The sequence below is a fragment of the Bufo bufo genome, chromosome 2 (genome assembly GCF_905171765.1).
Source record: "Bufo bufo chromosome 2, aBufBuf1.1, whole genome shotgun sequence".
NCBI classification, from domain to species: Eukaryota; Metazoa; Chordata; class Amphibia; order Anura; family Bufonidae; genus Bufo; species Bufo bufo.
This window is the reverse complement of record NC_053390.1, coordinates 508,497,544-508,569,632: the sequence shown is the minus strand read 5'-3', so window position 1 is coordinate 508,569,632 and position 72,089 is coordinate 508,497,544. Positions and strand designations below refer to the sequence as shown.

Here is a 72,089-nt window from a genome sequence, read left to right as displayed (position 1 = left end):
TGGGGTGTCATTTTACATATACCCATGCTGGGTGAGATAAATATCTTGGTCAAATGCCAACTTTGTATAAAAAAAATGGGAAAAGTTGTCTTTTGCCAAGATATTTCTCTCACCCAGCATGGGTATATGTACAGTGACACCCCAAAACACATTCCCCAACTTCTCCTGAATACGGAGATACCACATGTGTGACACTTTTTTGCAGCCTAGGTGGGCAAAGGGGCCCACATTTCAAAGAGCACCTTTCGGATTTCACCGGCCATTTTTTACAGAATTTGATTTCAAACTCCTTACCACACATTTGGGCCCCTAGAATGCCAGGGAAGTATAACTACCCCACAAGTGACACCATTTTGGAAAGAAGACACCCCAAGGTATTCCGTGAGGGGCATGGCGAGTTCCTAGAATTTTTTATTTTTTGTCACAAGTTAGTGGAAAATGATGATTTTTTTATTTTATTTTTTTCCTTACAAAGTCTCATATTCCACTAACTTGTGACAAAAAATAAAAACTTCCATGAACTCACTATGCCCATCAGCGAATACCTTGGGGTGTCTTCTTTCCAAAATGGGGTCACTTGTGGGGTAGTTATACTGCCCTGGCATTCTAGGGGCCAAAATGTGTGGTAAGGAGTTTGAAATCAAATTCTGTAAAAAATGACCTTTGAAATCCGAAAGGTGCTCTTTGGAATGTGGGCCCCTTTGCCCACCTAGGCTGCAAAAAAGTGTCACACATGTGGTATCTCCGTATTCAGGAGATGTTGGGGAATGTGTTTTGGGGTGTCATTTTACATATACCCATGCTGGGTGAGAGAAATATCTTGGCAAAAGACAACTTTTCCCATTTTTTTTATACAAAGTTGGCATTTGACCAAGATATTTATCTCACCCAGCATGGGTATATGTAAAATGACACCCCAAAACACATTCCCCAACTTCTCCTGAATACGGAGATACCACATGTGTGACACTTTTTTGCAGCCTAGGTGGGCAAAGGGGCCCACATTCCAAAGAGCACCTTTCGGATTTCACCGGCCATTTTTTACAGAATTTGATTTCAAACTCCTTACCACACATTTGGGCCCCTAGAATGCCAGGGCAGTATAACTACCCCACAAGTGACCCCATTTTGGAAAGAAGACACCCAAAGGTATTCGCTGATGGGCATAGTGAGTTCATAGAACTTTTTATTTTTTGTCACAAGTTAGTAAAATATGAGACTTTGTAAGAAAAAAAAAAAATCATTATTTTCCGCTAACTTGTGACAAAAAATAAAAAGTTCTATGAACTCACTATGCCCATCAGCGAATACCTTAGGGTGTCTACTTTCCAAAATGGGGTCATTTGTGGGGTGTTTGTACTGTCTGGGCATTGTAGGACCTCAGGAAACATGACAGGTGCTCAGAAAGTCAGAGCTGCTTCAAAAAGCGGAAATTCACATTTTTGTACCATAGTTTGTAAACGCTATAACTTTTACCCAAACCATTTTTTTTTTTTTTTACCCAAACATTTTTTTTTTTATCAAAGACATGTATAACAATAAATTTAGAGCAAAATTTATATATGGATGTCGTTTTTTTTGCAAAATTTTACAACAGAAAGTGAAAAATGTAATTTTTTTGCAAAAAATCGTTAAATTTCGATTAATAACAAAAAAAGTAAAAATGTCAGCAGCAATGAAATACCACCAAATAAAAGCTCTATTACTGAGAAGAAAAGGAGGCAAAATTCATATGGGTGGTAAGTTGCATGACCGAGCAATAAACGGTGAAAGTAGTGTAGGTCAGAAGTGTAAAAAGTGGCCTGGTCTTTCAGGGTGTTTAAGCTATAGGGGCTGAGGTGGTTAAGAAATGAAGGTCAGTCAGTCAGCCTGAAAAATTGGGAAAACTTTAAAAGTAAGGGCTATTTGACCATGAAGGAGAGTGATGGGGTGCTGCGCCAGATGACCTGGCCTCCACAGTCACCGGACCTGAACCCAATCGAGATGGTTTGGGGTGAGCTGGACCGCAGAGTGAAGGCAAAAGGGCTAAGCATCTCTGGGAACTCCTTCAAGACTGTTGGAAGACCATTTCAGGTGACTACCTCTTGAAGCTCATCAAGAGAATGCCAAGAGTGTGCAAAGCAGTAATCAAAGTAAAGGTGGCTACTTTGAAGAACCTAGAATATGACATATTTTCAGTTGTTTCACACTTGTTTGTTATGTATATAATTCCACATGTGTTAATTCATAGTTTTGATGCCTTCATAGTCATGAAAATAAAGAAAACTCTTTGAATGAGAAGGTGTGTCCAAACTTTTGGTCTGTACTGTATATTGTGGGGGGTTAGCTCTTCTCCGGGGGTCATTCTCACAGATACAGCTTCAGGACACCAGGTTTCAGGTCCAAACAGTGTATTTATTGTCCCACACCAGCAAAAACAAAACAATAAACAGTCGCACATCCAGGCTCTAACTAAACACAAAATTCCTGACTCACCTAAGTTACCGTTCACACCCTGTGATCACATGTGGCTTTTTCAGCCAATGTCCCACAGCCTCCTGGCTGTACAGGGCACAGTACTCCCACTGTCTCCAATCCAGTGTCTCTTGTGGGGGATTGGGGCTCAATAGTCTGCCTGACTATGGCCCTGCGACCCTCCCAGGCGTCGCTTTGTCACCCAACTCCAGGCTATCTCCCAGCCTTGTGGTCCCTCAGGCTTGCCCAGCTGAGACCACACAGACAGAGCCTCCAGGCCTCTGTCCACAGGTAACACACTCCCCCCTTGTTGACACCCTGGGAGGTGCTTTATGCCAGGCTGAGTACCTCCAGCTGGTCTCACCTGTGGTGGAATAGGGGTGTGGACCACACTATCCACCCCTTCCTTGCCTCTAACCTGTGTGAGACCTGTCACTGTCTCACATACCCCCACCTTTGTTCAAGCCTGTGAGGGTGAACACATACATAACCACGGGAGGCTGGTGAGAGGGCATCCACCTGGCCTATAACCTTCCCTTTGTTCTGCCAGACCCACGCCAGCAGAGCTTGGTTTATCACCAAAACTGACGTCTTGCCCAATAGAAACTGCCTAAAGGCCTCATGTGCCCATCTCATGGCCAGATACTCTTTTTCTACTCTTTCCCTGGTGATGATGATGCGCTCTCGTACATTTTGATCTCTCTCTCTTTTTGGATCCTCTGGCTCCCGCACATGCGCCTCATGTCCTTTCTTGGACTGCTGCAGCTCTTGACTGAACTGTTCCCAGTCATGGTCATGTCCAGACACTTCCTCCTTTGCTTTGCGGGGCTCCTTCAGCAGAGCATGCCTGCCCCTGCTCTCTTCTATTACGTGCATTTGTGTCACTTCTTCCTCCTTTCCAGCAGTAGTTTCCCTAGCTACGGTGGCAGTTTCAGAGACCTCTGCTTCTCTAGTGGCTTTTTCTACTTCGACTGCCGCTCCCTTTGTCGTAACTTTGGTCTCTGCAGCACCTGGGGACTTTACATCAGCCAACACATCGGCCTTAACTTCTTCAGCCTTTGTCTTCTTGGAGTCTCCAGTCTCTTTGACCGGCTTCTTATCCTTCTAGGACATGGCACCATACACTTGCCCTGTTAACTCCTCCCCCTATTTCTCATTGAGGCAGGAGGCACCAGGGTCTTCAGCAGACTCCTCGTCTTCTGGCATTTTCTCCAGAGGCTCACCCAGGACACTGTTCTCCTTTTGGGGAGGAGTCAGGAGAGACAGCCCATCGTAATAGCCAGGATCCAAAAACTGATCATTCACCTCCTCGTACTTCTTCCCCAGCAGGCTGATGGCTATTTGGAAGGCCTTGTAGGCAGAGGGGACTTCTTCCAGGCCTGGGCTACACTCTACCACTGGTCTGTGGTCTTCGGCATCCACATCAGCCCCATCAACTGGTTCAGCAGAAGCATCTTCCATCTTCTCTGCCACAGTCAGAACCGCAGTGCCACCATCTCCAGACCCATTCTTAATAGGCTCTAACTTAGACTTCTCCCACTCATAGACGTTTTTTCCAACGTCATCCTTTGAGCTCACGAGATCATCTAACTCTGCTCTGAGTTGCTTGTTCCGCCTCTCAAATTCAGCATGCTCCTCAAGCACTTCTTCAAGGGCTCTAGCCAAGGAGAGGGCATTGGTCTCCTTTTCCCAAGCATATCGAGCCGAGATGTATTTCTCTTCTGCCAGGAACCAGTCAAACTTCTTCTGTTTCTTCGCTAGGTTAGACATAATTTGCTTCTGGTGGTCCAGGTCCACCATTAGATCATCCAATTCTCGCTGAAGTTTGGTCTTGGTTTTCTCTAACTTTTCGTATGTCACACCCTTTTTCTCCAGGCGCTGAACCATGAAAACTCCATGTTTTTCAGCAGTTTCTTTTCAGCTTTTTGCACAAGTATGTGGGAAGTGCCCCGCTTTTGGGCCTCCGGTTCCAGCTGCTCCTTGCTCGGCTCTGCTGCAGCAGATGTAGGAGTATCACCATTCTCTTTCTGGCTCTCCTGCTTAGCCCGCATCCTCCACCAATTGTGGGGGATTAGCTCTTCTCCGGGGGTCATTCTTACAGATACGGCTTCAGGACACCAGGTCCAAACAGTGTATTTATTGTCCCACACCAGCAAAAACAAAACAATAAACACTCGCCCGTCCAGGCTCTAACTAAACACAAAATTCCTGACTCACCTAAGTCACCGTTCACACCCTGTGATCACATGTGGCTTTTTCAGCCAATGTCCCACAGCCTCCTGGCTGCAAAGGGCACAGTACGCCCACTGTCTCCAATCCAGTGTCTCTTGTGGGGGATTGGGGCTCAATAGTCGGCCTGACTATGGCCCTGTGACCCTCCCAGGCATCACTTTGTCACCCAACCCCAGGCTATCTCTCAGCCTTGTGGTCCCTTAGCCTTGCCCAGCTGAGACCACACAGACAAAGCCTCCAGGCCTCTGTCCACAGGTAACACACTCCCCCCTTTCCTGACACCCTGGGAGGTGCTTTATGCCAGGCTGAGTACCTCCAGCTGGTCTCACCTGTGGTGGAATAGGGGTGTGGACCGCACTATCCACTCCTTCATTGCCTCTAACCTGTGTGAGACCTGTCACTGTCTCACTATATATATATATATATATATATATATATATATATATATATTGGCACTATGATGGGAGGCGAAGGAGCATTTCATACTGAAACTATAGGGAAAGGCATTATAGCTATAAATATATATTAGAACTACAAGGGGGCATTATAATACAGTGAGCACTACAGGGGAGTTATAACTGCAGGGGGCATTAGAACTACAGGGGGTGTAACGTTATATTTCCCTACCTCGTGAGATTTCCCTACCCTCGTCACTTCCGGTCGCACCGGACATGACGTGAGGAGGTGTGCCGCGCAGGCACACAGCGACGGGGTAGGGAAATTTCACAGCAGAGTGTGCATGCGCCGGGAGCCTTGCCAGCGGTTAGGGTAGGGAAAATTACGGGCCAGTGCGCAGGCGAGTGATCGGATGGATGTTCTCAGCTGGACACCGGCCGACACTGCGCATGTGCCGGGAGCCTCACCAGCGGTTAGGGAAGGGAAAAATTACGTATTTTTCCCTTCCCTAACCGCTGGTGAGCCTCCCGGCGCATGCGCAGTGTCGGCCGGTGTCCAGCTGAGAACATCCATCCGATCACCATGCCTGCGCACTGGCCCATAATTTTTCCCTACCCTAAACGCTGGCGAGGCTCCCGGCTGTGAAATTTCCCTACCCCTTTATTGTGCGCCTGCGCGGCGCGGCACACCTCCTCACGTCATGTTCGGTGCGACCGGAAGTGACAAGGGTGGGGAAATCTCATGAGGTAGGGAAATATAACGTTACAGGAGCACTGCAGGATGGGCTTTATAAATACTGAGAGCACTATGATTATTACTACTGGGGGTACTGAAGGGGCATTATTATTGGGCACATTGCTATTAATGGGGGCACTCTTGAGGAGTATTATCACTATTACCGACACTATTACTAATGAGGGCAGTCTGGGAGCACTATTACGTTGGGGGACTATCTGTATGGCACTTTTATTTCTGACATATAATGTTTGTGGGCATGGGGGGAGCAAAGAGGGCACAGTATTGGGAGTAGAAGCAGGGTGACAGTGGCCTGTATACATTTGGGGGAAGAGCTGCAGAATCTGTAACAGCCCCCCATGTGCCATATAGTAATACTGGTGTCTTCTTATGTGGCAGAGGGGGCTGCACACCCCTGACCAAAGGCATCTGCCTTTGAAGGTCTGGACCAATTGGAGAAAAAAAGGGTAAGTGTAGACTCAAATCCATGAAGATGTCTCCTGTAAGTCACTGGATGGGTTCTTGACTGCTTCTTTTCAAATGTGTTTTAATATCTCTATTAGTAAGTAAGGTCACTGTAAATAGATTTTTTCCTTTATTTTTGGTGGGGGTCGCAATTTGCCCGCTCCACCTAGGGCACCAAACACATTGTCCCGACCCTGGTACTGGGCTCCCACTAGTGGAGGCTGTAGGCAACCAGACAGCTTTATAATAGAAGGGTAGCTGGAGACTTATCAATGTATTTTGCTAGTTATCTGGTTAAATACATTGAAAAATATGGTGTTCAGGATGAGCACCATATTTATTAGCCACCTAATTCCACTTTTTTCAACATAGAAGTCGGATAAAGTGGGTGAAGTGGAAGGAGACTGTTTTCATTATCATTTTTTTTTATTAAAATGTCTTCTTCTTAATAAAAAATAAAACATAAATGTGTCTCAAATCAGACTGTTGCACATGTTTTGCTTTGGGGCCCTATAAGAGCTGTATCCCATGCCCTCCACCTACCTCTTTGTCATTGGTTCCAATGTGGACCATGACTGCTGAGTCTTCCTCAGCCCCTCCCAGTAATCTGTCAACTCGATCTGTGATATGTCAAACTCGAGCGTCAGGAAGACAACACACCATTAGACGATCCCGGTCTTTGTGAAACCACCACATAGTAATTATTTCCCCTTTATGCCGCCACTCAATAGTAATGCCTACACTGTGCCTCCTTCACTGTAGTAATGTCCACATTGTGCCCCCTTAAAAGTAGTCATGCCTACATGTGCCCCCATCACAGTAGTTTTGCCCACATGTGCCCTTTTCACAGCAGTCATGCCCACATTGTGCCCCCTTCACAGTAGTTATGCCAGATATGTGCCCTTTCACAGTAGTAATGCCCAAATTGTGCCCCCTTCACAGTAGTTATGTCCAGATGTGCCCCCCTTTATAGTAGCAATGCCCAGTTGTGCTCCATTCCTATTAGCTATTCCCAGATTTGCCGCCCTCATAGTAGTTATGCACACATGTGCCCCCTTCATAGTTGCTTTGCCCAGATGTGCCCCCTTCAGAGTTTATGCCCAGATATGTGCCCCTTCACAGCAGTTATGCCCAGATATGTGCCACCTTCACAAGTAATTATGCAAACTGTCTCCTTCACAGTATTAATGCAAAAAGTGTGCCCCCTTCACAATAGTAATGCCCACATTGTGTCCCCTCATAGTAGTAATGCCCACATGTGCCCCCTTAACAGTAGTCATGCCTACATGTGCCCCCATCACAGTAGTTTTGCCCACATGTGCCCCATTCACAGCAGTCATGCCCACATTGTGCCCCCTTCACAGTAGTTATGCCAGATATGTGGTCCTTCATAGTAGTAATGCCCAAATTGTGCCCCCTTCACAGTAGTTATGTCCAGATGTGACCCCCATTATAGTAGCAATGCCCAGTTGTGCTCCATTCCTATTAGCTATTCCCAGATGTGCAGCCTTCATAGTAGTTATGCGCACATGTGCCCCCTTCATAGTTGCTTTGCCCAGATGTGCCCCCTTCACAGAGTTTATGCCCAGATATGTGCCCCTTCACAGCAGTTATGCCCAGATATGTGCCCCTTCACAGCAGTTATGCCCAGATATGTGCCCCCTTCACAAAGCTTATGCCCAGATATGTGCCCCCTTCACAGTAGTTATGCCCAGATATATGTCCCCTTCACAATAGGTATTCCCAGATATGTGCCCGTCTCACAGGAGTTATGCCCAGATATGTGCCCTCTTCAAAGAAAGTAAAAAAACAAAAACAAAACAGTAATACTCACCTAGTTCCTCCCATGATCACAGTTCAGCAGCCGGCGCTCCCCAGCAACTGGCACAATACTGTTACATATTGAGCTTGCAGTGTAGGAGAAAGAGGAGTCCACAGATTGATTCCACCGCTCCTACACAGCCCAGCAGCGCGATTTGTGACAGATATTGTGCTGCTGGGGAGCATCGGCAGCTGACAGGAATGGTGAAGAATAAAGTGGACGGCTCCTTGCTTCACCATCACAATCAGCTGGGAGCAGTACACACCTCAGCCATTCAAAGACAACAGTACAGCCACCGAATTCTGGGACTGTCCCGCTGGATCCGGGACAGTTAGGAGGTATGGATGTGTCAGATCAGGGACAGCCTCCCTGTCACTCTTCCCTCCATCTCACCTTCTGTCTGTTACACAGGTAGCTTCCTCACTTTCCTGCTCCTCAATACTACTATCCTCTCTCTCATCTACCCCATCGAGTGTCTGCACAGTGAGCGGCAAACTCCTTTCCATATTGTCATGGTGTCTAAGTGCTGCAATTTTCTCATTAAGATGCAGGATCTGGGTTTCCAAATGTGCAATTTGCTCATATTTTGCAGACTGGCTCAGATTTACTGATCCTAAAGATGGTGTATACTTAGAGACCTGCACCAGATTTATCACAGGGGTTCAGGCTAGATGATAAATGTGGTGCAGGGCTAGACACTTTTCTCTGACTCTATACAAACTATTGGTTGGCTTTGTAACCGACAGTAGGTGTGGATCTAACTAAACGGTTTGACTTTGAGAGAACCCTAAGGGCTCATTCAGACGACCACGCTGTGTTTTTCCGCAAATTGCGGAACGGAACGGGTGGCCCATTATAGAAATGCCTATTCTTGTCCACAATTGTGGACAAGAATAGGACATATTCTATCTTTTTTGCGGGGCAGCGGAACGGAACAACGGATACGGACAGCACAATGTGTGCTGTCCGCATCTTTTAAGGCCCCATTGAAATAAATGTGTCCGCACCCATTCCGCAATGTGGACTCATTCATGCGGTCGTCTGAATGAGCTCTTAGACCGTTGTCCTGGTGGTCTCCTAACCCCTATACAGGGATCTGAACTTCGCTGCAGGAAACCAACCAGGCCACTACCTCCTGGAATAGTCCGGTGTAGATAGCAGTTGACCCACAGAGACACCAGTGCTAAGCACCAAAGGAGCAGACAATATTCATAGTCAGAATACAAGCCGGGATCAGGGCAAATAGTTCGTGCATATCCATAAAACAAAATTCGAGATCAGGGCAAGGCAGCGAAGGATCAGTTTTGGTAAACAAAGAGAAAATGCACACTTTCACTAGGACTAGCAAACACTAGATTACCTAAAGCTCAGGCAAAGGGGTGGAACCAACAGCCCAGTATAGCACCTTAGTCAGCAGCTGGACAGAGAGCAAGAGGGAAAGATTAACTCTAGCAGTACCACAGAGAAGTTCACTGAGCACTAGCCCCAATATACACAGGGAAGCGATGCCCGCGTCCGCCCGGGATCGTGGAGCAGTGGCGGGCATGAGCCACCAGGGTAACAGGCTTACTTTGAGATAGATTGTTACTCTAGAATTGTAGCGCAATTTTGATGCAAAATTGTGTAACATAGGCCCCACCTCCTTTCCAATGAAGCCCGCCCCTTTCCCTAAACCAGCTCATTTCGAGCACGTCAGAAAAAAGTATAGAAACCCTAGATGCGACAAATTGTACCACATTTTAGACAGATTTTTGGCACAGACACATTAATAAATTGGGACGATCTGTCACTACTGGATTTGGCTATGGGCTGATGGTGGACTATTGATTTTTACTTTAAAACATCACTCATGGGAGCGTTGACTTTTGAAGGGAATCGCCAAGTCATGTCCTCAGAGCAATAGCAAGGGAGAAGCATAGTCAGAAATTGGAGGTCATTATATAAAAAAATGACCTTACCTTTAATAACCTTAACCTGTTCCGGACATAGGGCGTACAGGTACGTCCTATGTATTTCCGATCACCGCTGCTCGGACCTGTCTTATGTGCCGGCGGGCGCAGCGGGGGGTGGGGTGGTGCGGCAGTGCATGCGGGAGGGCCGCGATCATCAGGGTGGTGCTGGGGGGGGGGGGGCGATCATCCGCCCGCCCCCTCTCTCAGGATGGCCGAGCGGTTTGCAGAGTGTCAGCACAGATGTCAGGCGTTTAACCCTTTCCATGCCGCGGACCACTGTATGGAAGAGGTTAACAGGGAGGGAGCTCCCTCTCCCATCGGGGGCTGCTGTGCATTTTCAGCCCCCGATGGGAGAGGGAAGGGGCCCCCCTCCCTCCCCATCACCCACTGCTCTGCTGTGGCAGCAAGTGATGGTTACCATGGCAACCGGACGCCTTCACAGGCGTCCGGCTGTCCATGGTGCTGATCAGAGGCTGTCCATGGTGCTGATTAGACTTCTGCTAAAGGCAGGGGTTAAGGAGTTAAAATTGGTAAAAACAAGTAAAAGATAAAGAAAAAAAGAATAACATAAAAATGTTATTCAAAATGGTAACTATCTTGTACAGTTTGTGACTTAAATGGGTTGTCTCACTTCAGCAAATAGCATTTATTATGTAGAGGAAGTTAATGGGGTTATCCGCGGCTGGAAGTTTCCCCCATACGCCAGAGCCCCTCACACTGATTCTACTTACCTGGCTCCCTGCGCTGCTCCTGGTCCCCTGCACTGCCGCCCTAGCATCGCAGGTGATGCTAGGGAGGCTCATCCCTGTCTGCCATTGGCTGCCTTCCCCAAGAGACTGAATGCTTTCATCCGCGCATGGGGATAGGCAGCTGCGGCAGTGCGGAGACCAGGAGCAGCACAGTGAGAGGGGAGCCAGGTAAGTACAATCCGTGTGGGGGCCCGGGCATATAGGGGTCCATTTCCAGCCTCGGATAACCCCTTTAATACAAGGCACTTACTAATGTATTGTGATTGTCCATATTGCCTCCTTTGCTGGCTGGATTCATTTTTCATCACATTATACACTGCCTATCTTCATGGTTGCGACACTCTTGCAATTGAGCAGCAGTGGCCGTGCTTCCACACTATAAGAAAAAGCACTAGCAAAAGTGCGGTTCCATGGTCCGGGCCACCAAAGAGGCTGGCGCTTTTTCCTGTTGTGTGCAAACAAGACCACCACTAATGGATTACAGGGTGGTGGTAACCATGGAAACGAGGAATGTATAATGTGATGGAAAAATGAATCCAGTCAGCAAAGGAAATAATATGAACAATCACAGTACATTAGTAAGTGCCTTGTATTAACTTTCTCTACATGATAAATTCTACTTGCTGAACAGAGACAACTCCTTTAAAGGGACACTACAGTTAACTGTTAGATCAGAGGTGGTCGACCTGCATGGACCCCCACCTATGTTTAAATGGTCGGCAATGTGTACCACTGCTCTGTTCATCTCTATGGGACTGATGAAGCTAGCAGAGCACTGTACCTGGCAATCTCATGGAATGTAACTACAAAAGTCTGGGCCCCATAGCAAATTTTTGGATGCCACAAATCTAGTTAAGACTGACCACGTTCACCAAACAACCCGCCACCCAGTCTTGTACAAAATATGAAAATAATATGTTTACTAGTGCTGGACAGGAAGAAGATTTTACTTTACAGTACACTGCCTGGGCCCTGTGTGCCCCCTTAGTGCCCCACACAGTAGTTATTCCTCTTTAGTACCCCTTCATAGTAGAGATGCCCCTTTAGTGCCCCACACATTAGAATGCTTCTTTAGTGTCTCATTCACAGTAAAGATGCCCCCCTAGTTCCACCGCACAGTAGTTATTCCCCCTTTGTGCCCCTTATACAGTGGATTTCTCCCTTAGTGCCACCTTCACAGTAGAGATGCCTTCTTAGGGCCGTCACATAGTTGTTATTCCCCCTTAATGCCTCCTTCACAGTAGAGGTGCCCCCTTAGTGTCCATACACAGTAGTTTTGCTTCCTTAGTGCCCCCACACAGTAGTTATTTCCCCTTAGTGTCTCCTTCACAGTTGAGGTGCCCCCTTAGTGCCCATACACAGTCGTAATACTGTAGTGTCCCACTATGTAAGGGTGGGCACTCCTCAAGGGTCAATTGGGTCACGTTGTTCACCTCCTGTAGAACATGGTTATGGTATTTTATATTGCATTGTAATGTATAATTTAATGTTATCTCCTGTGTACCAGGCCTGTTAGGGGTGTAGTTCCTCCTCCTAGGCAGTAGAGGGAGCTAGGGAACCCCCTAGTATATATAGTAAGGTCCAGCCCAGAGAGAGGGAGTGTGTGGTCAGAAGCCATTGTGCACTTTAACCAGAGGTTAGCTGAAGAGCAGCTTCTGACATGCAGCTAGATAGCCCAGGTTCCTAGCTTGCACCCAGGAGAAGAAGTTGCCTCCTAAAGATATCTAGCACTTTACAAAGTACAGAGCAGAGCCACTTTTATCCAGCTAAGTAGAAAGCTGAAGGGCAGAAGGATATTTACAGCAAGTGGATTCACACCAGAGGAAGGTTTCCCTACCCAAGGATAAAGCCAGCTATAGGGCACACGGGCCTGGGAGAAAGCCAGACAGGATCTGAGGAAAATACAGCCTGATCTGTAAGTGTTATTCCCTCTGAGTAACTTGCAAAGACTTTGCCTGCCACTTATGTGAAGCCTGCCTGTGACCAACATTGTACATGTGGAACTAACCGAAACCTGTAAATAGTTGAACTGTTCAGTAAAAAGAAGTTCTGGTTCACTGCAACTTTGTGTACCTCAATTATTCCTACAACAAATCGGTGTGCCACCGTTACCGGCACTGGCGTCACGAACTATAAGGGATCTTGCCACCGGCACATTAAACTTCCAACACCCAGGGCACCTCACCTACCACCTGGCCTGGTCCCTATACACAGAGAGTGCCCCAGAGGATTCATGTGCCAGCCTCTCCATCACTGCTGTACGCCTGCCCAGGGTAAATAAAAACTGTGAGTACCAAGAGCAACCCTAGGTTTGTTAACTACCCCTGTGACCTCATATTCGCTCACCCTGCAGGACTGGCGCACTGCAATACTCCCTTAGAGCCCCAGAAAAAAGTAATACTCCCTTAGTGCCCCACACAGTAGTTATTCCCCCCTTAGTGCCCCTTTAACAGTAGAGATAACCCCTTAGTGTCCACACACAGTACAGGGAGTGCAGAATTATTAGGCAAGTTGTATTTTTGAGGATTAATTTTATTATTGAACAACAACCATGTTCTCAATGAACCCAAAAAACTCATTAATATCAAAGCTGAATATTTTTGGAAGTAGTTTTTAGTTTGTTTTTAGTTTTAGCTATTTTAGGGGGATATCTGTGTGTGCAGGTGACTATTACTGTGCATAATTATTAGGCAACTTAACAAAAAACAAATATATACCCATTTCAATTATTTATTTTTACCAGTGAAACCAATATAACATCTCAACATTCACAAATATACATTTCTGACATTCAAAAACAAAACAAATCAGTGACCAATATAGCCACCTTTCTTTGCAAGGACACTCAAAAGCCTGCCATCCATGGATTCTGTCAGTGTTTTGATCTGTTCACCATCAACATTGCGTGCAGCAGCAACCACAGCCTCCCAGACACTGTTCAGAGAGGTGTACTGTTTTCCCTCCTTGTAAATCTCACATTTGATGATGGACCACAGGTTCTCAATGGGGTTCAGATCAGGTGAACAAGGAGGCCATGTCATTAGATTTTCTTCTTTTATACCCTTTCTTGCCAGCCACGCTGTGGAGTACTTGGACGCGTGTGATGGAGCATTGTCCAGCATGAAAATCATGTTTTTCTTGAAGGATGCAGACTTCTTCCTGTACCACTGCTTGAAGAAGGTGTCTTCCAGAAACTGGCAGTAGGAATGGGAGTTGAGCTTGACTCCATCCTCAACCCGAAAAGGCCCCACAAGCTCATCTTTGATGATACCAGCCCAAACCAGTACTCCACCTCCACCTTGCTGGCGTCTGAGTCGGACTGGAGCTCTCTGCCCTTTACCAATCCAGCCACGGGCCCATTCATCTGGCCCATCAAGACTCACTCTCATTTCATCAGTCCATAAAACCTTAGAAAAATCAGTCTTGAGATATTTCTTGGCCCAGTCTTGACGTTTCAGCTTGTGTGTCTTGTTCAGTGGTGGTCGTCTTTCAGCCTTTCTTACCTTGGCCATGTCTCTAAGTATTGCACACCTTGTGCTTTTGGGCACTCCAGTGATGTTGCAGCTCTGAAATATGGCTAAACTGGTGGCAAGTGGCATCTTGGCAGCTGCACGCTTGACTTTTCTCAGTTCATGGGCAGTTATTTTGCGCCTTGGTTTTTCCACACGCTTCTTGCGACCCTGTTGACTATTTTGAATGAAACGCTTGATTGTTCGATGATCACGCTTCAGAAGCTTTGCAATTTTAAGAGTGCTGCATCCCTCTGCAAGATATCTCACTATTTTTGACTTTTCTGAGCCTGTCAAGTTTTCTTTTGACCCATTTTGCCAAAGGAAAGGAAGTTGCCTAATAATTATGCACACCTAATATAGGGTGTTGATGTCATTAGACCACACCCCTTCTCATTACAGAGATGCACATCACCTAATATGCTTAATTGGTAGTAGGCTTTCGAGCCTATACAGCTTGGAGTAAGACAACATGCATAAAGAGGATGATGTGGTCAAAATACTCATTTGCCTAATAATTCTGCACTCCCTGTAGTTGTGCTCCCTTAGTGCCCCCACACGGCAATTACTGCCCCTTAGTGCCCCTTTCACAGTGGAATGCTTCCTTAGTGCCCCCTTTACAGTAGAGATGCCTCCTTAGTGCCCTCACACAGTAGAATGATCCCTTAGTGCCCCCCACACAGTAGTTATTCCCCCTTAGTGCCTCCTTCACAGTTGAGGTGCCCCCTTAGTGCCCATACACAGAAGTAATACTCCCTTAGTGACCCAGAAAAAAGTAATACTCCCTTAGTGCCCCACACAGTAGTTAATACCCCCTTAGTGCCCCTTTAACAGTAGAGATAACCCCTTAGTGTCCACACACGGTTGTTGTGCTCCCTTAGTGCCCCCACATGGCAGTTACTGCCCTTAGTGCCCCTTTCACAGTGGAATGCTTCCTTAGTGCCCCCTTTACAGTAGAGATGCCTCCTTAGTGCCCTCACACAGTCGAACATCTCTGTGCCCCGAAACAGCAGTCATGCCCCCACGCAGTAGTTGTGCCCCTTTAGTGCTCCCCTTACAATAGTACTGGCCCCTTAGTGCCTCCCTTACAGTAGTGCCACCCACTTAGTGCCATCCTTACATGAGTAAAGTTGCTTACAGTATTGTTAAGCCCCCCTTATTGCCTCCCTTACAAGAGTGCTGGCGACTAAGTCCCCCCTACAGTAGTGCTGCCACCTTAGAGCCCACCTTACAATAGTGAAGCTACCTCCTTGCAATAGTGCTGGCCCCTCAGTGCCCCCCTACTGTAGCCCCTGTGGTGTTAATAAAATATAAACATTAATACGAACTCAGCCCTGTTTCCTGATGAACTAACATCATGCTCTCCCCAGCAGTAGGTGCAATGTGGTAACGACATTGCACCTGCTGAGCTGAGCAGTAGAGCACACAGATAGGGGGATGATCCTGATGTAACTTTTTTTTTTTAGTTTTCATCTTGGAGGGTATGAGTTTCGTAACTCTAGCCTGACCTTTGGGAAGAAACTCAATTTATTATTATTATTTTTCACGGGTGAATACCGGATCTGACCACTAGAGTGCACTCAATGGAGGCTTTCCTATTCTGCGCTAGGCGGCCTTCCACTGGCCAGGAACCATAGAGTCAGATCTTGTTGTCGTGACGTCATCAGTTTTCCCAAGTACTTCGCATGTGTGATTGCATTTATTTTGTGTTCCGGGTTAAACGCTGGTCAGCGCTTCATAGACCCGGAAGCGGAAACGAACGTTTCGTCACTTCTTTACCCAGTGTTGGCGGCTCTGGTGTTTCTTGTGTGTTGTCTTTGTATTTCTTCAGGTTTTCGGCTCCCCAGTGAACAGCCATCATGTACGACGTGGATGAAGGTAGGCGGCTGCCGGGGGCAGAGTGCAGTGGTGATGTGTGTGGATCATTTAGTCGTTTGTGCTGACTCTGAGACATTATTTTCCTTGTTAGATATGCAGTATGATGAGGATGATGATGAGATCACTCCTGACTTATGGCAGGAAGCATGCTGGATCGTTATAAGGTGAGTAGAAACCCAGGCTTTCTTTCTGGAGAATCTGTTTACTTCCATCTCCAGGGACAAGTTGTACCATTGTGGGTGCATATAATAAGTGGTTTCTAGTCCCTTTTATGTGGGATTACTTCTTGTGGAGTTTTGTCTCTTCGGGCAGTAATATTACGGTGGCTCAGTGGTCAGTGCTGGGGTCCTGGGTTTGAATCCGACCAAGGACAACATCTGCATGGAGATGTATGTTCTCCCCGTGTTTGTGTGGGTTTCCTCCGGGTACTCGGGTTTGCTCCCACACTCCAAAGACATACTGATAAGGAACTTAGAATGTGAGCCCCACTGGGTGCTGATGTCTGTAAAGTGCTGGGGAAATTACCAGTGCTATAGAAGTGCATAATAAAAATATGAACCATATGTTTTGCAGAGTAAAAACATTTAATTTGTGTCTCCCCACCACTATGGTATGTGATCAGACTTCTATAGTACTCTGCAGTACTACTGTATTACAGTCTGTTATGCCGGTCAGTGTTCGGCTCCCTGACAGCCTATCAAAAGGGTTTTATGGTACTCTTATATTGAAGGCTTAAAGGGGTCTTCCAGGCTCCTGATACTGATGCGCTATCCTCAGGATAAGTCATTAATATCTGATCGGTGAGGGTCTGACACCCCATACACCTGCTGATCAGCTGTTCCCTGCCGCCCCAGAACTACCACTGTGAATGGAACAGGAAGCAGAGCTCTGTCCAAAGTGTAGTAGCCATGTTGAATGGGAGCTGAGCTACAGTAACCCAGCGCGGCCACTACACTTTCAACGGAGCTCTGCTTCCTGTTCCATTCAGTCGTTCCAGCACTGGAAGCTGCAGGAAACGGCCAATCGGTGATGGTGCAGGTTGTCAGACCGTCACTTTTTGGTAATTACCTATTCTGAGGATAAGTAATCTATATCAGGATCCTGGAAAACCCATTTAAACTCAGGATAGGCTATCAATATCTGAATGATGGTGTTCTGAAACCTTGCGCGATCAGCTGTTTAAAAGTAGAGCCAGCTCTACACAGCTCCATCCATTGTGTAGCAGACTGCTTCCACTGCATTACCCAGCTCTATCTGCTATGCACAGGTTCTGCATTGGTACTAAAGTTGACCATGTCAGTTTGCAGGAGGGCCACCAGGCATAGTGCAGATTCAAATAGGACTGACACCAGGTGTCATGATGTGAGGTGCCATAGCCGTACCCATCTGTTATTTGTGGAGGGAACATTGGCCAGCCTCTGGAATGTCTAGGACATAGTGGGCCCAGTCGTACTGCCTTTTTTGACTGAGTTAGGGAACGGGGTGTTCCAACAAGATAACTACACTACACCACATTGTATCCAGTAGCTTGCCTTGCCAGCTCGATCACCAGATCTCTCCTCCATCGAGAATGGATGGGCGACTGATCACTGATCTCAGATGCACAGCAGTCAACAACCACCTATGCTGAACTACAGGTCCAAGTTGAGTATGGAATGACATACCATAGCAAGATATCCATCATCTGTATGACTTACCATGTCTGAGTAGCAGCCTGTATCGCAGAAAAGGGAGATTAATGTGATCCTGCCTCAACATATCCCCTGCTGCAGAACCCAAAATAAAGGTTGCAACCACCTTCATTGTGTGATCATTGGCAGTTTATACTTGGCAATCTCAGCTCAATCAGATTTTTTTCAAAGTGGTGTTGTTTCTTTTTTATTTTTTTTTCTGGTAGTGTGATTGGCTCCTAATTTTTCAGCTTAGGAACCACTGGAGCACTAGTTGCATGACGTGTTAACTCATAAAAAATTTTTTCTTATACATTTTTTGTCTTTCATGTCCATTTAGCTCTTATTTTGACGAGAAGGGTTTGGTACGTCAGCAGCTTGATTCATTTGATGAGTTCATTCAAATGTCAGTGCAGAGAATAGTGGAGGATGCCCCACCGATAGATCTGCAGGCGGAAGCTCAACACGCCACAGGAGAAGTAGAAGAACCGGTAGGTTTCAGTTTTTTCATTTTTAGTTTTTTACCCCCAGCCTTGCAAAAGCCATAACTCTTCCCCCCCTATTCACATAGCTGTATGAGAGCTTGTTTTTTGTGGGACAATTAGCACTTTCTAATGGCACCACAAGATTGCATAAAATGTAGTGTGAAGTGCCCAAAAATGCCTGATGAAATGGTCAAATCAACTTAAATTTTTGATATTTTATGATAAAGTAAAGTCTTTAAATTCTGCAAGATTTTTATTTTAAATTTTTTTTTGTCTCTTCGTGGCCTATAAAGTTTTGTGGAATGATCATATTTCAATTACGTAGCTTTGCAATAATAACTTGGTTTAAAGGGGTTTCCCTTTGTAACTGAACTGTCCTCTGGATAGGTCATCAATATCTGGTGGGGATCTGACACCTGGATCCCCCACTAGTCGGCTGTTTTAGAAGTCCCCGTCACTGTGGCCTTCTCGCTGCTTACTCTAGGCCAGTGATGTCGTGACAATCGGTCACGTGAAGTGGGCTGAGATGCACCTAGGCCACATGACCCATGGTCATGATTAGGGATCGACTGATTATCGGTTTTACCGATATTATCGGCCGATATTCAGTATTTTGACCGGTATCGGCATCTATTTTGCAGATATTCCGATAACGTATTGGGAACACAGATCGCACTGCTGACAGCGTGATCTGTGTTCCCTCAGCAGCACAGGGGAGAAGGAAGCAGTGTCTCCCTCCCCCTGTGCTGCTGCCGCTGACGCCAATGAGAGGAAGGAGGACAAGAGAAGGGGAGGGGTTATGGCCACTGTGCCACCAATGAAGAGAAATCTCTCATTCATTCATTCATTCATTCATATACAGGAGGCGGGAGCTGGCTGCAGAATCACATAGCCGGCTCCCGACCTCTATGAGCAATAGCTGCGATCTGCGGTAGTTAACCCCTCAGGTGCCGCGGATCGCAGCTACCGCTCATAGAGGTCGGGAGCCGGCTATGTGATTCTGCAGCCAGCTCCCGCCTCCTGTATATGAATGAATGAGAGATTTCTCTTCATTGATGGCGCAGTGTGCCCCTCCAAGCCCCCCAGTATTAAAAACATTGGTGGCGCAGTAAGCCCCCCCAGTAGTGTAATCCTGGGGCTCCGATCGGTTACCATGGCAGCCAGGATGCTATTGAAGCCCTGGCTGCCATGGTAAGCTCCATGCTGCTGTGTGCACAAAGCACAGAGCAGCAGGGACAGTGTGAGCTCCTATTCACCCTGATAGAGATCTATCGGGGTGAATAGGACAAGGGTTCTAGTCCCTAAGGGGGCTAATAGTGTAAAAAAATATTAAGTATAAATGAAAAAGAAAGATTTACAAAAAAAAACCTACACGTTAACAATAAACATATTAATTTTTCAGCAGATGTGTAGGAATTTTTTTTTTTTTTAAAAATGAAAATTCCCAGAATATCAGTATAAATTATCGGTATCGGCCCTGAAAAATCAATATCGGTCGATCCCTAGTCATGATGTCACTAACCTAAAGTAAGTAGCGAGACCCCCACCAATCGGATGCGGATGACCTAGCCAGAAGACAGTTCATCAGTTACAAAGGGTCGGATAACCCCTTTACACAGTTATTATTGGAAAGGTACATCTCTTAAATATGATCATTCCAGAGAACTTTATAGGCTACCCAGGGATAAAAAATAAAAATCAGAATTTAAAATAAACCCTTTAAGCATTATCTTATTTGTTTTGTTTGTGATCCACTTCATTTATGTCTTGACTTTTGGAATGATTTTTACAGCCAAGATACTTACTAAAGTTTGAGCAAATCTACCTGTCTAAACCAACACACTGGGAAAGAGATGGTGCTCCCTCACCAATGATGCCAAATGAAGCCAGACTTAGAAATCTAACGTAAGATTATTTGCTTTCAGTTTATTACCTGCAATAGGAAAACTAATAGTGTGACGAAAGTGCAGAGATGTGGGTTTTTCTCCTGTTCAAAAGCATTGGGCTAGTGTGATAAATGGAAATTAGATGGTGATCACAATTAGGGAAAATGACTGATGTGAGTGGTGATCTCTGTACAACACTGTTGTTGCTGCACAGAATAAATAATATATGCCAACTCATTTCATTGTCTTGTCATTTCATTGTCAAGCTTCTCACATAATTCAAACTAGATCTTTGCTTAGAAGTAAAATGTACAGTACCTTTAACAGTAGCTTTAGCCCAGCCCTAGACATATTTGGTGTCATTATTTAAGACCGTTTTAGACACCAGTCTTAATCCCCCTACGCTGGCGTGTGATGTGCATAAGTTATGTAGAGGTGCCAGCCTCTATATAACTTGAACGCATTCCCCACAACAATCTTAAATCTACACCAGATCAAAAACTGCCATAGAAAATGATAAATTAGACTGGCCTGCCGGCCCGCCATCTTCCACGCCCGCGTCGGGGGGGGGCCCCCCTCCTTTTAGAATTGGCGTACGTGGCTTAGAAGGGGAAGAAGTCAAATTTTGCCACAGATCACCTTTGTGACAATATGTGCCAAATATACACCAAAAAGTGATGTATATTTGGTCATAAATTACCTTTATTGTTTCTTTGTACATCACAATAATTTTTCTCATTATGTTTCAGGTATTCGGCCCCACTTTATGTTGATATTACAAAAACTGTTGTAAAAGAAGGGGAAGAACAGATTCAAACTCAGCATCAAAAGACATTCATTGGGAAAATTCCAATAATGTTGCGTTCAACATACTGTCTTTTAAATGGCCTCACTGATCGTGATCTTTGTGAGTTAAATGAATGCCCACTGGATCCTGGGGGTTACTTTATTATCAATGGATCTGAGAAGGTACTTATATCTCTTTCTATGCCACTGTGGTCATTATCATTGTACACTCTAACATTTATGTATATTTTTTACGCTGGGTACGTGGAGAGAAGTCAGTCAGCCAAGCTGGGCAGGGAGTATCGGGAAGGGAGCTGTCCAGTGGACACGTACCCCTGTAATTTATTAATCTAAGGCCTCATGCACACGGCCGTTGTTTTGGTCTGCATCCGAGCCGCAGTTTTTGCGGCTCGGATGCGGACCCATTCACTTCAATGGGGCCGCAAAAGATGCAGACAGCACTCCATGTGCTGTCCGCATCCGTTGCTCTGTTCCGTGGCCCCGCAAAAAAATAATTATAACATGTCTTATTCTTGTCCGCGCTTTGCGGACAAGAATAGGCAGTTTTATTAAAGGGTGTCCGTGCCGTTCCGCACCATCCGCGATTTGCGGACCACAAAACACACCACGGTCGTGTGCAGGTAGCCTAAGTGTGCCACATTTTGTTAAAGGGGTTCTCCGGGAATTATGAAAATGCTTAAATATTGCTTCATTATAAATATATTATGAAATACCTTTCATTAGTTATTAAGGCTCGTTTTGTTCGGGGAGCAATAATTAGGGAAAATAAAATGGCTGCTGTCCTAACTACACAGGAGGACAAGTTAAAAAGCTGCACCATCTTCCTCTTACTTGTCGGGGATTATGATCCTAAATACAGTTTAATATGATCTTCAGATGAATCTCTATAGGAATGGAGTTTATTAGGAGACATGAAGTACAGAGAGGATAGTGGGGGTATAGATAATGAGCAGCAGCTCTTGTATGCAGTCTCCATTACCACAGTCGGTCCTGTCTGTCCTCTGTACTTCATGATTTCAATTCCTACAGAGATTCAGCTGAAGATCTTATCTGTATTCAGGATCATAATCCTTGACAAGTAGTGCAGAGAGGAGGATGGGGCAGCTCTTTACCTCAATGTTGTAAAGTAACTTAGGTTCTGTGTACATTAATAGAACGCTGGCCATTTTATTTCTCCTAATGATTGCTCCCTAGACCAGGGGTCTGCAACCTTTTAAGACATAAAGAGCCACTTGGACCCGTTTCCGAAGGGGAAAAAAAAACTGGGAGCCGCAAAACCATTGTGACATTTAAAACAAATATAACACTGCATATATTGTTTCTTACCTTAATGCTATATACAGGATCGTGCAGTCAGTTGTCAATCTGAAGAAAAAAAAGGACTTTTTCACTTAACAATGTAAAATATATATTTTTGCAAATTAATAGCTAATTTAAATATTTAATTTACAAATACCAGACCCCCCTCCAATCATGTGCCAGTAATACCAGACCCCCTCCCCCAATCATGTGCCAGTAGTAATACCAGACCCCCCCCCCCAATCATGTGCCATTAGTAATACCAGACCCCCCCCCCCCCCCAATCATGTGCCAGTAGTAATACCAGACCCCCCCCCCCCCCAATCATGTGCCAGTAGTAATACCAACCAGACCCCCCCCCCCCCCCCCCCCCCCCATCATGTGGCAGTAATTCCAGGGCCCCCCCAAATTCCCCAATCATGTGCCAGACTGCCAGTTAAAAAAAAAATAAAAAATTAACACTAAGGCTCAGTTCACACCTGAGCGTTCTGAAAGGAGCGCTCTGTATGCGCGATTGTACGGGCGTTTACAAGCGCGCATACAGAGACAAGTGTGCACACAGTGTCGCGCGTTCCCGAAAGTCTATGTACGGGAACGCTGGACAAGCGCCCAAAAAAACGCTCCTGTACTTGTGTGAGCGTCGGGCGTTTTACAGCGCGATCGTACGCGCTGTAAAACGCCCAGGTGAGAACCATTCCCATAGGTAAGCATTGGTTTCTCCTTGTTGAGCGTTTTACAGCGCGTAGGAACGCGCTGTAAAACGCTCAGGTGTGAACTGAGCCTTATACTTACCTCTTTGGAGCGATGCGATGCAGGCCTCTTCCGGCCTGTGTCCCGACTCCAGCGCTGTACGGCTCAGGCGGCGCGATGACGTGATCGCGCCGGCCTCTGATAGGCTGCCGGCAGCCTATCAGAGGAACAGGAAAGGGACACACCTCCCTGCCCTGCTCCTCCGCACAGCCTTCTGTTTGTATCGCTGTCCTGAGGATCACTATGGAGATGAGCGCTTTGCTTCCACAATGGAAGCGCTCATCTCAGTGCCTGCCCAGCCGCCGCCGCACAGTGCCTGCCCCGCCGCCGCATACACTCGGCTCATGCAGCACACACAGCTCATGCCCATGCCGGAGCCGCGGCAAAGGTTCAAAAGAGCCGCGGGTTGCCGACACCTGCCCTAGACAAAATGAACCATTATAGCTAATGAAATGTATTTGGGAAGATGTTTATACTAAAGTACTTTCATTTTTTTAATTCCCGGAGAACCCCTTTAATGGTTTTGGCGCATCTTCTGACTACCTCCTCTAAGTTTATGCTCTCTAAATATTAGACTGTATTAATAAATTTACCCCATAGCTCGTTGTAATAAGGGAGCCTCTTGGTGTTTATGGTGCCCTAACCAATAAAGACTGACATGTTCCATTTAAGTCGCTGAGAGTTTCAGAAGGTGTCGCCCAGTATGTGTGCAGTTCCTCTGGTCACTTGCCAGACTTTTTCATGTGGCAACACCTCTCTTCCTTTCTCTTAATTTAGGTCTTAATTGCACAAGAAAAAATGGCAACAAACACAGTATATGTGTTTGCGAAGAAAGATTCAAAATATGCATACACTGCAGAATGTAGGTCTTGTCTGGAGAATTCGTCAAGACCAACAAGTTCCATATGGGTCAGCATGTTGGCAAGAGGAGGTCAGGTATGGAGGATCTGATTTCTCACTCAGTTTGTCTAGCTTTGTAATAACCCTAATGACTTAGGTTATCAAAACTACAGATATATTGTGAACCTAGTAACTCCAACTGTTGGTATTTAGTGTCAAGCGAACTGAGCTTCGGATCATAGATCCGAAGTTGCTTTGGTCAACAATTTGTTTGACTGCTGAACAGAGATTTGTCTCCGTACAGCATTCAAATGTATGTGCTTCGGCGAGGCGAAGTGTATTATCACTGAAGTCTCGCAGGACTCCGGAAAATAACTTTGGGATTTGATTTTTAAGCTTCAAAACCATTTTAAAACATGGCTCCTAAGTCTGCTTCTGTACCGAAGCCATCTTCGGATCCATGTTTTAAAATGGTTTTGAAGTTTAAAAATTGGTTCAAGTTATTCACTGCAGTCTCGCTAGACTTCAGTGATAATTTACTTCACCTCACCGGAGCCAATACATTTAAATACTATACGGAGACGGGTCTTCATACAGCATTAAAACGAAGTTTGGAGTGAATAGACTTCGAATCTAGGAGCCAAAGCTGGATTCGCTCAACAGTATTGGCATTATTGCAAGCTTGTGAAGTTCAGTGAGCCTTATATCCCGTAATGCTGATAGCTGCTCTACCTCAGTTTGATATACACATCTTTCTCGCCCATATTCCTTGGGGGACACAGGAAACCATGGGTATAGCTCTGCTCCCTAGGAGGCGTGACACTAAGTGAAAGCTGTAAGCCCCTCCTCCATCAGCTATACCCCTCAGCCTGGAGAAGAGACTGCCAGTTTTTGCTTAGTGTCCAAGGAGGCAAGACACCCCCTGCTTATGCAGGGTTGTTTTCCTATAATTTTTAATTTTTTGCGTTATTTGTTGTTTTAATTCGATTTTTTTCTACTTACAGGGACAACAGAGGCGCATTAGACCCCTCTGTTTCTCCTGGGGTTGAGTTGCGCCAGTGCCGGTAATACCGCACTGCCGCCTCCCCCACAGAAGACAAGGTGGACCAGGGCAGCCTCGCTCCCCTGCGTCCCGCCAGCTCAAGGGTCGCCCGCACGCCAAGTCCCTCCCCCGGCTTCCTGCCACTGCGGTGCCAGTAGCTGAAGGGGCGACCCTGCTGGATGGATTGAGGGCGAAGACAGCGTATGGTGAGAGTGGCTGCTCCAGCCTCCCCTTCCTTCCCACTGCTGCTACATCGAGCCCCCCCCCCCCCCCCCCCCCCCCCCCCCCCCCCCATGGGCATATCTTACCGGCACCTTACCGGGTATCATTTGGGGGGGACTTTGTCAGGGCAAAAATCCACTTTATTAGCGGCAGGGCACGAACTCATAGAAGGGAGGTTCCCTTCAGGGAACGGCTGTAGGCTGGGGGCCGTTTTTCCTTGGCACGAACAGGCGCCATAGCTGGCCGGCACTCATCCAATCTTGGGGGTTAAAATCATTTTGCCGCGCGCGCGCGGCTTTGCGTCTCTTCAGCGCGGCGAGGGGTGGGCGGAGCTTCATAGCGCTCCGCTACTTCCGGTTTCGTCGGGCTCCACATCGCATACTGCGTGGAATCCTCTCTACGTCCGATCCTGAAGCTGTTCATCCCCGTGCCGGCTGCCTCCCCTCCACAGCCTCCTTCTGTCTGCTTCCCTTGCTGCTGCCGCTTGCAGGGTCTGGTAGGACTGTTAACCCTCTCCGTGCCAGTACTGTTGTTGGGTGTAATCTCCGTTCCTTTTGCCCTGGGGTCTCCCATAAGGCAACATTTCCACCATGTCAGACCCTTCTGCAGCTGCCAAGCCTTGGTACCATGCCTGTACTGCTTGTAGGGAACCCTTTCCCCGGGGGCAGTCTGATCCGCACTGTCCTGCATGCCGAGCTCCACCGCAGCCTCAGTCGCCCGCTGTGTCGCTCCCTGCTTCCTCTGACCCGCCTGACTGGGCTAGATCCCTGTCCCAGGCCGTGGAAAGCCTCACTCATGTTGTGGGCCGCCTAATAGACAGGCCACCTACCCCGCAGGACGCTACTTTTACTGTCGCGCCCTCCGGGTCCACCGCTTCTGCCGCTGCAGCGGGTTCACTCCCTCTTAGTGACCCCTCCCGAGCTAGGCACTCTCAGAAGCGTCTTAGAGTAGAGCGAGCCTCCTCCTCGGATGCCTCCCTCTCCCCGCCACGCGTGCGCACCCAGACGAGCCTCTCCTCTCCAAAGGATTCGCTCTCTGAAGGTGAATTGGCGGTTTCAGATTTGGAAATGGACTCGGCCCTGCCGTCCAAGCTAGCCTCAGCGATGAGTCAACTCATCTCGGATATTCGTGACACCTTTAAGGTGCAGGATGACCCCCCTAGCTCTGACGCAGCTAGCGTCTCCTTTATCAGACCCAGGCAGGCCTCAAAAGTCTTTCCAATCCACTCTGATTTCTCCTCCGTGGTGTCTAAGGCTTGGGCTCGCCCGGACGCCCGTTTTGTCAATCCCAAGAAGCTGGACATTTGCTATCCATTTCCAGCCGATGTCGTGGCCACCTGGTCGTCCCCACCCAAGGTGGACCCCCCTGTGGCCCGTCTGTCAAAAAACACGGCCATCCCTGTTCCCGACGGGTCCTCTCTTCAGTCAGCGGAGGACCGTCGCATGGAGACCCTTTCCAAGGGCTTTTTTGCTGCCTCCGGTTCTGCTCTCAGACCGGTTTTTGCCTCTGCTTGGGCAGGTAAAGCAATCTCTGCTTGGGGTGCGCAGCTGGAACAGGAGTTGGACTCGGACGTCCCCATCCAGGACCTACGTTCCTTGGCCCAGCTTATTATTCGGGCCGGGAATTTTGTTTGTGAGGCCTCCCTTGATGCGGGAGCCCTTATTGCACGCTCCTCCGCCCTGGCGGTTTCCGTCAGGAGGGAGCTCTGGCTGAAAGTTTGGAAAGCGGACGCTGCCTCCAAACGTTCCTTGGCGGGGCTACCGTTTGCGGGTTCCCGCCTTTTCGGGGTCCGCCTAGACGAGCTTATTTCGGAGGCCACGGGTGGTAAAAGCACCCATCTCCCTCAACCCCAAGCCAGGGGCGCCCCCCGCGGACGCCCCGGTGCGTCTCGTTTTCGGTCCTCCCGCAGGACCTCTGGGGCTCCCCCCGCAGCTGCCGCTTCGGCCCCTCCCCAGGATAAACGTAGGAAGCCGTTTTTTCGGGCACAGCCCTCCTGGCGCAGGCCGCAGGCTGCCCGCACACCCGCAGCAAAGCAATCCTCTGCCTGAAGGCGCGCCCCCACCCACCCGGGTGGGGGGCCGGCTCCTCCTTTTCAGGGACATCTGGATGGCTCACATCTCCGACGCCTGGGCTCTCGAAATTGTGTCCTCAGGATACAAAATCGAATTTGCGTCTTTCCCTCCAGATCGGTTCTTTCGCTCCCGCCCCCCGCGGGACCCGAAAAGCGCGGCTGCGTTCTCCGCGGCTGTTCAAGCCTTACTGGACAGAGGGGTGATTACCCCCGTTCCTCTAGAGGAAAGGTTCCAAGGGTTCTATTCGAACCTCTTTGTTGTTCCCAAGAAGGGAGGTTCGGTGCGGCCCATTTTGGACCTCAAAAAGCTCAACCGTTTTCTCTTCCTTCGACGGTTTCGGATGGAGTCCCTCCGTTCCGCGGTGGCTTCCCTGGAGCAGGGAGATTTCATGTCTTCCATCGATATACAGGATGCCTACCTCCATGTTCCGGTAGCCCGGTGTCACCATCGCTTCCTCCGATTCGCCGTGGGGGACCTCCACTTCCAGTTTGTCGCCCTTCCCTTTGGGCTGGCAACAGCCCCCCGGGTGTTCACCAAGGTCCTGGCCCCGGTTTTGGCCTTACTCCGTTCCAGGGGTGTTTTTCTGCTACCATACTTGGACGATATCCTCATCAAGGCTCCGTCCCTTTCTCAAGCGGTTGCCAGCGTGGATCTCACTCTAGAGACTCTGACGAGGTTCGGTTGGGTCATCAACTTCCCCAAGTCCTCCCTTCCCCCCTCCAGACAACTGGTCTTCCTGGGAATGCTTTTAGACACGGGAGCGGCGGAAGTACGTCTTCCCTCGGAAAAACGTCTGATCCTCCGTGGGGCGGTTCGGGGTCTCCTTCTCCACCGTCGACCGTCCTTCCGCTTCTGCATGCGGGTCTTGGGGCAGATGGTTGCCTGCTTCGAGGCGATCCCGTTTGCGCAGTTTCACTCCCGCCCTCTCCAACGGGCGATCCTCTCCTCCTGGGACAAATCGCCGCAGTCTCTGGATCATCCCTTCCATCTATCGCCTCCGGTGAGGTCATCTCTCCGCTGGTGGTTACAGTCCCCTCTTCTGGGCAGGTCTTTTCTGCCACTCAACTGGTTGGTGGTTACAACCGATGCCAGTCTCTTGGGCTGGGGAGGCGTGTTTCCTCCCCGATCCGTCCAGGGCATTTGGTCTCCATCGGAGTCCAAACTCTCGATCAATGTCCTGGAGCTGAGAGCGGCCCTTTTGTCTCTACGACACTGGACTCATCTGTTGAAGGGTCATCCAGTTCGTGTACAATCGGACAACGCCACGGCTGTGGCGTACATAAACCACCAGGGGGGCACTCGCAGCGCTGCTGCAATGAGGGAGGTCTCCAGCATTCTCCGTTGGGCGGAAGCCCACGTCCCGGCCCTATCGGCAATTTTTATTCCAGGGGTGGACAATTGGGCGGCGGACTTCCTCAGTCGCACCACTGTCGACCCCGGCGAGTGGTCTCTTCACCCGGAGGTTTTCGAGGCCATTTGCCTTCGTTGGGGCATACCGGACGTGGACCTCATGGCCTCCAAGTTCAATCACAAGGTCCCCGCCTATCTGTCCAGGGCCAGGGATCCGGGAGCTTGCGGAGCCGACGCCCTCGTTCTTCCTTGGCGAGGCTTCGCGCGTCCATACATATTCCCTCCCATCCCACTCCTGCCCAAGGTCCTTCGGAAGATCGCGGCGGAAGGCGTCTCGGTGATTCTGGTCGCTCCGGACTGGCCCCGCCGGTCTTGGTATGCCGACCTCATGCTGCTCCTGGCAGACGCGCCCTGGCCGCTGCCCGCCAGGGAAGATCTTCTCTCTCAGGGACCGATCTTCCACCCGCGTTTAAGGTCCCTACGTTTGACGGCGTGGTTGTTGAGACCACCGTCCTGACACGTAGGGGTTTTTCTGCGGACGTCGTCCGCACCATGATCCGCGCCCGTAAGCCGTCCTCTTCTAGGATCTATTATAGGACCTGGAGGACCTATTTGGGGTTCTGTGCCGATCTAGGGATTCCTCCGCTCCGCTTTTCTCTCCCCACCGTTTTGTCCTTCCTGCAGAGCGGACTTGCCCAAGGTCTGGGTCTTAGTTCTTTGAAGGGTCAGGTGTCTGCGCTGTCCATTTTGTTTCAGCGCCCACTGGCCCCCCTTGGTCCTGTCAAGACCTTCCTTCAGGGCGTGGCTCACGCGGTTCCCCCGTACCGGCCTCCGGTACCGCCCTGGGACCTGAACCTGGTTCTCTCAGCGCTCCAGGCTTCTCCTTTCGAGCCTCTGCGGACGGTTTCCTTGCGACTTCTGTCCTGCAAGGTTATTTTCCTTGTAGCAGTCACCTCTCTTCGGAGGGTGTCCGAATTGGCTGCACTCTCCTGTCTGGAACCTTTCCTAGTGTTCCACCAGGACAAGGTAGTTCTTCGTCCGGTCCCTTCCTTCCTTCCTAAGGTGGTCTCCGCCTTTCATCTGAACGAGGACATCGTTCTCCCCTCTTTGTGTCCTTCCCCTTCCCACCCTAGGGAGAGGGAACTTCATCGCCTGGACGTTGTCAGGGCGCTCAAGGCTTACCTGGAGGTAACCGGCTCTTTCAGGCGTACTGACTCGCTCTTTGTGGTTCCGGAGGGGTCGCGCAGAGGGTTGGCGGCATCCAAAGTTGCTATCGCCCGTTTTGTCAAGATGGCTGTTTCTGAGGCTTATCTCGCCAAGGGCAAGGTTCCGCCCCTCGGTGTTACCGCTCATTCCACTAGAGCGGTCGGGGCTTCCTGGGCTCAGAGAAATCGGGCTTCTACGGAGCAGATTTGCAAGGCGGCCACTTGGTCCTCCTTGCACACCTTCACCAAGTTCTACAGGGTGCATACTCATGCGTCGGCTGACGCTGCTTTAGGCCGTCTGGTGTTGCAGGCGGCAGTTGATTAATGCCTCCGGTGTTGGTCTAGTTTGTTCTGGTCCCTCCCTTCTGGGACTGCTCTGGAACGTCCCATGGTTTCCTGTGTCCCCCAAGGAATATGGGCGAGAAAAGGAGACTTTTGTATTACTTACCAGTAAAGTCTCTTTCTCGCTCTTCCTTGGGGGACACAGCACCCGCCCTTCATTTGGGTTTACAGTTGTGGTTCCGGCTTGGTTGCCCCCGTTGGGGCTTGACGGTTCTTTTTCCGGTTGGTGGTTATCTTTCACTACTTGGACACGCAACTGGCAGTCTCTTCTCCAGGCTGAGGGGTATAGCTGATGGAGGAGGGGCTTACAGCTTTCACTTAGTGTCACGCCTCCTAGGGAGCAGAGCTATACCCATGGTTTCCTGTGTCCCCCAAGGAAGAGCGAGAAAGAGACTTTACTGGTAAGTAATACAAAAGTCTCCTTTTTACCACTGAACAGTCCTAACAACAACAATAATAATCTTTATATAGCACCCACATATTCTGCAGCGCTTTACAGTTCAGGCGTTCATGTACAAACAGTCATAAATAACATAGCAACAGACAAGTCCATAATTAGAACAGGAGGAATGAGGGCCCTGCTCACAAGAGCTTACAATCTGAGGGGAAAGGGGTGACACAAAAGGTAAAAGTGGTTTTGTACAATGGTCCTGCCATCTTGGGAAAATAGGGGAGTAGATTTAAAGCTGCATGAGCCAGTCACCAGTCCTCAAACAGTCTAGGATAGATTGAAAGGTGATTCCCTTAAAGCAGTTGTCTCACTTTAGTAAGTGGCATTTATCATGTAGAGAAGGTTAATGCAAGCCACTTACTAATGTATTGTTATTATCCATATTGCTTCCTTTCCTGGCTGGATTAATTTTTTCCATTACAATATACACTGCTTGTTTCCATGGTTACGACCACCCTGCAATCCATCAGTGCTGGTCAGGCTTGCACACTATAGGAGAAAGCACTAGCCTATGTGAGCTCCCATGGTCCCGGCCACCAGAGAGGCTGGTGCTTTCTCCTATAGTGTGCAAGCACGACCACCACTGATGGATTGCAGGGTGGTCTGTAACCATGGAAATGAGCAGTGTATAATGTGATGGAAAAATTAATCCAGCAAATGAGGCAATATGGATAATATATTAGTAAGTGCCTTGTATTAACTTCCTCTACATGATAAATGCCACTTAGGCCTCTTTCACACTACCGTTTTTTTTTTTTGCGTTCCGTATACGGAACCATTCATTTCAATGGTTCCGCCAAAAAAACGGAATGCATTCCGTTTCCGTATTTCTGTTCCGTTGAAAGATAGAACATGTCCTATTATTGCCCACAAATCACATTCCGTGGCTCCATTCAAGTCAATGGGTCCGCAAAAAAAAACGGAACACATACGGAAATGCATCCGTATGTCTTCCGTATCAGTTCCGTTTTTGCGGAACCATCTATTGAAAATGTTATGCCCAACCCAATTTTTTCTATGTAATTACTGTATATGCCATACAGAAAAAACGGAACGGAAACAAAAAAAATGGAACGAATCCGTGAAAAAGGACCGCAAAACACTGAAATAGCCATACTGTAGTGTGAAAGAGGCCTTACTGAAGTGAGACAACCCCTTTAAACACCAAGAAGTAAGTGGAATGGTTTTCACTTGTTGCACCAAATTTCCACACCAACTTGGTCTTCCAAGTTAATGATATCCAGTGCCTTGAAACACCTGTGTGCTGCACCACTGTGCTCAAGCTCCGAGCTGGACTCTGTAGTTTTACATGACTTGCATTTGATCTGAGCCTTTTCTTGTATACTACAACTTAAAGGGGTTGTCTCATCATAGACAATGGGGGCATATCGCTAGGATATGCCCCCATTGTCTTATAGGTGCAGGTCCCACCGCTGCGACCCACACAAATATAGAGAACGGAGTCCTGTAAGCTAAGGAGGGCGCACTGTGCATGCGCAGCTGCCCTTTATTCACATTCTATGTGGCCGGGGGAAATGGCCAAGCGCTGGCTCGGCTTTTTCCATCGAGCCCATAGAAGTGAATAGGAGCGGTGGCCGGTCATGCACGATGTGCCCCCATTCACTTCTATGGGGAGCCGGCTTGGTGGTGGCCTTTCAGGGCTCTGTTCCAGATATAGGCGTGGGTCCCAGCGGTGGGACCCGAACCTATAAGACAATAGGGGCATATCCTAGCGATATGCCCCCATTGTCAATGATGAGACAACCCCTTTAAAGGGGTTATGTTATCTGAGACGCTTTGTGCCACCAGTGTCAGATCTGGTCCCATCTCTATCTGTACTTATTACTAGAACGGCACATCCAAAGTGAGCGAGAGCACGCAGCGCATGCAGTTTGCTTACCATTGACCTCAGTAGTTACAGAAATAGCCAAGCCAGCATGCTTGGCTATTTCCGGAACTCTCATAGAAGTGAATGGAGAGCACACCGCGCATGCGTGGCCACCTATCCATTCACCTCCTATGGGATTTCTAAAAATAGCCAAGCTGGCGCTCGGCTATTTTCAAAACTCCTGTAGAAGTGAATAGTGTGGACGCACTTGCCCTCGTTCTCCTTTAGGGTCCCATTCTGGAGATGGTTGTGAGTCCCACCTCTGTGACCCACACTTATCTGACGTTGGCATATCCTAGCAATATGCCATCAATGTCTGAGGTGAGGCAACCCCTGTAATGGCAAAAGACATAGTGCAACACAACCAAGGATGGTAACTTTGTGAGTATATTAAAGAAACATTTCCAAAGGTTTAAAGGACATGTATCCTAAAGTAATGTTTCTTGCGGCATGCATAGCAATCAGCCTGACCCTGGGATTTACCTTTCTCCAGCTTTGTCCGGTACTCCGCAATTGCCATTTTTCTTCCCACAGCAGTGGAAGACAACCTGTGGATGTGCAGAAAACTATTGCAGCCTGAACAATTCTGATAGCATCTACTGGGCTCGAGCTCCTATTTGGGATATAGGCCATGTAACACTGGGTGCCCGGAGGGGGAAACGAGCAGCATCATTCCCCCAGTAAAATCTTAGCTCTCAGATTAAATGGGTTGGCTGTGATTGTTATTTCATCATGTTCCTCAATTATAAATATGAATTACTTTTCATTTTGTTTTAGGATGTCCAATCCATTATGTTGCTTGAAGTATAAATTACTAGAGATACATTTGTTCTACTACAATTTTGCTAAAAGAAAGTTGGTTTGTCTGTGTCTTCATTAGGGTGCAAAGAAAAGTGCCATTGGCCAACGTATTGTTGCAACGTTGCCTTATATCAAACAAGAAGTGCCCATCATCATTGTGTTTCGAGCTTTGGGGTTTGTGTCTGATAGAGACATTCTGGAACATATAATCTATGATTTTGAAGATCCTGAAATGATGGAAATGGTAAATGGAATATTCTTAGTTTTATGACTTGTATGTAAGGCTACATGCACACGACCATGCTGTTTTTTGCAAAAAAACAGAAGCTGCCTGTGTGCCTTCTGCAATTTGCGGAATAGGGCGGCCCATTGTAGACCTGCCTATTGTCCGCAAAACGGACAAGAATAGGACATGCTATATAAAAAAATTATTTTTTATTTTTTGCAGGGCCTCTGAATAGAGCAACGGATGCGGACAGCACACGGAGTGCTGTCTGCATCTTTTGCGGCCCAGTTAAAGTGAATAGGTCAGCACCCGACCCGAAAAAATGGTCGTATGCATGAGGCCTAAGGCAGTTATATATTCTGTTTTTTGACGCTCTCAGGGCCAGATTATGCCATGCTTATCGCTGTAACATTGTATTTTCAATAAGGGGTATTCTGGTTAAAGCACGTTATCCCTTATCCACTAGATAAGATGCAACTGTTAGATTGGTAGGGGTCGTAATACTGGGACCCCTGTGAATCATGAGCAGTGGTCAAGCATGCACACCTCCCCTTCATTCAAAGTCTGAGAACTATATTATCAGGTTAAATGCTCTGGGTGAGTAGAGCAGTTAAATCATGAAATATACTTTTATTTAATGCCATTTATATAAATAGGTTATTAGTAAGAAGGGTGTTACTATTTTTTATTATAAGGGGGCGTTCACATGGCGCAAAATTTTGCCATGGGGTGTCTGCCTCCCATTGTTTTCAATGGGAGGCAGTGCTGCAGTTCGTGCAGCCAATGGTTTAAAGCTGTGAACACGCCAAGGCAGTATCCTTATGGTATGTTCAAATCGATTTTACACCCCCTTCCCCTCCAAACATGGATCATAATTATAATGTGTACCAATTTGTTTATTTACTTGCTGTTTTAAAATGGCAGATGCAAGCTTCTGGCATATGTGGACATCATGGGTGTTTGTGTGAGTGTCCAAAACGTGCTGAATAATTCATGTAGTCTTGACAAGCCTTGTTACATGCAGCCAGGACTTGCTCTGAATCTGGCACTATAGACATCCCGCTAGATTCTCCCTGCCACAACTAGGCAAAGACTTGTCAATCAAGCTGAACGCTATCTTCCCTGTTTTCTTTAAAAGGTGCAGAAGTTCAGAGTAAAGCAATTTTGTAATGAGGGACCCTGCCTGTGTTGTGGGGAAGGATGAATCTCTCTCAGCTTCCCTTTTTAAGGGCTTTTTTTGTTGTAATAGGTTAAGCCTTCCCTCGATGAAGCCTTTGTTATCCAAGAACAGAATGTGGCTCTGAACTTCATTGGTTCAAGAGGAGCTAAGCCTGGTGTCACCAAAGAGAAAAGAATCAAATATGCCAAGGAAGTTCTGCAGAAAGAAATGCTTCCACATGTTGGTGTCAGTGACTTCTGTGAAACCAAAAAAGCCTATTTTTTGGGGTAAGGTTTGAGTAAGAATTATTAAATTGTGTTGGTATACTACTTACTAGTGTTTGTGTGCTTTCTTTCATAATATCTTTTATGGTTTGTATTTAAGATACATGGTTCATCGGCTGCTTCTTTCAGCTCTTGGAAGGAGAGAGCTAGATGACAGAGATCATTATGGAAATAAGAGGCTGGATCTTGCAGGACCTCTGCTAGCATTCCTCTTTAGGGGGTAAGGTTTTAGTAGCTTTCTAACAGAACTCTCTTAGTGTTTTCTGAATCTTCCATAATATAACTTTTTTTCTATCATAGAATGTTTAAGAACCTGTTGAAAGAAGTAAGGATTTATGCACAGAAATTTATTGACCGAGGAAAAGATTTTAATTTGGAGTTGGCGATTAAGACCCGTATCATTTCAGATGGTTTGAAATACTCCCTAGCTACTGGTAATTGGGGTGACCAAAAGAAAGCTCATCAAGCTAGAGCTGGTGTATCTCAGGTAAGTCTGCAGTTTTTGTATTTGAGTTTTGGTACAACTTGCATTCTAATGTAAAATACTCTTAATCTTAAAGTGCAAACATCAGCAGTGATGTCCCATAGTTTAATATGAGTACTTCATGTTTACACGCAGGTCCGCTGACCTGTGTGCCAGTGCTGCGCTTGGACAGGATCCTCAATTAGCAGCCATGTTCTATCAGTGGCCTCCATTCATTTACACTGGGGATGTACTGCGCATATGCTAGTTCCCCCTGTCTCCAGTATGTGAATGGAGGCCGCTGATGGACTAGATCCTTCATCAGTGGCCATTTTCTGAGCACAGCACCAGCACGCATGTCAGGGACTTGCATGTAAATATGAATTATTCTTATTAAACTCAGACATTAGTGCCAATAATTTAATAATTATTACTAATTGCGTGCTTCTAATAGTGGATTATCTATTTGTATAGAGGTTTTATCTCTTCGAGCTGACTTCTGCAGAATGACAATATTTAGCATTTTAATTTTTAACAGCCCACAATTCTACAAATTTGTTTCTATGGCTATTGAGTAAAAAAATAAAAATAACACCCTTTTCTGGCAGAAGTTCCCTTTTTACCTTGGAGATAAAAATTAAAGATCATACAGCCTAAGAACAGGTGTTTTGTGTTGAGACTGTGTTCTCACTGGTGTGTTTACTGATGATACATTTGATGGATCTTACCATGCCAGGGTACACAATGCCACCATGAAAGTTATGGCCGTACATCTCAAAACAAAGGACCACAGTGGACAATATCCATTAGTTACCCTATACAACTATAGCAAGGGGGCTGTGACTGGGCAAACAATGCAAGAGCTTTTCTCTTAAAGAACCTTACACTGCTAGCATTGTACAGTAGGTGTGCCCTGTTTTATTTCCAGATAAAAGATCAACGTTGCATGCCAGCCATCTCAATTGCTACTGTATGTAGTAGACTGAAGTGTGGTTTAGGCTACTTTCACATTGGCATTTTGGCTTTCCGTTTGTGACCTCCGTTCAGGGCTCTCCCAAGCAGTCCAAAATGGATCAGTTTGCATTCTGAATGGAAAAGCATCCGCTCAGAATGCATCAGTTCAGTCCCCATTCCGCTTTGTGTCAGTCTGATGAAACTGAGCCAAACGGATCCGTCCTGGCACACAATGTAAGTCAATGGGGACAGATCCGTTTTCTCTGACACAATCTGGCACAATAAAAAACGAATCCGTCCTCCATTAACTTTCAATGGTGTTCAAGACTGAGCCGTCTTGGCTATGTTAAAGATAATACAAATGAATCCATTCTGAACTGATGCAGACGGTTGTATCATCTGAACGTATCCGTCCATGACGGATCCGCACAAAACGCGTGAAAGTAGCCTTAGATGCAACTAGACTTTCCTTCTATTATAGATTTGTTATCCTCCAGGAATGTGTCTGTGTCTTTCTGTATCTTTCAGCAAATGCAGAATTAAGCCAAACTGTAATTTCCTTAAATTTTATAGGTGTTGAACCGACTGACTTTTGCATCAACCCTTTCTCACTTGCGGAGATTGAACTCTCCTATTGGTAGAGATGGTAAGCTTGCCAAGCCCAGGCAATTGCATAACACTCTGTGGGGTATGGTGTGTCCTGCCGAGACTCCTGAGGTAAGGTTTCAGGCACAGTTAAAACAAACTTGGAATTTGTCTTGATTTGTATCATTTATACCAAACAAAGTGCAAAAAAACCTATCTATGAATGTGTGAAATCCAAAACTGCATGCCAACGTTGTCGCATTTTAAAAACGACATGAACCGCTTTGACTTTTCACACCAATTCATCTATGTTCTGTTTAGGCATTTGCCTATGAAAGTTCTTGGAGCAAGATTAGTAGTAAATGGTGCCACTTCCAGGCAGATGTACCGTATATTTACCTACATGCTGGTTGCTGCAGCCAATTCATATATTTGGTGGCCACAAAAAGGCTCGATCATTAGAATTTTAGTGAATAATAAGTGTCTATTATTTACATTGAAGGTGTTCAGTAGGAATGAGCTAATCTACTTCGGATGACACATCCAAAAACTCTAGTCACATAAAACTTTGTTTCAATACTGTACGGAGCGAGCGTACGACTTGGAACTGAACCAGAGTTCGGGAAATAGTTTTTTACAGTAGAAATCAATTTCTGAAGTTATTATGCAAAGTCTCGCAAGACTTTGCAAAGTAGTAACTTCAGCTCATCGGAGCCAATACAACACTCTGTACAGTATTGAAACAAAGTTTTATGGGAATTGACTTTGGATGTTTCATTCGAAGTCTATTCGCTCATTCCTAGTGTTCAGACTTAAAGGATATTTTTTTTATATATTTTTTTTTGAGTATTGGATTGTGGTGATTCATATCACCTTGGTGGCCCTATTCACTTTTCACTGTATTCAATTACCCCTTAATTCCACAGTTTTGTTCCCTGTACTGCCTACTTTTACCTGTGCTTAAAGAGGACCTTTCATCAGAATCAAGTATGTAAACTGAATATACATACATGGAGAGCGGCGCCCAGGGATCCCCCTGCACTTACTATTATCCCCGGGCGCCGCTCCGTTCTCCGGTTATAGGCTCCGGTAAAGTCATAGTTAGGCTCCACCCATTTGAGCCTGCCGGCGTCTTTCTCCTATGTTGTAGCGCTGGCCAATCGCAGCGCTCAGCTCATAGCATGGCTAAGAGCTGAGCGCTGCGATTGGCCAGCGCTACAGCATAGGAGAAGGAGACCGCGGCAGGCTCAAATGGGTGGAGCCTAACTATGACTTTACCGGAGCCTATAACTGGAGAACGGAGCGGCGCCCGGGGATAATAGTAAGTGCAGGGGGATCCCTGGGCGCCGCTCTCCATGTATGTATATTCAGTTTACATACTTGATTCTGATAAAAGGTCCTCTTTAAAATAGGGTTGCTAGGCATGGTCCTTCTATCTGTTGATGGACGGAGCACGCAGCGTGCAAGGTCACATTACTGACAGCCAGGGACTATAAGTGAATGATTAAAGCTAGGTCCTCCCCAGCAGCTGATAACAGTGCCTGGGCTGTGTGCACTTCTCCCTGTCCCTGCGCTTGGCAGACGCTCCCTCACTCAGCAGAGCTGAAGCAGCGCAGACCAGGGAAGGGAGATCTGCCATCTGCTCAGTGTATAAATGAAAGCAACATGTGGTAAGAGGACCCCTTTGTGCTGCAGGAGATTAACCCTTTAGGGGGGGGAGAGCTCTGGTTACTGACACTTTTGGGGGGCTATTGTTACTGGCTAGTGCATGTGAGGCGCTCAATGCATTGTGGGTAGTGAGGACAGGTGGGATTAGCCTCAGGGTGAGGGCAGTGGCGGCCATCTTAACTGAATAGTGAAATTGCCGTTTTATGCAGACAGGGTGCTATGGGCTGAATCTTATTAAATATGGGGTAAGTCTGTCTAATAGTAACTCATTCTGGAATATCATGTTATTAGCAACTACATATATGAAAATTTAAATTGGGGTCTAAATGTGACAGTTATCCTTGAATATTTTGAAGTTACCACTTTTTAGTCATGGCTGTAATAGCTTTAATTGTGTATTAATATAGAAAGAACATTTGCATGTGATTGTACTACTTGTGCTTTCACAGGGTCACGCTGTGGGACTTGTGAAAAATTTGGCTTTGATGGCTTATATTTCTGTTGGGTCTCAACCATCTCCAATTTTGGAGTTCTTGGAAGAATGGAGTATGGAAAACCTTGAAGAAATCTCCCCAGCAGCAATTGCAGAGTGAGTGTACTGTATGCAGCATGTAACACTATGTACATTTGGAAGGTGTCCCCTGGAAACTTTACTAATGTTCAGAGCAGTCAGACCAAGTTTATTTACATGGTCTTGGAGAAGACCTCAACCTCCTGATACTTTAGGATTGCCGGGATGAGTCTTGTAAATGTGTAGTGGATATTTTGATATTTTAAGTTTATTCCAATTTTTTTTAATTTAGCGCCACAAAAATATTTGTTAATGGCTGCTGGGTTGGCATACATAAGGATCCAGAACAGTTGATGAATACTCTTCGAAAACTGCGTCGTCAGATGGACATCATTGTGTCTGAGGTAAATAATTTCTAATGTACAATATTTCTCTTGTTGCTTCACAGCTGTTAAGTTGCTTAGCACCTTGCACGCAAAAAGATCCAACAAAGGTACAAACATTTTATTAAATGGGTTTTCCTGGGAGATTCTATTTTTGTTAAAAAGCAGGACCAGAAGTTGTTGGTCAGCACTCTCCTTAACCGATCCACAACGCTGCTACAGTCCCTGCTGCTTTATACTTCCTTTCTTTGATTGAAGTGGCTGAGGAGGGTCACTGCTAAGGCAAGTGTTGTCGCAAACCAGCCTTCTGATGTGATGCGGTGTCCTAATAGTTCTGAAGTTGAGTGAGCCGGCTCGAGGTCGAGACACAAACACGGCAAGATGTGTTTCTCGTAATGGCCCTTTATTGTAATGAGCAGTGCAAGTATTTATACCCAGACAAACACAAAGGTGTCCTAGGTGTAGACAAGGTTTCAGTTACTAGGTTTAGTTTCAGATAAGAAAATAAATGGTCAGCATAGAGGGATTAGGGGCCCACTGTGGAATTTGTACTCCTGCCTTCCAAGGCTAAATCCCCCTCTTGTGTAAGTGCAGGTTATACATAGCTTTAAAATGAATATGTATAGAAAAAGGACACCTTTTAGGCCCCTTTCACACGGGCGAGTATTCTGCGTGGATGCGATGCGTGAGTTGAACGCACTGAATCCTGACCCATTAATTTCTATGGGGCTGTGCACACGAGCAGTGATTTTCACACATCACTTGTGCGTTGCGTGAAAATCGCAGCATGCTCCTCTTTGTGCGTTTTTCACGTAACGCAGGCCCCATAGAAATGAATGGGGTTGCGTGAAAATCGCAAGCATCCGGTGCGATTTTTCACGCACGGTTGCTAGGTGATGATCGGGACCCGATCATTATTATTTCCCCTTAGAACATGGTTATAAGGGAAAATAATAGCAATCTGAATACAGAATGCATAGTACAATAGGGCTGGAGGGGTAAAAATAAAAAATTTAACTCTCCTTAATCCACTTGTTCGCGCAGCCGGCATCTCTTCTGTCTTCATCTGTGAGCAATAGGACCTTTGATGACGTCACTGCGTTCATCACATGGTCCATCACCATGGTGATGGATCATGTGATGAGCGTAGTGACGTCATCAAAGGTCCTATTGCTCACGGCACAGGTGAAGACAGAAAAGAGATGCGGGCTGCATCTACACTACAACTAACCCAAACTTCTGTAAAGAAGTTCGGGTCTGGGTACCACAGTCGGTTTTTTTATCACGCGCGTGCAAAACGCATTGCACCTGCGCGATAAAAACTGAACATCGGAATGCAATCGCAGTCAAAACTGACTGCAATTGCGTTGCTACTCGCGCGGGTTTGCCGCAATGCACCGGGACGCATCCGGACACGCCCGTGCGAAAGAGGCCTTATGCTTTCCCTCACACCAGTATTTAGCGTTTCTGGTTACAGCCAGAGTGCAGAGCAGTGGCGGGGCATCGGTGGAGGCAACTACCCATCTGGCTCCCTTCTGGAAAACCCTTCCTGCACTATATGTTCTGTATTTTTATTCACTTTATGTACTTATTATATCATGAGTGATACTAATTGAGCCATCTGTTCAGGAAAAAGTTGATGGTTTTGCACACAAGTTTAATGACTTTTGTCTGAGATTGCGTTCAGTGTTTCATTATTTTTTTTTCCCCCACACGGATGCTGTTTTTTTTTTTTTTTCCATGCGTTTTTAATGCGCCTGAAGAATAACAATCGACATCTCCTTGCATCCAGATGGCTTCCATTTTTCATATGAGCCCCATTAATTTCTATGGAGCCAGGACTGTGTGAAAAACGCATAATATAGAACATGCTGCAAACGTTCTCTGAATGCAGAGATGATGTACCCATAGGCAAACACAGTTCAAAAGTGACTGTTTCACAGTTTACATTTCTGTACTTTTATTTTATTTTTTTAAACATTGAAGTTAAATGGGAGATGTATGGTAAACGTAAGACACTGTTTCCATCTGTTAAACGCATCATTTTTTATTTTATTTTTTTCAGTTAATGCCTTCAAATCTTTATTTTAAAAAAAAGTTTCACAAAAACTTAGTTATTAAAAAAACTGACACGGACGTACTGAAACGTTTGCACATCTATCAAAAATTTAAAAGATAACCACAATTTTTTTTAAATATACTGCATGTCTAAACATATCCGCATGAAGTACAGCAAAAACTAGATGTGAACAGGCCCTTATATAGATCTAAAGCTTACAGAACATTTCAAAATTATAGAGAAAGATGCGAAACCTGTAGGTAATCGGTGTAACTCCAAATGAATCATTCACATAAAGAAACAGACCAAAGAAAAATGTTAATTGAGCCTGATTGACAAAACACATGGAAGGATATGGAAGGTAGAAGCAGTGAAAAGAAGGTAAAAAATAATCCAGTAAGGCTACTTTCACACTAGCGTTCAGAGCAGATCGGTCTGTGGTCTGCCCAGACGGATCCGCTCATATAATGCAGACTTTGGATCCGTTCAGAACGGATCCGTCTACATTATATTGTAGAAAAAATTCTAAGTGTGAAAGTAGCTTCAGACGGATCCGTCCAGACTTTACATTGAAAGTCAATGGGGGGCGGATCAGTTTGAAAATTGAGCCATATAGTGTCAAATTCAAACGGATCCGTCCCCATTGACTTACATTGTAAGTCTGGACGGATCCGTTTGCCTCCGCACGGCCAGGCGGACACCCGAACGCTGCAAGCAGCGTTCAGGTGTCCGCCTGCTGAGCGGAGCGGAGGCTGAACGCTGCCAGACTGATGCATTCTGAGCGGATCCGCGTCCACTCAGAATGCATTAGGGCAGTACGGATGCGTTCGGGGCCGCTTGTGAGCCCCTTCAAACGGAGCTCACAAGCGGAGCCCCGAACGCAGGTGTGAAAGTAGCCTAAGTAACAAATCTCCAGTATAGTCAACAGATGAATTATATCCAAGTACAATAGATAGGTATTAGCCCATATAAAAAACAAACACCCAGAGAGAGCATAAGTACAAGGTCCAGAGAACGTGTTCTGAAGGTATACGACTGTGTCAAGTGATTGTACAGTGTTTGATATTATGTCCATTTTTAGGAAGATTAAAATGTAAAAGGGGTAGGATGTACCGGTACATACTGATCTACATAACTTTACCTTCAGGTGTCTATGATCAGAGACATAAGAGAGCGAGAGATAAGGATCTACACAGATGCTGGCAGGATTTGCAGACCGTTGCTGATAGTGGAAAAGCAGAAGTTGCTACTGAAAAGGAGACATATTGACCAGCTAAAAGAGAGGGAGTACAATAATTACAGGTGAGATTCGGACAATACTCATTGGGAATTTTTATTTATTTTTTTGTCTGCATATCATGTATATATTTAAAGATTCTAATTTCCTCCCTTTGTGTAGTTGGCAGGACCTTGTAGCAAGTGGTGTTGTGGAATATATAGATACCCTTGAAGAGGAGACTGTCATGCTTGCTATGGCACCAGATGACTTGCAAGAAAAGGGTGTTGCGTATTGTTCAACCTATACACACTGTGAAATTCATCCTTCTATGATCCTAGGAGTCTGTGCATCAATTATACCATTCCCTGATCATAACCAGGTACTTCATTGTTTTAAAGTTTACGATTTAGAATTATTAGGCAAATGAGTATTTTGACCACATCATCCTCTTTATGCATGTTGTCTTACTCCAAGCTGTATAGGCTCGAAAGCCTACTACCAATTAAGCATATTAGGTGATGTGCATCTCTGTAATGAGAAGGGGTGTGGTCTAGTGACATCAACACCCTATATTAGGTGTGCATAATTATTAGGCAACTTCCTTTCCTTTGGCAAAATGGGTCAAAAGAAGGACTTGACAGGCTCAGAAAAGTCAAAAATAGTGAGATATCTTGCAGAGGGATGCAGCACTCTTAAAATTGCAAAGCTTCTGAAGCGTGATCATCGAGCAATCAAGCGTTTCATTCAAAATAGTCAACAGGGTCGCAAGAAGCGTGTGGAAAAACCAAGGCGCAAAATAACTGCCCATGAACTGAGAAAAGTCAAGCGTGCAGCTGCCAAGATGCCACTTGCCACCAGTTTGGCCATATTTCAGAGCTGCAACATCACTGGAGTGCCCAAAAGCACAAGGTGTGCAATACTCGGAGACATGGCCAAGGTAAGAAAGGCTGAAAGACGACCACCACTGAACAAGACACACAAGCTGAACGTCAAGACTGGGCCAAGAAATATCTTAAGACTGATTTTTCTAAGGTTTTATGGACTGATGAAATGAGAGTGAGTCTTGATGGGCCAGATGGATGGGCCCGTGGCTGGATTGGTAAAGGGCAGAGAGCTCCAGTCCGACTCAGACGCCAGCAAGGTGGAGGTGGAGTACTGGTTTGGGCTGGTATAATCAAAGATGAGCTTGTGGGGCCTTTTCGGGTTGAGGATGGAGTCAAGCTCAACTCCCATTCCTACTGCCAGTTTCTGGAAGACACCTTCTTCAAGCAGTGGTACAGGAAGAAGTCTGCATCCTTCAAGAAAAACATGATTTTCATGCAGGACAATGCTCCATCACACGCGTCCAAGTACTCCACAGCGTGGCTGGCAAGAAAGGGTATAAAAGAAGAAAATCTAATGACATGGCCTCCTTGTTCACCTGATCTGAACCCCCATTGAGAACCTGTGGTCCATCATCAAATGTAAGATTTACAAGGAGGGAGAACAGTACACCTCTCTGAACAGTGTCTGGGAGGCTGTGGTTGCTGCTGCACGCATTGTTGATGGTGAACAGATCAAAACACTGACAGAATCCATGGATGGCAGGCTTTTAAGTGTCCTTGCAAAGAAAGGTGGCTATATTGGTCACTGATTTTGTTTTTGTTTTGTTTTTGAATGTCAGAAATGTATATTTGTGAATGTTGAGATGTTATATTGGTTTCACTGGTAAAAATAAATAATTGAAATGGGTATATATTTGTTTTTTGTTAAGTTGCCTAATAATTATGCACAGTAATAGTCACCTGCACACACAGATATCCCCCTAAAATAGCTAAAACTAAAAACTACTTCCAAAAATATTCAGCTTTGATATTAATGAGTTTTTTGTGTTCATTGAGAACATGGTTGTTGTTCAATAATAAAATTAATCCTCAAAAATACAACTTGCCTAATAATTCTGCACTCCCTGTAGAATAAACTATGATTGTTTTGGAATAGGCAGTGTTTCATGGGACCAGGATCTTTTGAACATACCATTGTAAGGAACCTCATTGAATCATGTCGGCAACATTGTTCATTCTAATTTTTTGTTAGCTTACCTCCCTTTTAGGAATAAAATATATTAAAATAATAAAACAAAGGTATGCTCACTGTTCCACACCCCATCCATTCCAGCACTACTACTCCGATCCCGCCAGGGTTTGTTCTTGTGACTACTGCCTGTTTACCTTACATGACTGGCCTGAGAGGCCTTGTGCTGTATACCACTGAAGCCAGTGATTGGCTATTACAGTCCGTGTAATGACTTCACTGCCTTTTTTCTCACCCCAGGCATCTGCAGTGTAGCTTGAAGTTTGAGCTTTCATTTGGATGAGTGGTGAGCCTTTTGATGCATTAAGCTCCCTAATTATAATCATTCTGTATATCTCTGCAGTCCCCTAGGAACACTTACCAGTCTGCTATGGGTAAACAAGCCATGGGTGTTTACATCACAAATTTCCACGTAAGGATGGATACACTGGCTCATGTCCTATATTACCCTCAAAAACCATTGGTGACTACACGGTCAATGGAGTACTTGCGATTCAGAGAATTACCTGCTGGTAAGTTATTAGGTGATTGTATTCTGAATGGTACTATGATATAGATAACTACACAATGACTAATTACCAGCTTCCCTCAGGGCTAAATGCTTATGATATATAGTATTGTATAGATTGGTCGTTCTTGGTAGAACAACTTATCTGCTTATGGTGCTTGTCTTGCTGTATCACACTTTTTCAAGTTTCAACTCATGGATAGATGACTTATCAGATATGTGAGCATTAGTCTTAATACTAGCTACTGGTGTTGTATACAGGAGTTGTCCCCATTTTAAGAAATGTCTGCCCGAAACTGAGGAAACGAATCACCACCCATAGAGATTCCACTGAATTAAAAGCTTTGGCCTGGTCGATTAAACCAAAGTGCATGTACCACAGTTATCATGAGTGAGGGAGAGAGTGGTTTAAAGATCTATGCAAATTAATATCCCTACTCTTTCTCGGACATGACGTCGAATTGGTCAGTATTAGTGATGGTGGATTCGTCCTGTTTGGACGATTTCGAATCTCTTTTCTGTTTACAGTAAATGAGTTGCCGATTACTGTATGTAAGAATCATTTGCCCCGCTGAGGCCGAATGTACATGGCCAATAGTAACGTGAGTCTACAGGAGTCTGTTGGGATTCGTTCTTTAATACAGTTTGGCATGCGCTGCTACTTGCAGTAACGGTGCATGCGCACAACTCCCACAGTCTTGCGTTACTAGCGGTCATGTTCATTCGGAAGAGGCATAGCGCAGCGAGCTACATGGTTTCTGCATCTCACATGCTGCAGAAACCTCATAGTTTGCTAGGCTCTGCATCTTCTGTAACTTCCATTCACTTCTATGGTAGTTAGGGAAACACTGTAGTAAAGTAAGTTTGACTATTCCTGAAAACTCCTTCACCTCTCAAAGCCTGGATACGACGGCCTGCGGGACGGGCTTCGGGTCCCCTGTTTACAGTGGTCTGTTCTGTAAATAAACCATAAGTGTCTGAGATGAGAGAACCCTATTACACCACTATACTTTTTTTGTTTCTGTTCATTTCATAGATAGTATATTGCACGGGTGATAAATTTATTAAATAATGTGTATTTTGAACCCTAGGGATTAATTCTATTGTGGCTATTGCCTCATATACTGGGTATAACCAGGAGGACTCTGTTATCATGAACCGCTCTGCTGTGGACAGAGGCTTTTTCCGGTAAGTTTCTGTTTTCAATTTACTTTAAGGGTAGAAAATGTGGGTTACTATAAACTATCCAGAAGTCTAAGCCGGTGTCTCGCTAAGCTATTATTTGTGGCTCATAGAAGCTGTGAGTAGTGGAAAAACCTTCTGTTCTCAGAATTTAGCTTTAAGTTGTAGCAGAAAATGTTTAACTGCTTTGCTTCCCTTATACTAAACCTCCCAGGATAAGCAATGGCTACATGGGGTGCAGGCACTGTTACCCAGTAATAAATGGAGCTTGATAAGACTGGGCACCCTGTTACAGATGACCTTACCACTTGTTGACACTGGTCTTCCGAGTAACTCCTGACCGTCTTCTGGAGAAGGCTTCCTGGAAAACCATGATTAGAACAATTTGTTAAGGGTGAATTCACACAACAATCAAAAGTTGTGTGATGACGTGTTTTGTTTAACCGCCGTCACACAGCCCTTTTCAGAACAGTTGCAGTCTATGGGTCTATTTACTTCTGTTTTTTAAGAACTTGTGACTAAAGGCTGTCGAAAATGGGCAAAATATGACATCCTATATATATATATATATATTTTTTAGAAAGGCATCCATGACAAAACAGTCGTGGTTTTGTTTTTCCAGTTGTGTGAATGTAGCCTTAAAGGGGTTATCCAACGTCTCCGACAGCCCCCCCATGTGCTGGGCCCCTCATAAGTAATATACTTACCTCGCTTTCTGTGCTTCTCCCTGTACACGTATGCTAGGGAAGCTCGTCCTCGTGCCCTCCTCGTCTGCCATTGGCTGCTCTCATCCGTGTACAGGTTGAAGGAGGAGCGGGGTAAGTATATTACCTGTGAGGGGCCCGGCACATTAAGGGGGGGCTGTTGGAGACGTTGGATAACCCCTTTAATCAGAAAACTGTTTTGAAGAAAGCATGATCACTGCTGTCCTTGTGTGTGCATATTGGTGAATTCATTATTTCAGTGGTGTATTATTCTTATAACTGATAGAAATACAATTTTTGCAGGTCTGTTTTCTATCGATCTTACAAAGAGCAAGAGTCCAAAAAAGGATTTGACCAAGAAGAAGTTTTTGAGAAACCTACCCGTGAGACATGCCAGGGTAAGGAGAGAGTAAAGTGCACCTACTTTCATTTCTCTAGATGTAGTAGACTTTTCGTTATATTGGAATAATATTTAACTTAAAGTGTATGTACACTTATTATTCCCGTGCGTCTTTTAATAATGGTTGCTTTTCAAGAAAAAAATGTATTTGTGCAGGGCACTGCCAGCACACAACATTCTACATGGGTAGCATTCTACATAGGGGCACTTTCGCTTCTCCTTATGTGAATGGGAAATCTGGTTTACGTTTACCTATTCAGAGACAGATCCTGCTGCCCCATCTGCATTTTGAGAACACTTTGCTTATATAATCCTATTTAAAACACTAAAGTTGACATTTTTACAAGGTATTAAACTTTTGTCTTTTGTTATTTGTGCTTTTTTAATTAAATTTCCTATAGGCATGAGGCACGCCATCTACGACAAGTTGGATGACGATGGTTTGATAGCACCTGGTGTTAGAGTTTCAGGAGACGATGTAATCATTGGTAAAACGGTGACATTGGCTGAAAATGATGATGAGCTGGAAAGTACCAATCGACGGTACACAAAGAGAGACAGCAGCACTTTTCTGCGTACCAGTGAAACTGGCATTGTGGATCAAGTCATGGTTACTCTTAATCAAGAAGGATACAAGTTTTGCAAAATCAGGGTAAGCCCATTACATCTAAGCATAATTTATAGACCGGACATTGAGGCACTTAGTATACGTTTTAATCAAAACGCATAGGCCCACTCCCGACATGATGGCCTCTTTCATGTTGGTCTCGGAGTAATTTAGCGCAGCACTGCATGGTTACTGCTGCACACAGCACCTGCAGGTGGCAAAAACCAGCAACCCAATATCTCCCTTACTGTCATGCTAAGCCCCCTTGACACTGGACTCCTCCAGCACTTCACAATGTACTCAGATCTCAAAAGCTTACCTTTCCATGTGCATAACGTGTATGTGTGATCTATGTCTTTTTCTTTGCAGTTTGGCGTATTTCTAATCTTATTGTGCCTTATGCATAATGTTGGGGATAATAACTTAGATTTGAAGGATAATCTTTTAGCGACAGAATTATCAGTGGATCTGTGGCTAGCATTAGATATGCACGGTCATCAAACTGAAAGACTTGAAGAGATTATGCAATTGGAAGTTGGCAGATGTAGTTTTAAAGGGGGTTTGCTGGAATGAAATATAGGCTACCTATATTCAGGATAGATCATCGGTGCCTGGAAAACCCCTTTAACCGCCTAACGCAGGATTGCGTTCCGGAGGCGGTCGATTCATTCCTCTTCGGCGCGTCATCTCGCGAGACACGAGATTTCCTGTGACTGTGTGCACACAGGAGCGCGCGTTCACAGTATCGGAAGGTAAACGAGTGGATCTACAGCCTGCCAGCGGCGATCATTCGCTGCTAGACTAGGCTGCAAAAAAGTGTCACACGTGGTATCGCCGTACTCAGGAGAAGTAGGGCAATGTGTTTTGGGGTGTCTTTTTACATATACCCATGCTGGGTGAGAGAAATATCTCTGTAAAATGACAACTTTGTATAAAAAAAATGTGAAAAGTTGTCTTTCTCGCCCATATTCCTTGGGGTACACAGGAAACCATGGGTATAGCTCTGCTCTCTAGGAGGCGTGACACTAAGTGAAAGCTGTAAGCCCCTCCTCCATCAGCTATACCCTTCAGCCTGGAGAAGAGACTGCCAGTTTTTTGCTTAGTGTCCAAGGAGGCAAGACACCCCCTGCTTATGCAGGGTTGTTTTCCTATGATTTTTTATTTTTGCCTTTTGGTGTTTTTAATTCGATTTTTTTTTTTTTTTTTTTCTACCTACAGGGACAACAGAGGCGCATTAGACCCCTCTGTTTCTCCCGGGGTTGAGTTGCGCCAGTGCCGGTAATTCCGCACTGCTGCCTCCCCCACAGAAGACAAGGTGGACCAGGGCAGCCTCGCTCCCCTGCGTCCCGCCAGCTCAGGGTCGTCCGCACGCCAAGTCCCTCCCCCGGCTTCCTGCCACTGCGGTGCCAGGAGCTGAAGGGGCGACCCCCGCTGGATGGACTGAGGGCGAAGACAGCGTATGGTGAGAGTGGCTGCTCCAGCCTCCCCTTCCTCCCTCCCACCGCTGCTACAGGCCTCCTGGGCTTCCATGGCCACTGCTACATCCCCCTTGGCCACTGCTACATGGCCACTGCTACATCGTGCGCCCCCCCCCCCCCCCCCGGGCATATCGGGACCGTTACCGGGCAGGGGAGTTTATCTGGGCAAGTCCTTGGCAGGGACGCTGCCTTCAGGGGACGGCTGCAGGAAAAAAGCAAGCCGTCTGCCACATCCAGGCGCGGCGGGGGCCGCTTACTTGGCGTGAACGGCGCCATTTCAGGCCGGCACTTCATCATCCTTGGGGGTTAAAATCATTTTGCCGCGCGCGCGGCTCTGCTTCTTCTTCAGCGCGGCAGAGGGGGGGCGGAGCTTCCTACATGCGCTCCGCTACTTCCGGTTTCATCGGGCTCCACTTCTCAGTGCTGCGTGGAATCCTCTCTGCCGTGCGATCCTGAAGCCATTCATCTCCGTGCTGCTGCCTCTCCTCCACAGCCTCCTCAGTCTGTTCCCCTTACCGCTGCCACTTGCATCATCCGGGTCTGGTAGGACTGTTAACCCCCTCCGTGCCACCACTTTTCTTGGGGTCTCCCACTTTAAGTGCAACATCTTTTTTTCCACCATGTCAGACCCTTCTGCAGCCGCCAAGCCTTGGTACCATGCCTGTACTGCTTGTAGGGAACCCTTTCCCCGGGGGCAGTCTGATCCGCACTGTACTGCATGCCGAGCTCCACCGCAGCCTCAGTCGCCCGCTGTGTCGCTCCCTGCTTCCTCTGACCCGCCTGACTGGGCTAGATCCCTGTCCCAGGCCGTGGAAAGCCTCACTCATGTCGTGGGCCGCCTAATAGACAGGCCACCTACCCCGCAGGACGCCTCTCTGACTGTCGCGCCCTCCGGGTCCACTGCTTCTGCCGCTGCAGCGGGTTCACTCTCTCTTAGTGACCCCTCCCGAGCTAGGCACTCTCAGAAGCGTATTAGAGTAGAGCGAGCCTCCTCCTCTGAGGCCTCACTCTCCCCGCCACGCGTGCGCACCCAGACGAGCCTCTCCTCTCCAAAGGATTCGCTCTCTGAAGGTGAATTGGCGGTTTCAGATTTGGAAATGGACTCGGCCCTGCCGTCCAAGCTAGCCTCAGCAATGGGTCAGCTCATCTCTGATATTCGTGACACCTTTAAGGTGCAGGATGATCCCCCTAGCTCTGACGCAGCTAGCGTCTCCTTTATCAGACCCAGGCAGGCCTCAAAAGTCTTTCCAATCCACTCTGATTTCTCCTCTGTGGTGTCTAAGGCTTGGGCTCGCCCGGACGCCCGTTTTGTCAGCCCCAAGAAGCTGGACATTTGCTATCCCTTTCCAGCCGATGTCGTGGCCACATGGTCTTCCCCACCCAAGGTGGACCCCCCTGTGGCCCGGCTGTCAAAGAACACGGCCATCCCTGTTCCCGACGGGTCCTCTCTTCAGTCAGCGGAGGACCGTCGCATGGAGACCCTTTCCAAGGGCATTTTTGCTGCCTTCGGTTCTGCTCTCAGACCGGTTTTTGCCTCTGCTTGGGCAGGGAAAGCAATCTCTGCTTGGGGTGCGCAGCTGGAACAGGAGTTGGACTCGGACGTCCCCATCCAGGACCTACGTTCCTTGGCCCAGCTTATTATTCGGGCCGGGAATTTTGTTTGTGAGGCCTCCCTTGATGCGGGAGCCCTTATTGCACGCTCCTCCGCCCTGGCAGTTTCCGTCAGGAGGGAGCTCTGGCTGAAGGTTTGGAAAGCGGACGCTGCCTCCAAACGTTCCTTGGCGGGGCTACCGTTTGCGGGTTCCCGCCTTTTCGGGGTCCGCCTAGACGAACTTATTTCGGAGGCCACGGGTGGTAAAAGCACCCATCTTCCTCAACCCCAAGCAAGGGGCGCCCCCCGCGGACGCCCTGGTGCGTCTCGTTTTCGGTCCTCCCGCAGGGCCTCTGGGGCCCCCACCACAGCTGCCGCTTCGGCTCCTCCCCAGGACAAGCGTAGGAAGCCGTTTTTTCGGGCGCAGCCCTCCTGGCGCAAGCCGCAGGCTGCCCGCACACCCGCAGCAAAGCAGTCCTCTGCCTGAAGGCGCGCCCCCACCCACCCGGGTGGGGGGCCGGCTCCTCCTTTTCAGGGACGTCTGGATGGCTCACGTCTCCGACGCCTGGGCCCTCGAAATTGTGTCCTCCGGATACAAAATCGAATTTGCATCCTTCCCTCCAGATTGGTTCTTTCGCTCCCGCCCGCCGCGGGACCCGAAAAGCGCGGCTGCGTTCTCCGCGGCCGTTCAAGCCTTACTGGACAGGGGGGTGATTACCCCCGTTCCTCTAGAGGAAAGGTTCCAAGGGTTCTACTCGAACCTCTTTGTAGTTCCCAAGAAGGGAGGTTCGGTGCGGCCCATTTTGGACCTCAAAAAGCTCAACCGTTTTCTCCTCCTTCGACGCTTTCGGATGGAGTCCCTCCGTTCCGCGGTGGCTTCCCTGGAGCAGGGAGATTTCATGTCTTCCATCGATATACAGGATGCCTACCTCCATGTTCCGGTAGCCCGGTGTCACCATCGCTTCCTCCGATTCGCCGTGGGGGACCTCCACTTCCAGTTTGTCGCCCTTCCCTTTGGGCTGGCAACTGCCCCCCGGGTGTTCACCAAGGTCCTGGCCCCGGTTTTGGCCTTACTCCGTTCCAGGGGTGTTTTTCTGCTACCGTACTTGGACGATATCCTCATCAAGGCTCCGTCCCTTTCTCAAGCGGTTGCCAGCGTGGATCTCACTCTAGAGACTCTGGCGAGGTTCGGTTGGGTCATCAACTTCCCCAAGTCCTCCCTTCCCCCCTCCAGACAGCTAGTCTTCCTGGGAATGCTTTTAGACACAGGAGCGGCGGAGGTACGTCTTCCCTCGGAAAAACGTCTGACCCTCCGTGGGGCGGTTCGGGGTCTCCTTCTCCACCGTCGACCGTCCTTCCGCTTCTGCATGCGGGTCTTGGGGCAGATGGTTGCCTGCTTCGAGGCGATCCCATTTGCGCAGTTTCACTCCCGCCCTCTCCAACGGGCGATCATCTCCTCCTGGGACAAATCGCCGGAGTCTCTGGATCATCCCTTCCGTCTATCGCCTCCAGTGCGGTCATCTCTCCGCTGGTGGTTACAGTCCCCTCTTCTGGGCAGGTCCTTTCTGCCACTCAACTGGTTGGTGGTTACAACCGATGCCAGTCTCTTGGGCTGGGGAGGCGTGTTTCCTCCCCGATCCGTCCAGGGCATTTGGTCTCCATCGGAGTCCAAACTCTCGATCAATGTCCTGGAGCTGAGAGCGGCCCTTCTGTCTCTACGACACTGGACTCATCTGCTGAAGGGTCATCCTGTTCGTGTACAATCGGACAACGCCACGGCTGTGGCGTACATAAACCACCAGGGGGGCACTCGCAGCGCTGCAGCAATGCGGGAGGTCACCAGCATTCTCCGTTGGGCGGAAGCCCACGTCCCGGCCCTATCTGCAATTTTTATTCCAGGGGTGGACAATTGGGCGGCGGACTTCCTCAGTCGCACCACCGTCGACCCCGGCGAGTGGTCTCTTCACCCGGAGGTATTCGAGGCCATTTGCCTTCGTTGGGGCATACCGGACGTGGACCTCATGGCCTCAAAATTCAATCACAAGGTCCCCGCCTATCTGTCCAGGGCCAGGGATCCGGGAGCTTGCGGAGCCGACGCCCTCGTTCTTCCTTGGCGAGGCTTCGCGCGCCCATACATATTCCCTCCCATCCCTCTCCTGCCCAAGGTCCTTCGGAAGATAGCGGCGGAAGGCGTCTCGGTGATTCTGGTCGCTCCGGACTGGCCCCGCCGGTCTTGGTATGCCGACCTCATGCTGCTCCTGGCAGACGCGCCCTGGCCGCTGCCCGCCAGGGAAGATCTTCTCTCTCAGGGACCGATCTTCCACCCGCGTTTAGGGTCCCTACGTTTGACGGCGTGGTTGTTGAGACCACCGTCCTGACGCGTAGGGGTTTTTCTGCGGACGTCGTCCGCACCATGATCCGCGCCCGTAAGCCGTCCTCTTCTAGGATCTATTATAGGACCTGGAGGACCTTTTTGGGGTTCTGTGCCGATCTGGGGATTCCTCCGCTCCGCTTTTCTCTCCCCACCGTTTTGTCCTTCCTGCAGAGCGGACTGGCCCAAGGGCTGGGCCTTAGTTCTTTGAAGGGTCAGGTGTCTGCGCTGTCCATTTTGTTTCAGCGCCCACTGGCCCCCCTTGGTCCTGTCAAGACCTTCCTTCAGGGCGTGGCTCACGCGCTTCCCCCGTACCGTCCTCCGGTACCGCCCTGGGACCTGAACCTGGTTCTCTCAGCGCTCCAGGCTTCCCCTTTCGAGCCTCTGCGGACGGTTTCCTTGCGACTTCTGTCCTGCAAGGTTATTTTCCTTGTAGCCGTCACCTCTCTTCGGAGGGTGTCCGAATTGGCTGCACTCTCCTGTCTGGAACCTTTCCTAGTGTTCCACCAGGACAAGGTGGTTCTTCGTCCGGTCCCTTCCTTCCTTCCTAAGGTGGTCTCCGCCTTTCATCTGAACGAGGACATCGTTCTCCCCTCTTTGTGTCCTTCCCCTTCCCACCCGCGGGAGAGGAAGCTTCATCGCCTGGACGTTGTCAGGGCGCTCAAGATTTACCTGGAAGTAACCAGCTCTTTCAGGCATACTGACTCGCTCTTTGTGGTCCCGGAAGGGTTGCGCAGAGGGATGGCGGCATCCAAAGTGGCTATCGCCCGTTTTGTCAAGATGGCTGTTACTGAGGCTTATCTCGCCAAGGGCAAGGTTCCGCCCCTTGGTGTTACCGCTCACTCCACTAGAGCGGTCGGGGCTTCCTGGGCTCAGAGGAATCGGGCTTCTACGGAGCAGATTTGCAAGGCGGCCACTTGGTCCTCCTTGCACACCTTCACCAAGTTCTACAGGGTGCATACTCATGCGTCGGCTGACGCTGCTTTAGGCCGTCTGGTGTTGCAGGCGGCAGTTGATTGATGCCTCTGGTGTTGGTTGAGTTTGTTCTGGTCCCTCCCTTCTGGGACTGCTCTGGAACGTCCCATGGTTTCCTGTGTCCCCCAAGGAATATGGGCGAGAAAAGGAGACTTTTGTATTACTTACCAGTAAAGTCTCTTTCTCGCTCTTCCTTGGGGGACACAGCACCCGCCCTTCATTTGGGTTACAGTTGTGGTTCCGGCTTGGTTGCCCCCGTTGGGGCTCGACAGTTCTTTTTCCGGTTGGTGGTTATCTTTCACTACTTGGACACGCAACTGGCAGTCTCTTCTCCAGGCTGAAGGGTATAGCTGATGGAGGGGCTTACAGCTTTCACTTAGTGTCACGCCTCCTAGAGAGCAGAGCTATACCCATGGTTTCCTGTGTCCCCCAAGGAAGAGCGAGAAAGAGACTTTACTGGTAAGTAATACAAAAGTCTCCTTTTTACAGAGATATTTATCTCACCCAGCATGGGTATATGTAAAAAGACACCCCAAAACACATTGCCCTACTTCTCCTGAGTACGGCGATACCACATGTGTGACACTTTTTTTTGCAGCCTAGGTGTGCAAAGGGGCCCATATTCCAAAGAGTATCTTTGCGATTTCACAGGGCATTTTTTACGCATTCGCATTCCAGACTTCTTCTCACGCTTTAGGGCCCCCTAAAATGTCAGCAGGGCTGTGGAGTCGGTAGATAAATGTTCCGACTCCTCAGTTTTATGTACCTCCGACTCCTCTGTATTAATATGCGAATGTATTTTATACATTCCTTGAGGGAAAGAAACGCAACCTACCACAGGACTACTGGCTGGGAAGCCAACAGTCTACTGTATTGCACAGTTCAAGCAAAAGACAAACACAATGAAAACAAAGTTTTTTTATTAATTTTTTTTTATTAATTAATCAAGTGGCTGGATAGTAGCAGCAGGCATAAACATCAGGAACAGGATCTTTACAGGAATTTATCTGCTGCTGAAGATAGGGCAGTGGGAGGATCCAGGAAGGGGCATTTATTCTAAAACATGATTTTCCTAGGAGAATCCCATAGTCATGTTTAAAGTTTAAGCTAACAATCTGAGTTTACAAGTTTTTATAGCCATAGCTAAATGACAGCAGTTTTTCCAATGGTTTACCGCTTCAGTCTTGAACTATTGGCCCTCCATTCCCTTCACTTATACAAGTGTCTCACTCTCTAGTCCTGCAAAAAACATATTTATTTAATCCCTTATCAGTGAGAGGCTAGGTTACACATGGACGCTGCGTTCCCTGTAAAAGCAGAACACAACACTATGGAAAGTATAAGTATTGCAGCTCCTAATTGTGCATTGCGTGCCATATAGTGAAGCACATGAAAAGCATGCTTCTTCACGGTCACTTAACGTGTTCGTTTTGCGGTTATGTGAGGCACTGCATGCATTGGTCTTTATTCTTACAGTAGAGAAGTCATTAATTATAACTTTGTGAATTGGGACATTTAAACTTGCTTTTTTTTTTTTTTTATTCCAATCTAAATTTTGTCGGAGTCGGTGCATTGTTTGCCGACTCCAGCTACCCAAAATTTCCCTCGACTCCGACTCCACAGCCCTGAATGCCAGGGCAGTATAAATAACCCACAAATGACCCCATTTTGGAAAGAAGACACCCCAAGGTATTCCGTGAGGGGTATGGTGAGTTCATGTAAGATTTTATTTTTTGTCACAAGTTAGTGGAATATGAGACTTTGTAAGAAAAAAATAAAATAAAATAATCATTTTCCGCTAACTTGTGACAAAAAATAAAAACTTCCATGAACTCACTATGCCCATCAGCGAATACCTTAGGGTGTCTACTTTCCGAAATGGGGTCATTTGTGGGGTGTTTCTACTGTCTGGGCATTGTAGAACCTCAGGAAACATGACAGGTGCTCAGAAAGTCAGAGCTGATTCAAAATGCGGAAATTCACATTTTTGTACCATAGTTTGTAAACGCTATAACTTTTGCGCAAACCAATAAATATACACTTATTGCATTTTTTTTTTTAATCAAAGACATGTAGAACAATAAATTTAGAGAAAAATTTATATAGAAATGTAGTTTTGTTTGAAAAATTTTACAACACAAAGTGAAAAATTTCATTTTTTTTGCAAAAATTTGTCAATTTCGATTAATAACAAAAAAAGTAAAAATGTCAGCAGCAACGAAATGCCACCAAATGAAAGCTCTATTAGTGAGAAGAAAAGGAAGTAAGAGAAAAATTCATTTGGGTGGTAAGTTGTATGACCGCGCAATAAACCGTGAAAGTAGTGTAGTGCAGAAGTGTAAAAAGTGGTCTGGTCATTAAGGGGGTTTAAGCTAGGGGAGCTGAGGTGGTTAAATAACTGATTTAATCTTTTGTATAATGTATTTGAACCATGTTTTTGCCTTACCCTAGGTACGGTCAGTTCGAATTCCTCAAATCGGAGACAAGTTTGCTAGTCGACATGGGCAGAAAGGAACCTGTGGAATTCAGTACAGGCAGGAGGTATGTAGCTTAATATAATTTTTTTTTTATATTTGCTCTAATAAAAGTCAGGGTTATAGTTAAAATATTATCGTACAATAGTAGATTAGTAAGTTTCCAGTTTCTTAGATTTGTATTGTCCTCAAGACTCTAGCATTGCTGCTTCTGTGTTTTTATGTCCTCTTCCCTGATAGAAGCAAGTACAAATTTCACCATGTACATTCATCTCCACCTAACTAACTTTCTTAGCAGTTTGTACATTGATGGAACTTGTGACTTGGCTTCATATCCCTACAATGTTATTCTGTCTACATGTTATTTGTCTTAGTCGTGTTAATATGTTTATTTCTTCATCTTAGGACATGCCTTTTACTTGTGAAGGTATAACACCAGATATAATAATCAATCCTCATGCCATCCCTTCTCGTATGACTATTGGTCACTTGATTGAATGTCTTCAAGGGAAGGTAAAGAACAAACCTTAAAGGGGTTGTTCAGAATTTTTATATTGATGGCTTATCCACAGATCTGATTGGTGGGGGTCTGTCTCCCAGGGTACCTGCCCATCAGCTGTTTGAAGAGGCCATGCTGCTTCAGTGAGCACTGCGGCCTTTTCCTAGGCCATTGATGTCACATGGCCTAGGGGCACCTCGGTCCCATTCTAGTGAATGGGCTGGAGCTGTAATACCAAGCATAGCCAAGCTGTGCTTGGTAAGCTGCGAGGAGGAGACTGCACATCAGAGCACCAAGACCTCTTAAAACAACCAGGTGCCGGAGTCTGACCCTCGTGATCAAATATTGATGAACTATCCTGAGGATATGCCATCAATATCAAAATCCCTGACAACCCCTTTACCATTGACAAGTATATAATTTAATTAGCTTATTCTTAGTTATTGGGTTATTTTATTTATATACACCTTTAACTGTAGGTGTCGGCAAACAAGGGAGAAATTGGAGATGCTACTCCATTTAATGATGCTGTCAACGTGCAAAAGATTTCAAATTTATTATCGGATTATGGATATCATCTTAGAGGAAATGAGGTACACCATTATTTTATACTGTGAATGTGAAACATGACTTGATATTAGATTTTAGAATATTGCTGCAATCATTGGGTGTATATTGTAGTCTGTCCTAAAAGCTAACTGACACTTGAAAGTGTCTTTTTATGGTTTCCATTGTATGTTTGGCCAGGACGCCAGATAACTAGTGAATTTTCCAAGGTAGTGTTATCCACAGTTAGGGCTCATTCACACGACCACATGTGTTTTCCATTTCCATAATTGAAAACTGTATTATCACTAGGGCTGCAGTAAACTATTATTTTAGCAATCGAGTATTCTACCGAATATTTTTACAATTAATCAAGTACTTTAATAAGAAAAAACTAATTAATAGACTGTCTTCCTTTATAAAAACTCATCAGACCCCCTGCTATCTGTCCACAACACCCTTTGTCCCCCCCCAGTGCCATCAGCTCAGCCCCTCCATGCCATTTCCATCCATGTCCCCCAGCCGCCATCAGCTCCTCCATGCCATTTCCATCCATGTCCCCCAGCCGCCATCAGCTCCTCCATGCCATTTCCATCCATGTCCCCCAGCCGCCATCAGCTCCTCCATGCCATTTCCATCCATGTCCCCCAGCCGCCATCAGCTCCTCCATGCCATTTCCATCCATGTCCCCCAGCCGCCATCAGCTCCTCCATGCCATTTCTATCCATGTCCCCCAGCCGCCATCAGCTCCTCCATGCCATTTCCATCCATGTCCCCCAGCCGCCATCAGCTCCTCCATGCCATTTCCATCCATGTCCCCCAGCCGCCATCAGCTCCTCCATGCCATTTCCATCCATGTCTCCCAGCCGCCATCAGCTCCTCCATGCCATTTCCATCCATGTCCCCCAGCCGCCATCAGCTCCTCCATGCCATTTCCATCCATGTCCCCCAGCCGCCATCAGCTCCTCCATGCCATTTCCATCCATGTCCGTCCGTCCCCGATGCCATTTCCCCTGCTAACTTATACTTACCTTTCCAGGCAGTGCGCTGACATGGGGCCCGCAGGAGACGGACCACATCTTCTTCCCACTTCCCAGCATGCACTGGGCGGGACCTGACGTCTCACACAGCGTCAGCCAGCTCGCTGACTATGTGTGCACGTAAGGCCCTGCCAGCGCGCTGCGGACGGGAGGCCACACAGCGGTGAGTCAGAGGCTTCTCTTCACTCGCGCCCCGTGGTCACGTGATTTAAACGAATCGCATGGAGGATATTTTTTTTTTTTTTTTTTTTGCATTGATGAATTGGTGCAGCCCTAGTTATCACTGTTAGACCTCGAGTCTGATTATACAGCACACTATATGCTCAGAAAAGAATACAGCACACTATATGCTCAGAAAAGAATGTCAAAGTTAAAAAATTATTAATCCTTAAAATGAACCAAGTAATATGTATTTGTTTATCTGCATAAACCAGATTTTATGCTATGTAGTCATTTGCGATATAATTAAATATAAAAAATAATTAAGGGAAATGTATTCTTATTTTATGTAGCCAAAATGCGAAGACAAAAAAGTGACTTAGAAATAGGCCAATAGAAATCTGGAGTCGGCCTACAATAATTCTGAGGAAGTGGATTCTCAGTTCATTAGATACTTGTTTGAACCCTGTACTGAGGTCTTCAACAGGTGTTTATCGCTCTTCCCGAGGAGTGCCATCCTCTAATTCCGTCCTTTTTTTCTTTGAGAGAATGTGGAACAAAAACAAAATATGGCAGTGGAGTTTTCGCAGTAGGCAAATGCAGAGATTTTAAAATGTTAACGCATATAACATAAACATTCTCATCTGTAACTATATCAATGGTTTACTTTGTGTAGGTTCTCTATAATGGATTCACAGGACGTAAAATCACATCACAGATCTTCATTGGACCTACTTATTATCAGAGATTGAAGCACATGGTAGATGATAAAATTCATTCCCGTGCAAGAGGTCCCATTCAGATTCTGAACAGACAGCCTATGGAAGGTAGATCACGGTAAGTGCTGTTTAAATCAAGGCTGAAAAAAAAATTGGAAGTCATTAACTCGATTTAGACATCATATACTACATTGCATGTAAAGGCTGTACATCTATACCAATATGTTAAAGGATCAATAAATAGATGCACATTCTCGTTTCTCAGTGCATAATAAGTAATATGACTGTTACATACGTAGCATGGTCATATCATAGCTGTAACAACCCCTTCCTTGTAGGTGCTCATCTAGTTGTGAATGTCCGTTAACATGCAGAGCAAGCTTTTTTACAGCTGTCAATCTGTGGAATATTCAGCTCAGGATCTGTTCATTGCAGCAACAGGTGACTGCTTAAAAAATGCTGAGATTTATTAGAACAAAATAACAATAAACAGCCTTGCCACTTTCTCCAAAAATGGTTAAATGTCAAACTTGTTGGCACTAACATAGGAAAACCCAATTTCTTACCACAGCACCCTGGTTCTTGTCCCCTGCTGCACATGGACGCTGGTGGATGGCAGTGGTTACATGGTTTACCTCTAACTGCTGCCCCAGATGAATTTTTATTTTTAGGGCAGATTGGTTCATTCGCTGGGTTTCCTACTTCCTCTAGATGAATAGAAGGAAACTATTTGATCCTTTTTTATGTATTTTTATTATTTTTTCTATTGTACTAATTGTTATACCAATTATTAAAAATCCTTTAATAGTGATGGAGGTCTTCGATTCGGAGAAATGGAGCGAGATTGTCAGATTGCACATGGTGCTGCCCAGTTTCTGCGAGAGCGATTATTTGAAGCTTCTGATCCTTATCAAGTCCATGTCTGCAATCTCTGTGGTTTGATGGCAATTGCAAATACCAGGACTCACACGTATGAATGCAGAGGATGCAGAAACAAAACACAGGTGAGTGTAACATTTGGCATCTATCCAGTGTTTTAGTATTGATGGCCTGTCCTCAGGATTGACTTAAGTAGGAGTAGCGCTACAGTTACCAGCTCCCTCCACTACATAATGGACATAGCTTGTACTTCCAGAACTACAAAGTTAACAGCTGATCAGTGGCTTACAGGGTGTGAGCCCCCCACTGATTTGATATTTATGGCCTATCCTGAGGATAGGCCATCAGTATTAAAATCCTGGACAACCCCTTTAAGTGTCCTAGACTTAATTTTCACAGTAGCATATTTTTTTTCCTAATGTGTTAAAGATTAGATGGTTATGTAATCTTGAGGAATAAAATGGGTCATAACATACAATGGCTTTGTTTGTTTTTTCTCCCTCCTTCATAGATCTCGTTGGTGCGGATGCCGTATGCCTGTAAACTTCTTTTTCAAGAGTTGATGTCCATGAGCATTGCTCCACGGATGATGACCACATAGTATATGTGTTCATGCCAAAGTGTAAAAATAAATATTAAATGCTATTTTAATGTTGACTTTAGTAGTCATTAAAGTGTTAAAGCAGTTTTCATCCTACTGTGCAAGGCTGTATAGCTGCAAAGCGTGATCTGTATTTAGTTTTCTAGTTCTTAATGTTTCTTGAGGAAGCTAAATTACGTATGGTTTTTACATATGGCTCAATCTTCCTCCTCCAAGTAGAACAATATAGTAGTCTTTGCTTTAAATAAATGTAATTTTTTTTCAATTACTGTTCATGTGTGTTTTATTGGTTTTAGCATCTGTGATGGTTTGAACTAAAGTTGATTCCTTAATCTTACACTGCTTTTGAGCTTATTTTTCTTGGTAAAGCTCTCAAGATGTGGATGTGTGTGTGTGTGTTAGTAAATTCTAATATGTCCCAGAAAAATAATTCTGGATCGTCTTTTCTTCAAACTCTGTATTGTGTAGTTACCTTGTTCCACCTGGTAATGCATTAAAAAAAATAGGCAGCTGTTTGTCATTAAGGCATGTCCCTATGCAATCCAACACTGTGTTGTGTGTGCTGACGGTGTCAGACTGTGTAGAGACATCCTATTAAGTCCCTTCTGATGGGAAGCTGTTCCACAGTTTTAAGGTTCCCGTTTATACGATGTTCCCTATGCAGCAAAACTAACCTGACCTGTTCCCCTCATTCTCCGGGTCAGTAGGATTACAATCATGCAACATGATATTTTATATTTTTTTTTTATGGCTTTTCTTGTGTTTAACCCCTTAAGGACTTAGGACGTACCGGTACGCCCTGTTTCCCGCGTCCTTAAGGACCCCGGGCGTACCGGTACGTCCTGTGTAGTTTTGATCACTGCCGCATGGCCGGCAGTGATTGGAACAGGGTGCCTGTTGAAATCATTCAGCAGGCACCCTGTGACAACGGCAATGCGGGGGGGGTCACAGGACCCCACTAGGCAATCGCTACAAACCGCAGGTCAATTCAGACCTGCGGTTTTTAGCGCTTATGCAAGTTTTTGATCCCTGCGGTCCGTGACCGCAGGGATCAGAAACCTCAAAGTGCCCATATATTTGAAAGTTAACCCCTTCCATGCCGCGGTCCGTAGGGACCGCTGTATGGAAGAGGTGGGGAGCTCCCTCCCTCTCCCATCGGGGGGCTGCTTTGCCTTTGCAGCCCCCGGACAGGATGGGGTGACAGAGGGAGGGAGCATCCTGCTGTCCATGGTGCTGAACAGATCTGTGCTAAAGGCAGAGATCTGTTCAGACAAAGTGTGAGTGAAATACAGTGCAGTACACTATATAGTGTACTGTATTATACAGACATCAGACCCACTGGATCTTCAAGAACCAAGTGGGTCTGGGTAAAAAAAATGTTAAAGTGAAAAAAAGTAAAAATAAAAAAAACACATTTATCCCTGATTAAAAATGAAAAAAAAAATAAAAATTCCCTACACATGTTATATATGACCGTGTCCGTAACGACCCGATCTATAAAACGGTAATGTTATATTCCCCGCACGGTGAACGCCATAAAAAATAAAAACTCTGATGAAATTGAAATTTTGCTCACCTTACTTCCAAAAAAAGGTAATAAAAGTGATCAAAAAAGTCGTATCTACACCAAAATCATACCATTAAGGCTACTTTCACACTAGCGTTCGGAGCGGATCCGTCTGTTTCATCAGACGGATCCGCTCCGATAATGCAGACGTTTGCATCCGTTCAGAACGGATCCGTCTGCATTATAACTTAGAAAATTTTCTAAGTCTGAAAGTAGCCTGAGCGGATCCGTTCAGACTTTACATTGAAAGTCAATGGGGAACGGATCCGCTTGAAGATTGAGCCATATGGTGTCATCTTCAAGCGGATCCGTCCCCATTGACTTCCATTAGAAGTCTGGACGGATCCGCTCGCCTCCGCACGGCGAGGCGGACACCCGAACGCTGCAAGCAGCGTTCAGGTGTCCGCTCACTGAGCGGAGGCTGAGCGCTGGCAAGCGGATGCATTCTCAGTGGATCCGCCTCCACTGAGAATGCATTGGGGCCGGACGGCTGCGTTCAGGACCGCTCGTGACCCCCTTCAAACGGAGCTCACGAGCGGACACCTGAACGCAGGTGTGAAAGTAGCCTAAAACGGCCATCTCATCCTGCAAAAAATTAGACCCTAACTAAGACAATCACCCAAAAAATAAAAAAAACTATGGCTCTCAGACTATGGAGACGCTAAAATGATTTTTTTTCTTTTGTTTCAAAAATGATATTATTGTGTAAAACGTAAATAAATTTAAAGTAAACATATATTAGGTATCCCTGCGTCCGTAAAAATAGTACATGATCTAATCTGTCAGATGAACGTTTTTAAATAATAAAAAATAAAAACTGTGCCAAAACAGCTATTTTTTGGCAAATATTTTCCATTTTAATCCATTTTTTTTTTCCCCTCACCCATGACGGCACCCAGTGCGACTCAGGACCTCCCATCAGGACAGGAAACCTGAGAAGATAAAAAGGACACACCTCCACCCAACACCAGTTCAGGTTTCCTGTCCTCCGGATGGGAGTTCCTGAGAAGCAGCAGTAGTACTGCACGACATACCTCAGAAGAAGAAGCACCAGCGCTGGGGGGGGTCTGTGGCTATGCCGTGGGAAGACCTATCCCTGGGGAGCGGTAGTTCTGTGGCCGTGCCGGAAGCCGCTCCCCACAAGTCTGCCCGCACTCGCTGCCGGTCCTGCGGGGAGCCGCTGTGGCCGTGTTCAGCCGGCTCCCCATGCCGGCTTGCCCAGTTTGAGAATGGCGCCCGCGCGTCTGAGCGCTTATGCGCATGCGCGGGGCCATCTTTCAGGGCTGGCCGATGACGTCGGGGGGGCGGGGCTTCTCCCTCGACGCGCAGGACCCGGAAGTGAGGGCCGAGGCGCGTCTTTTAAATCTATAAATGCGGCAGCAGGTGCAGGCAGCCAGCGGAGGCACAGTGTGTTTGTGCTGAGGTAGGATCCAGCTAGCAAGCATGTCGGAGCCTACAGATGGACGCGCTGAACCCCTGGACCCCTTGAGGCCTGCAAGTCCGGTACTGGTCCTAAGGATGGGGAAGGAAAAATTCACATGGTGAGAACGTTCCTTTTTTTTTACTAATAAGGTGTTTCTGTCTTGGATCCCAAAGCCTCCAAAAAAGTCGTCTTCCAAGTCAAAACACAAAGAGTGTGCAGATTGTAAGACGACTCTATCTGCATCCTATCAGAAACCTCTGTGTACGGCATGTATAGACAAACTGGTAGCGGAACAGTCCCAGACCCTTACAAGATCTATGAGGTCCTTAATCAAAGCATCCTTCAAGACTTTCAGTAAAGGCCGTGCCAGATCCCCGGATAAAGCCACAGAATGTGATAGTATGGAAATGGACTCATCCGATAGTGAGGCCAGAGAATCTGGGCAGCTAGATTCCAGTAATTCAGATTCCTCGGACGAGGAATATTCAGGGAAGTCCTTCTTTTCCCCTGAGGATACGCAGCCATTATTAAAAGCGGTCCGAGCAACTATGCAGCTGGAAGACATTAAGCAGACCAGATCAGTTGCGGATCAGGCCTTCCAGGCATTAGGCCCTAAAAAGCATAGGGTTTTTTCTATGCATGAAAGCATGCAGGCGATTATTAAAAAAGAGTGGAAAAATCCTGACAGAAAGTTCTTCATACCTTCCTCTGTTAAAAGAAAATACCCTTATGAAGAAAAAGTGTCCTCAAGTTGGGATAGGGCCCCTACGGTGGATGCACCAGTCGCCAAAATTGCAAAAAAGTCTGCCCTCCCATTTGAGGATTTAGGTTGTCTTTCTGACCCGTTAGATAAAAAAGCGGACATATATCTTAAACGGGCTTGGGAGACATCGGCCGCCTGTCTCAGACCGGCAGTCGCAGCCACCTGGGTTTCCCGGTCACTGAGACTATGGATTGACCAGCTAGAGTCACATCTTAAAGAAAAAAGACCTAGAGAAGAGCTCCTAGCTTCTCTCCCCACCTTCTCAAAAGCAGCTGATTTTTTAACGGATGCCTCCACTGATGTGATGCGCTTTTCCGCCAGAGCCTCTGCTATGACAAATGCGGCTAGAAGAGCTATTTGGCTTAGATCCTGGAAGGGTGACCAGGGATCTAAGGCCAGACTCTGTGCCCTTCCGTGTGAAGGCGACAGATTATTTGGGTCATCTTTAGATGACATCCTGGAGAAGGCCTCTGACAAAAAAAGGGGGTTTCCTGTCCCTCAGAAGCCCCCCTTTTTTCGTAGGCCCCAGCAGAGCTTTAGAAGGCAGAGGGGCAAGCCCTACGATAGGAAAGAGAGAGATCGATTTCAAAGGAAATCTAGCGGCTTTCTTTTCAAATCTCAGGATAATAAAAAAGATAAGCAGCAATGACGCCGGGCTCCAAGTTGGGGGGAGACTCTCTTCCTTTCTCCCTGCTTGGTCAAAAGTCACCCAAAACAAATGGGTTTTGGGAGGGATAGCAGAGGGAGTCAGATTGGAGTTTCTCTCCTACCCCCAAAATTTCTTCACCCACACTCCAACTCCGAAAGATCCCTTAAAATCCACAGTTTTAGAGGCAGAGGTTCAGTTGTTATTGGACAAAGGAGTCGTTTGTCAAGTTCCCATAGAAGAGGAGGGCAGGGGGTATTACTCCCCACTCTTTCTAGTAAAGAAACCCAATGGGTCCTTTCGAATGATTCTAAATCTAAAACGACTAAACAAGTTCCTGAAATACAAAAGATTCCGGATGGAGACGATAAAAACAACTATAGACCTGCTATACAAAGATTGCTGGATGGCAAGTATAGACTTAGAGGATGCTTATTACCACATCCCTATTCATCCCTCCTCCCAAAAGTATTTGAGAACGGCAGTCCAAGTAAAGGGCCAGCTTCTGCACCTGCAATACAGGGCCCTCCCGTTTGGGGTCTCACAAGCCCCGAGAATTTTTACAAAGATTGTGGCGGAGATGGTGGCATTCCTCCGATTGTCCAGGATAGTGTTAGTACCCTATCTGGACGACTTTTTGTTCATAGCCCAGACGAAGGTACAGTTACAGACGGATCTTGTCCTGGTGTGTTCTCTACTGAAAGATCTGGGATGGAAGATCAATCGAGAAAAGTCTTGCCTAACCCCCTCTCAAAATTGCGTATTTTTAGGGATGCAGCTAGATTCCAGGGCTCAGAAAACATTCCTTCCTCAGAAGAAAATAGTTTCAACAAAGAAACATGTTTGGATCCTTTTCCGCTCCTTCCGATGTTCCATCAGGAAGGCGATGGCAGTATTGGGGCACCTGACGGCTACGATTCCCGCAGTGCCGTTTGCTCAGATTCACACAAGATCGTTACAGTGGGATATCTTAAAGAAATGGAATGGTCTTCCACAAACACTAGAGGAAAAATTTCATCTCTCCTCCAGAGCAAGGTATTCCCTCCTATGGTGGACATCCGAGAAGAATCTTTCGGCAGGGATGCCCTGGTCCTTCATAGAACCCATACGGATAACAACAGACGCCAGTCCGTGGGGTTGGGGGGCTCATTCAGATGGGAAATATTGGCAGGGAAGATGGGATCTAAGAACCCGAGCCTGCACATCAAATTACAAGGAACTCAGGGCAGTAGAAAGAGTTCTAAGGGTGGCAGTTCCAGATGTCTTGAACAAAAAACTGGTCTTTTACTCGGACAATTCAACAGTGGCCTATATAAATCACCAGGGCGGAACAAAAATACCATCCCTAATCTTCCTCTGCCAGGAAATTTTCAAAATAGCAGAAGACAGGAACCTGCTCCTATCTGCAATACATCTAAAGGGAAAAGAGAACACGGTGGCCGACTTTTTAAGCCGAGTGGAACTCAGCCAGGCAGAGTGGAGTCTGAACGAAGAAGTCTTTTCCCAGATTGTCTTAAGGTTTGGGACTCCAACTATAGACCTCTTCGCTACCCGGAAGAACAGGAAGACAGAGAGGTTCTTCTCTTTAAATCACACAGAGAACCCCACGGCCGTGGACAGTCTGGCCCAGGATTGGAGCCGAGAACGAGGCTATGCCTTCCCACCTATTTCCCTAATTCCTCACGTACTGAAGAAGGTACGGAGGGAGGGAGCCTCTATAATCCTGGTAGCCCCGAAATGGCCCAAAAGGATCTGGTACTCCACCCTGTTAAATCTAACCAGAAGCCCCCCCTGGACGATCCCTCCAAGGGAGGACCTCCTTCTCCAGGGGCCTGTATGCCACCCCAATCCGGAGATTCTACAATTGGCAGTGTGGAGTTTGACAGGGGCATCTGGTTGAGTAGAGGGCTCTCTAACAAGGTTGTTTCCACCCTTTTAGGCAGTAGGAAAGCTACAACAGCCAGGAAATATAATAGAGTGTGGAATATCTTTGCTTCCTTTCTAGGGTCTAGCCCTGATCCATTTAAACCTCCAGAAATACCTAAAGTTTTAGACTTCTTGCAGGCAGGGTTAGACAAGGGACTCAAAGCCTCCACCCTAAAAGTACAGGTATCCGCCTTGAGCTATTTTTTCGACTATCAGTTAGCTATGCATCCTTGGGTCAAACGTTTTCTTTCTGCCGCGGCCAGAATCCATCCTTCTGTAAGGCCTCTTTCCCCTCCATGGGATTTAAACAGGGTCTTGACAGCCCTAACCGATAAGCCATTTGAGCCCTTGTTAGAGATCCCAATTGACATCCTGTCCATTAAAATGGCTTTTCTACTGGCAATCACCTCTGCTAGGAGGGTCTCGGAGATCCAAGCCTTCTCTTCACATCCACCATATACTGTCATCCAGGACAATCAAGTAGTAATTAGGCCCCTGCCTTCCTTCCTTCCCAAAGTTGTCTCAGATTTTCACAGGAGCCAGGACATTGTGTTGCCTTCCTTTTTTCCTAACCCCTCCAATAGCAGGGAAAAAAGTTTGCATTCCTTGGACGTTAAAAGATGCTTGTTAGTTTACCTGGATGTTACGTCTTCATGGAGGAAAGACGAGAACCTTCTTGTCCAGTTTTTAGGGAAGAATAGGGGTAAAAAAAGCATCCTGCGGGGTTATTGCCAGATGGGTGAAGAAGGCCATAACAAGGGCTTACATCTCCTTGGGTCTTTCCCCTCCTTCTGGGTTCGGGGCCCATTCTACTCGGGCAGTGTCTACTTCATGGGCTGAAAGAGCTGACGTGTCCTTAGCTCAGATTTGTAGGGCAGCTACATGGAGTTCCCCACATACCTTTCTCAGACATTATAGGTTGCAGCTCCATTCTGACGCCTCATTTGGGCAGAAGGTCCTGCAGGCTGTGGCCCCCCCCTAGACTCTACTTATAGTCTATCTCGCACTGGGTGCCGTCATGGGTGAGGGGAAAACAACATTACTTACCGGTAATCGTTTTTCTCGATACCCATGACGGCACCCGATAGTTCCCTCCCCATATATAGATACAGATACGAATACATTTATAAAAATATATAAAGTATCAGTCAGGTCTATATGAAGTAATATAGATTTAAAAAAAAAAGAGAGGGTCTTTAATCCCTTATCACTTCTCTCCGGAGAACAATTTATTTCTTCCACTGGTGTTGGGTGGAGGTGTGTCCTTTTTATCTTCTCAGGTTTCCTGTCCTGATGGGAGGTCCTGAGTCGCACTGGGTGCCGTCATGGGTATCGAGAAAAACGATTACCGGTAAGTAATGTTGTTTTTTCCCGTAACAAAGCAAGGTAAACAGCCAAACAAAACTCAATATTTATTGCCCTGATTCTTTAGTTTACAGAAACACCCCATATGTGGTCGTAAACCTCTGTACGGGCACACGGCAGGGCGCAGAAGGAAAGGAATGCCATATGGATTTTGGATGGCAGTTTTTGCTGGACTTGTTTTTTGACACCATGTCCCATTTGAAGCCCCCCTGATGCACCCCTAGAGTAGAAACTCCAAAAGTGACCCCATTTTAGAAACTACACCCCTCAAGGTATTCAAAACTGATTTTACAAACTTTGTTAACCCTTTTAAGTGTTCCACAAGAGTCAATGGCAAATGGAGATGAAATTTCTATTTTTTGTTACTTTGCTTCACAAAAAGTGTAATATAGAGCAACCAAAAATCATATGTACCCTAAAATAGTACCAAAAAAACTGCCACCTTATCCCGTAGTTTCCAAAATGGGGTCACGTTTTTGGAGTTTCTACTCTAGGGGTGCATCAGGGGGCTTCAAATGGGACATGGTGTAAATAAACCAGTCCAGCGAAATCTGCCTTCCAAAAACCACAATGCGTTCCTTTCCCTCTACGCCCTGACGTGGGGCCGTAGAGTGGTGTACGACCACATATCTGGTGTTTCTGTAAACCGCAGAGTCAGGGCAATAAATATAGAGTTTTGTTTGGCTGTTAACCCTTGCTTTGTTAGTGGAAAAAATGGATTAAAATTGAAAATTTGTCCAAAAATTGAAATTCTTAAATTTCATATCCATTTGCCATTAACTCTTGGAACACCTAAAGGGTTAATAATGTTTGTAAAATCAGTTTTGAATACCTTGAGGGGTGTAGTTTCTAGAATGGGTTCACTTTTGGGTGGTTTCTATTATGTAAGCCTCACAAAGTGACTTCAGACCTGAACTGGTCCCTAAAAAGTGGGTTTTGCATCTAAACTTCTAAGCCTTGTAACATCCCCAAAAAAATAAAATGGCATTCCCAAAATTATCCAAACATGAAGTAGACATATGGGGAATGTAAACGAATAGCTATTTTTGGAGGTATTACTATGTATTATAGAAGTAGAAAAATTGAAACTTTTTTTTTTAAATAAATATTCATTTTTTTTACTCCATTTTACCAGTGTTATGAAGTACAATATGTGACAAAAAAACATCTCAGAATGGCCTGGATAAGTAAAAGCGTTTAAAAGTTATCACCACATAAAGTGACACTGGTCAGATTTGCAAAAAATGGCCAAGTCCTTAAGGTGAAATAGGGCTGAGTCCTTAAGGGGTTAAAGACATAAAAAAATTAAACTTTGGGATAAAATATATTTTTAATTCTTTCTTTTTTTTTCTTTGCATTGCCATTTTCTGACCAATTACCTTTTTCGTATTTATGTCTATGGGGTTGTGTAAAGGATAATTTTTCGCAGGGCAATCTGTAGTTTTTAGGCTCCATTCACACGTCCGCAATGTGTTTTGCGGATACACGGAGACACGGATCCGCAAAACACGGAAAGCGGCAATGTGTGTTCCGCATTTTGCGGACCGCACATTGCCGACATAATAGAATATGCCTGTTCTTGTCCGCAATTGCGGACAAGAATAGGACATGTTCTATTTTTTTGCGGAAACGGAAGCACGGATGCGGAAGTGCGGATCCGCAAATGTGGATGCGGACAGCACAATCCGTCCCCATAGAGAATGAATGGGTCCGCACCCTTTCCGCAAAATTGCGGAAAGGATGCGGACACATTTTGCGGACGTGTGAATGGAGCCTTATTGATACAATTTTGGAGGGTGTGTAACTTGTTCATCACTTTAACCTCTTAAGGACACAAGGCGTACCTGTACGTTCTGTGTAGTTCCGATCACCGCCGCGTGGCAGGCACCCTGGGACAATGCCGAGGAGGGGTCCCCGACCACCCCCCTCCCCGTAGGGACCGCTGTACGGAAGGAGTTAACAGAGAGGGAGCTCCCTCTCCCATCGGGGGCTGCTGTGCCTTTTCAGCTCTGTTGTGGCAGCGAGTGATGTTTACCATGGCAACCGGATGCCTTCACTGATCAGAGGCTGTCCATGGTGCTGATCAGACTTTGTAAAGTGAAAATACAGTACACTATATAATGTACTGTATTATACAGACATCAGACCCACTGGATCTTCAAGAACCAAGTAGGTCTGGGTAAAAATAAAAAAACACTTATCATTGATTTAAAAATAAAATGCACTACACATTAGGTATCGCCGCGTCCGTAATAACCTGCTCTATAAAAAGATCACATGACCTAACCCCTCAGGTGAATACTGTAAAAAAATAAAAACTGTGTAAAAAGCCATTTATTGTCACCTTACATCACAAAGTGTAATAGCAAGCGATCAAAAAGTCATACGCACCCCAAAATAGTGCCAATCAAACAGTCATCTCATCCCGCAAAAATCATACCCTACCCAAGATAATCGCCCAAAAACTGAATAAACTATGGCTCTTGGACTATGGAGACAATAAAACGTATGTGTGTATGTATATGTGTGTGTGTGTATATACAGTACAGACCAAAAGTTTGGACACACCTTCTCATTCAAAGAGTTTTCTTTATTTTCATGACTATGAAGGCATCAAAACTATGAATTAACACATGTGGAATTATATAGATAACAAACAAGTGTGAAACAACTGAAAATATGTCATATTCTAGGTTCTTCAAAGTAGCCACCTTTTTGCTTTGATTACTGCTTTGCACACTTTTGGCGTTCTCTTGATGAGCTTCAAGAGGTAGTCCCTT

At 46.4% G+C, this 72,089-nt stretch overlaps 1 protein-coding gene across 1 annotated transcript; it reads left to right on the top strand.

Annotated features, from left to right (window-relative positions):
* The first annotated feature begins 16,044 nt into the window (after positions 1-16,044).
* Positions 16,045-61,875, top strand: POLR2B (RNA polymerase II subunit B). The gene is made up of 25 exons (XM_040417865.1): positions 16,045-16,192; positions 16,284-16,356; positions 18,203-18,353; positions 20,140-20,252; positions 20,983-21,202; positions 23,867-24,025; positions 33,382-33,546; positions 34,778-34,974; positions 35,072-35,191; positions 35,272-35,458; positions 36,962-37,105; positions 39,091-39,230; positions 39,445-39,556; positions 42,742-42,896; positions 42,994-43,192; positions 45,230-45,398; positions 46,486-46,582; positions 47,584-47,678; positions 48,082-48,332; positions 57,154-57,243; positions 57,582-57,689; positions 58,155-58,268; positions 60,097-60,257; positions 60,948-61,143; positions 61,530-61,875. Exons 1-25 carry the CDS (start codon positions 16,174-16,176, stop codon positions 61,617-61,619), a joined length of 3,525 nt encoding a protein of 1,174 aa, XP_040273799.1. The 5' UTR covers positions 16,045-16,173; the 3' UTR covers positions 61,620-61,875.
* The last annotated feature ends 10,214 nt before the right edge of the window (positions 61,876-72,089 follow it).

Coding starts and splice junctions, on each gene's coding strand:
- POLR2B (XM_040417865.1), top strand. Junction 42,897..42,993: donor AGGGAGTACAATAATTACAG/GTGAGATTCGGA, acceptor CCCTTTGTGTAG/TTGGCAGGACCTTGTAGCAA. Junction 60,258..60,947: donor CCTATGGAAGGTAGATCACG/GTAAGTGCTGTT, acceptor ATCCTTTAATAG/TGATGGAGGTCTTCGATTCG.